The sequence below is a fragment of the Larus michahellis genome, chromosome 1 (genome assembly GCF_964199755.1).
Source record: "Larus michahellis chromosome 1, bLarMic1.1, whole genome shotgun sequence".
Classification (NCBI taxonomy): Eukaryota; Metazoa; Chordata; class Aves; order Charadriiformes; family Laridae; genus Larus; species Larus michahellis.
Window position 1 is genome coordinate 56,613,560 of NC_133896.1, and position 53,888 is coordinate 56,667,447.

The 53,888-nt window shown below is 58.2% G+C and overlaps 4 protein-coding genes across 9 annotated transcripts; all 4 read left to right on the top strand.

Annotated features, from left to right (window-relative positions):
• The first annotated feature begins 7,891 nt into the window (after positions 1 to 7,891).
• NPTXR (neuronal pentraxin receptor) lies at positions 7,892 to 18,893 on the top strand. The gene is made up of 5 exons (XM_074578732.1): positions 7,892 to 8,710; positions 15,695 to 15,917; positions 16,031 to 16,275; positions 16,608 to 16,787; positions 17,165 to 18,893. The coding sequence occupies exons 1-5, from the start codon at positions 8,123 to 8,125 to the stop codon at positions 17,387 to 17,389; spliced, it is 1,461 nt and encodes a 486-aa protein (XP_074434833.1). The 5' UTR covers positions 7,892 to 8,122; the 3' UTR covers positions 17,390 to 18,893.
• Positions 18,894 to 25,402: 6,509 nt separating this feature from the next.
• DNAL4 (dynein axonemal light chain 4) lies at positions 25,403 to 30,420 on the top strand. Of its 2 annotated transcripts, none has more exons than XM_074578850.1 (4): positions 25,403 to 25,482; positions 26,866 to 27,081; positions 27,930 to 28,013; positions 29,220 to 30,420. In XM_074578850.1, the coding sequence occupies exons 2-4, from the start codon at positions 27,010 to 27,012 to the stop codon at positions 29,382 to 29,384; spliced, it is 321 nt and encodes a 106-aa protein (XP_074434951.1). In that variant the 5' UTR covers positions 25,403 to 25,482; positions 26,866 to 27,009; the 3' UTR covers positions 29,385 to 30,420. The 2 variants fall into 2 exon arrangements, with proteins under 2 accessions (XP_074434951.1, XP_074434962.1); XM_074578861.1 differs by having other exon boundaries at positions 25,452 to 25,482; positions 26,863 to 27,081.
• Positions 30,421 to 32,769: 2,349 nt separating this feature from the next.
• LOC141740322 (extracellular serine/threonine protein kinase FAM20C-like) lies at positions 32,770 to 41,924 on the top strand. Of its 5 annotated transcripts, none has more exons than XM_074578800.1 (10): positions 32,773 to 35,355; positions 36,843 to 37,018; positions 37,106 to 37,184; positions 37,698 to 37,789; positions 37,909 to 38,094; positions 38,406 to 38,586; positions 38,704 to 38,813; positions 39,492 to 39,573; positions 39,718 to 39,777; positions 39,863 to 41,924. In XM_074578800.1, the coding sequence occupies exons 1-10, from the start codon at positions 34,877 to 34,879 to the stop codon at positions 40,095 to 40,097; spliced, it is 1,680 nt and encodes a 559-aa protein (XP_074434901.1). In that variant the 5' UTR covers positions 32,773 to 34,876; the 3' UTR covers positions 40,098 to 41,924. The 5 variants fall into 5 exon arrangements, with proteins under 5 accessions (XP_074434930.1, XP_074434901.1, XP_074434919.1 ...); XM_074578807.1 differs by having other exon boundaries at positions 32,778 to 35,355; positions 37,698 to 37,790; positions 37,979 to 38,094; XM_074578818.1 differs by lacking the exon at positions 37,106 to 37,184 and having other exon boundaries at positions 32,776 to 35,355; positions 37,745 to 37,789.
• A 499-nt stretch (positions 41,925 to 42,423) lies between these two features.
• On the top strand, positions 42,424 to 53,428 carry SUN2 (Sad1 and UNC84 domain containing 2). Its single transcript, XM_074578788.1, has 18 exons — positions 42,424 to 42,538; positions 42,985 to 43,156; positions 43,770 to 43,942; positions 44,112 to 44,246; positions 44,448 to 44,543; positions 44,735 to 44,828; positions 45,032 to 45,102; positions 45,374 to 45,498; positions 45,859 to 46,089; positions 46,173 to 46,250; positions 46,338 to 46,381; positions 46,956 to 47,121; positions 47,207 to 47,434; positions 48,478 to 48,562; positions 48,684 to 48,796; positions 48,982 to 49,149; positions 49,583 to 49,675; positions 49,790 to 53,428. The coding sequence occupies exons 2-18, from the start codon at positions 43,029 to 43,031 to the stop codon at positions 49,901 to 49,903; spliced, it is 2,142 nt and encodes a 713-aa protein (XP_074434889.1). The 5' UTR covers positions 42,424 to 42,538; positions 42,985 to 43,028; the 3' UTR covers positions 49,904 to 53,428.
• Positions 53,429 to 53,888: the final 460 nt, after the last annotated feature.

Sequence of the window (53,888 nt, forward strand, 5' to 3'; positions counted from 1 at the left end):
CTCTTAGCTTCTTCCAGCGTCAGGTGGGGAGTGTCATTTTTCCATATAGGATTCACCACATCAGGACAGAAAACTGAGTCCCATATGTATGTGGTCCGGCATCCCATCTCTGACAGTGGCCGGATCTTCAGAGGCAGATGAGAGAGCTGCCTTGTGTGCTCTGAAGGTGTTGCTGAGTGAAGTGTACCCTTTTCTTGAGGCCAGCAAATGCTGGAGATTTTGGGATGGGGAGAGGAACACCCCAACAGGACTGTGCTCGAGTAGGGCTGCCACCTTCTGCTCCAGCTTCCTGCGGGATGGCGGGCAAGAGTTGCCTGAACATTTCTTCAAAGTGAGGAGGCAGCTTTTGCGTGCTGGCTTCCCCATCCAAGATGTCTCCGCTTGGGCTTTCATCTGGTGCGTGGGAGTGACTGCAGGGAGGAGGGAAGCCACCAGATGTTGGTATCTGAACAGAAGGTGGCAGGCAGGGGACACTAGGACAGCTTTTCTTGTCTGGACTTCTCTGGTGCCCATGGCTTTACAGTGGCAGGTGACGGATGTCTCGATGCCTCACGTAACCTGGGCTGCTCTTGGGAACTTCTTTTCCTCTCTGCCCATCGAGCTCTGTCAGTGCTTCCCACGGCCTTCAGCTTGGAGCGGCAGCCTCCTGTCTTGTGCTCTCTTTCTCTCCTCGCTGAGCAGAGCGGGACTGGGGAGGCGTGAAGCTAATGAGATGCAAGCTCCTTTTGGGATGGAAAACAGGGAAAATAGTGTGGCGAGCAGGCCCAGCTGTGGTGAGCCACTGCTTAATTTCTGTTTTCAAAAGAGAAAGGGAGCATTTCTCTGCGTCTCCCCTTATCGAAGTTCCCAGGGAGATTTTATGAAATAAGTAAAACAAACAAAAAAAACCAACCACAATCCTGCTTTTTACCAGGTAGGAGCTGTCTCTGAGCTGAGTCTTCCTAGGGATTTCACTCCCTTTCCCAGCCCCTCTTTGTAGAGGAGGTTTTAGCAGCTCCCAGCGTTTGGAGATGATCACCTTCCTGGGGACCTCCTGGCAGAAAGGGGTTGCCATGCTGAAGGATGGTGTCCCAAGTCCTCCATGCTTCTGCCCACACCAGGTCGTGGCATTAGTGGGGCTGCTCGGGAGCAAGTCCTTCCCAAGGAGGTGTAACAAACCTGGAGTGCGTGTCTGGCTAAGTGCTTATTTTTCCCTTCGCCTCCTTCCCCACCTTCCGAACGAGACCTTTTCCTCCTTGCCTGGCGCATCCTTTTACTCCAATGTTGCTTGCTTTTGCTGCATTTTTCAATCGCCCAATAATCGTGCAAGAGCTGGGATCTTATTTACTTTTTATATATAAATATATAAATATAAAAGAAACCCTCTCTTTTCCCCTCCTTCCCCACCCTGTCTCACCCACCACCCCGCACGCAGCCATTCTCATCTCCGCTCTGAAGGCGGTGTGCTGTAGAGGGTTGATTTTGGGGCCGGGGATTCGGTGGCTCCTGGATTCTGTTCCTTCTTGGTTTGCCGTGGCCTTTCTGCCAGCTGTGTCACTGCCCTGTGCCTCGATCTCCCTGGTGCCAAGGGGGCGGTGGGTGAAGGGGACCATCCTGCTGAGGGTGCTGGCAGCCCGACTCCCGCGGCGTTTGCACAGAGCCGGAGGAGTGCCGAGTGTTGCTTCAGAAATCCCCTTCTCCCTGTCCGTGCTTCCTTCCCTAGGTAACTCCAGCAAGTATCTTCATTTCATCGAAGCTTTGGGGTTGAACAAATAAGTGGCTTTATTTTTATTTTTTTTCTTACTTCTGGGTTTTTTTTTTGTTTTTTTTTTTAGGTCCCTCCCCAGAGCACAATGCATATGGTTTCTTTTGGGGAGTGTAGATGGGAGGAGATGTTGGAGTCATTCTCCGTCCTCACCTTTGCCCTTCCGTCCTCTACTTCTCTCCCCTTTTGATGTTGGCCTTGTGTCAGACTGACGTGGGGGTTGCAGCCCTGTCTGTGCAGGGCCGGCAGCCTTGGTGCCAGCAGCCTCCCCTGTGTTCTGCGTGGTGCATCTGGGGTGCCCCATGTCCCACCTGCCTCGCTTGCCAGGAAGTCGCAGGGCCCCGAGTTCTTCTTGCTTACTTTAAATTTCTCCTTTCAGGAGTGAAGGGAGGTGTAGCCAGTTTGCCCTTCCCGTGGTGGTGGGCTGCCTCTGGCAGCTCTTTTCTCTCTTCCAGCTTCTGTGTGGTGGGAAACTAAATGTCTCCAGGACCATCCAAAAGCATGGTCCTTGGGGTGAGAGTCCCTCCACCTCGGGTGAGCGCTGTGGGTGGAGGAATGAGGGTGCTCTCTGCGCTCCCGGCCTGAGCGGAGCAGGGAGGTGGGCAGCAAGCACCGTGTGGCAACGCAGGGAAGAAATAAGGTGACAGAAGAACGGCCGGATGCAGTCAGGGTGATGCCAGCTTCAGCAGTGGCTCAGAAGATGTGTCTGGTGGGAGGGAAGGGGCATGGTCAGGACAAGCCGCTGAAGTGTTAATTCCCATTGCAGGGCCCCAGTTCTTGACTTCGTTCCTTGTTCAGCCGAGCACTTAGAGCTTGCACTAAACCGCAGGAGCGCGGCTGGGTGCATCAAAGCACTTCGTGGGGCTTCGGGGCCTCGTAGGACTAACGGAGCCCTTACATGCTCCCGAGCAGCCCCCCCCCCCACCCCCGGCTGCTGTGCCCCGTTCTCCGGGGGTGCCGAGGGTTCCCTTCTGGGCAGAGCAGCAGGTAGGTCACTCTTCAGCTCTCCTGGAGGGAGCCTACTGCTTCCCACCCCCTGGCTCCAAAGGGAGACGTAGTCTTAGGTCAAGTTCTCAAACAGAACCAAAAAAAAAAGAATTTTCATCGTGATGACTCTCTTTTTTTCTTAGAAAAAAACCCCCAAAAGTTGTCGTGCCTGCGCCTTCCCCAAGCTAATGAACTTGGTGTGCTCTCCTCCCCTCTCTTCTGTTCTCCCCTGCTGTTGAGCCTTGTACGCTCCTTAAGAATAGAGGACTCTTTCTCTTTTGGAATATTTTTTTTGTTCCCCCCCCCTTCTTTGTTTTCTTTTTGGATGGAAAGTTGTCCAGCGGTGGTGGAGGACAGGGGCCTGCCTCATCCGTTCCTTCCTTTCACCTTCCCCAGTGCCAAGCTTAGGCTCAAATCCTGCAGATTCCTGCAAATACCGAACTTGTAGCAGGCGAGTTACCCCACTGAGCTCTGCGGTACGTGGGTGCTTCACGTTCTGCCTGCGCTTGAGTTTTGGCAGCATCAGGGCCTTATCCTTTCTCTTAGAGAAGGTCAGACCTAACTCCTAGAGTGCTGGTGGTTCTGGTGCGACCCATCTGTCTCTCTGTTTCCCCTCACTTGGCATACAGAGTGAAGGTGGTATTTTTTTTTTTTTATTTAAAATAAACCTAAATATGTATCTTTGTACTTTTTTTTTTATTTTGGAAAAAAAAAAGCATTTAAGGATTGTGCACGGATGAATTGTATATCTATATTTTTTTTTTGTCTTGCAATTTTCATTTTAAATATAGTGTTTGTTCAGTTTCGTTTTGTTTGTTGTTTTTTGTTTGGTTTTGTTTTGTTTTTTTTTAAATCCAGTTCCCAGCTGGCTAAACTCTGTCTAGAGCGGATGGGTGGGAGGCGTAGCCACTGGAGGGGTGATGGAATCGCCCCTTCCCCTGGCACTTCCCACAAGAAAATGGTTTTGCTCCAGGTTTGGGGGTGGGGGTTGTGCTAATTACTCTTGTATTCTTGTACATTTTGTTCTTTCTGCTGCTCTTGAATATTGTATCAATGCCAGAAATGGGGAGTTAAAAATTAAAAATAAAAATTAACCCCAATAAATTGTTACATTCCAAACCCTGTTGTCTTCTCTTCCTGTGGTGGACTGTGACCTGCTCTGGGTGTAAGCGACCTGGTATTGGGGAGTCAGCTCTGCGGTCAAATACAGCCACGTTTAGTACCTTCTCCTGCACCCTGGGTCAGTTCTGGTTTGGGTCTTCACACCTTTCTGGGCAGAGTCTTCTGTAACGCTGAGGGAAGGGTGGGTGGTGCTTTGTGAATGCTGAACTGCAGCAAGTAGAACCTGAACATGCTCCTCCACAGTGCTCTGAAGAATCTCCCGTGGGTTTCCCGCATCCTTTTCATTTAAAAATGGAATTGGATCCAAGCATGACCTTGCACTTGGTGGCTGAAAAGTGCTTTAGGCTTTTCCCAACTCTAAAACGCTTGCCTGAGTGCACTTTACAGCATGCTAATCTGAGAAATATGGTGAAAAATACTCTTAATGAGTGTAATCAAAGTCCCAGATTCACTGTGTTAGTCTCTAGCCCACAGAAAGGTATAGAAAGGTTACAGGAAAAGGTCAGGTGGGGAAAGCGGATGGGTTTTGGGCACTAGCTCTTCAAGCATGGGAAGTTGGTACTTGGTGCTGGGAAAGGGCAGTGGCTGGACGCAGCTGTGGGGTGTCACCACGGATCTGGTTCTGACCAAAACACCCTCAGGGCTGCCCTTTGGTGTGGTGATCCGGGTTGTGCCCAGAGGGGAGAGGGGTTGGGCTGGAACTGGTGCTTCCTGGGGGAGTCGCTGCTTCGTTAGCCAAGGCTGCAGGTGCCTTGAGGTGCCTCTCTGGTGTCCGAGGCTGGGAAAGTCACGGGAGAGCCCTCTCCGGCAGTGACGTATCTTGGCTGGCCGGCAGCAGGGAATGCTGCCCGCCGAAGCCGAGTGCGGCCAAGGTGCTGTGCTATTTGTGTCGTGCCGTCAGGCTCAGCTTGCCACCGCCGCCTGCCAAAGCGCCTGCGGGGACGGCGCGCTCTCCCTCGCCCTGGTTTTGCTCAGAGGCAAGTGGGCTTTTGGCTGGATCCGGGTACAGCAAAAAAAGCCACCTCTGACCCACACTTTCTGGAGCCATAGGAAGGCTGGAGAGGCAGATGCCAGCCTTAACCGGACACATCCAACAAGGTCCTCTGCGACTGTGCTGGCGCAGGCAGACCCTGTAACCAGGGGAGGTGAAACAAGCCGCATCTGTGGGGATGTGAGACCTGGAAATTAAAAAAGACAGGATTTCCATGCTATGTGAAGATCCTCAAGTGAGATGTGCTGCAGCGTCCTGGGCTAAGGAGAAGGTGGAGCTGGGTCCATGGGATTGCAGCTGTGGAGGAGCCAGGGTGGCCCTGGGTGTGCCCCTGAGCTGGGCGATAGCCCTGGGCCGGGGGGGAATCTCCCCTGGGAAAGGGTTCTCCCCTTTCCTCACCCCCACCTCCCTCCTGGCCTGAGCATCACCAATGGACCAGTGCTTCCCCCAGCCAGTGGGGGGCTGCCTTGTTCCCACCGGGAGGGTTGGACTGGGGGCAGTGGGTCCATCTGGCTCAGAGCAGGGGATCTCCTTCCCCTCATGCCAGCAGCCCATGCCAAACGTCCCCCTCGCCCAGGGGGCCGTGGCAGGGCATCCCCTGGCCCGCCTTGTCCTGCCCGTGGCCACCCCTTGGGGACAGCTGCCAGCCCGAGACGCCCTTCGGGTGTTAATTAGATGGAAGAAAATCCCTTAATCGCTTGCTCCCTGTCCCTCTGGGCTGAATCCGCGAGCTTTTGTTAAAACCAGCTTCTGTCGCCCATCCTGCCCAAACCCGGCTCCCCAAAGCCCCCCCATCACCTCCCCTCACCCCATCGCCAGCAGGAGCACAGGGTTTCGGCGTCACCGTGTCCTCACAGAGCCAGCTGCCCACCGAGGATCTTTGAATCGTTATTCACAGGACAGGGATGCTGCTCTGGCTCCTCACCAGCCTGAGTCATCACCCCCTGCGAAAAATCTATTTTTGTCGCCTCTTCGTCTCCAGGAAGGAGTTGTGGTCCCCGCTGAAGGGGAGGGAGAGGTCGGGACCCCGGGGGCGCTGAGCCCTGCCCTGCTGCAGCACCCGACTCTTCCGTCTCCGGGCACGGGCAAGTGGGTTGGGGCTGGTGTGAGGGGCTCACCCGCCCCCACTCAATGCCACAGCGGCGTCAAACGGAGGGATCGACATTGCCACCAGGATCCTGCAGCCCTCGGCAATAAAATCTGGATGGCCGGGCCAGTGCAAACTCCCCAGCACAGCATCATGTCTCCCAGCCTGGGAGCCAAAAAGCCTCGTAGAGGTGTATGGCATCTTTTTCACGGGGTGTGCAGGTAAAGGACCCCCTTCCCACCCCAATGTGCACGTCGTGGGGTGGGGTGGGCTGGTCCAGCACCCACATGGGTTCGTTTCACATCGACTCCTGCCCAGCCGCTGCCAGGGGTGGGCACGCTGCAGGCAGGGGGTGACGCAGGGGCGTGCAATTTCCTGCCACCACTAGGAAGGGGCAGTGGGAGGCCGGTGGCCGCCCTTTGTGTTTGCAGGGCGCTGGTTTCCATTTTCTTTGCATCCCGCACCAGCGCCCGCTCATCCCAGTGCTCTGAGCTCTCATTTGCCTGCAACGCTCGCCGGCCTCACCGCTGAGGACAGGTGTCCGTCACCGGGTTTCTCCACATCCACCTTCTCGCTTCTCTCCACGCCCATCTCTGCTTTTCCACCTCACAGTTTCCTTCGTCTCTCCTTCTTCCTTAAACCGCACCATCCGACCACTTCCTTCCCTCCTGCCCACAGCCTCCCAGCACGGAGAGCCGGGCAGGCCTCTTGCTGGCTCCAGGGTGAGGATTTTGGGGGGCTGGGGTGCCATGCACTCTGTGGGGACAGAGGGTGACCATGCCCCGCCGGCAGCATCTCGTTCCCTGCTGTCACGAAGCCGAATTTGAGGAGCTTTCATAGCTCTGGCTCCCTTACTACCCACTCAAACCTGCCTGGGGGGCAGAAGATGTAATCTTTACTGGTGTTTCATATCCATCGCTGGAGCTGTGTTAAACACACACGCTGCCACATGCTGCTAGGAAGGATTTCCTGCCTTTGCTGAGCAGAGCTTAAAATTGATTTTGTTTCCTTTCCCTCCGCTGCTCCTCTCAGCTCAGCTGGGCCGGGTAGCTGAGGCCCTGGTGTGCCTGGGGTGGGAGAGGGCACGGCACGGCTTGTGTGGGACAGGCGAGCGCGCTGTCGGAGCAAGGAGAAAGCGGGTGAATCATAGAACCATAGAACAGTTTGGGTTGGAAGGGACCTTAAAGATCATCTAATTCCAACCCCCCGCCATGGGCAGGGACACCTCCCCCTAGACCAGGTTGCTCAAAGCCCCATCCAGCCTGGCCCTGAACAGTGCCTGAAGTGTCTTCTTTACGAGTGGTTTAGGATAAAGCGATGGCAGGGGAAGATCAAATGTAGGTATTTATTTCCCAAACGGATGTCACGGGCGAGCAGGGCAGGGGGTGAGGCATCCTGTGGCTGCTCTGCCACTGTTGCATCTGGGGTGGGAGAGCAGGACAGCCGCCCTCCTGGGGGAGGCACTTTCCAAGAGCTGGAAGGTTTAATTTTTAGGATAAAGGCAAGGAGGGAAAGGCCTGCCAGCATCCCAAAAAACCCTCCCAGGGGATGCCTGACTGCGAGGTGTCGACCCTCGGGGTAATGAGGGGCCCTTTACTTCCAGTTTAAGCATCTCGCAGGGGAAAATCCTCCCTTGAGCTGTCCCAGAGGAGCATCCCCCCGCTGGTGGCTCCCGCAGGGCTGCTTCCAGCGAGCCGAAGCCCAGGCTGCCCCCGTCCCCAGGTGCCCCCGGGGTGCTTTTGGGGTACCGTCCCCTCCTCCCCGTCCGCTCCTCCCCATCCCCGGCGCCCCTCGCCCGCTCACCTCCCACCGCCTGGGCCCCTCGCACTTGCAGCCCGGGGAGGGACGCTCCGGGAGGGAAGCGGGGGGGTGTCCCTAAGAGGGGCCGGGCCGGGCGGGGCTGCACGGCCGAGCCGGGGCCGGGGGGGGGGAAGGTGGCGGGGGCGGTGCGGTGCGGTGCGGGCGGCGCCGCCCGGCAGATATAAGCGCGGCGCGGCGCGCCGGGACGCCGGTGCTGCTGCCGGTACCGTCCTTCCCTGCCGGCTGCCTCCGTCCCGTCCCTCCACCCCCTGCATCCATCCCTCCGTCCATCCCTCCATCCCCTCCCGCTTTGTTTTCTCGCCGTCCGCGGGCTCGGGCCCCCCACGCCGCTGCCACCCTGAAGTTTCTGGCGGTGCTGCTGGCGGCGGGCATGCTGGCTTTCCTGGGGGCCATCATCTGCATCATCGCCAGCGTCCACCCGGCCGGCTCCGCCGCTCCCGCCGCCCCCGCCGCCGACAATGACTCGGCCGCCGCCGCCCTCCTGCCCGCCGCCGACAAGGGGCTGGGGGCCCTCCACGGCCCCGCCGAGGCTCTGGCCAGCGCCGGGCCGCGCCTGCCGGGGGGGCCGCCTCCCCCCATCTTCAGCCGCTTCGTCTGCACGCCGCTGAGCGCCGAGTGCCCGGCCACCGGCACCGGTACCGGCCCCGCCACCGGCCCCGGCCCCGAGGAGCTGCTGGCGCTGCGGAGCGCGGCGGCCCAGCTGCGCCGCACGGCGCTGGAGCAGAAGGAGCGGATCCGCATGGACCAGGAGACCATCCGGGAGCTCACCGGCAAGCTCAGCCGCTGCGAAGGCGGTCTGAGAAACCCCGCCGCCGCCGCCGCCGCCGCTCCCCCCGCCGCCGGGCTCCGCGCCGCCCCGCGCCCCGGCACCATGGGCCACCCCCCAGCCGAGCCGCCCGCCGTGCGGGAGCTGGAGGAGGCCGTCCGCGCCCTCCAGGACCGCATCGACCGGATAGAGGTGCGAGGGATGCTCCCCGGGGGGTCGGGGAGGGGGATGCTCCCCGGAGGTCAGGGGCGGGATGCTCCCGGGGTCGGGGGTAGGATGCTCCTGGCGGGGGGATGCTCCGCACACACCATTCATTCCCCAGGCCTGCTGCCACCTGCACCCCAAACTGGCTCATTCCCGTCGTGAGGCTTCAGGAAGGTTGTCCTCGCCCCTCTCTTCCCCAAGGTCTCAGCCCAGGGGCTCGCCCTCAGCCCCCCCACTCTTCCCTCCGCAGCAGGGTGGTCCCAGGGGGCCGGGGCTGCCCTGCTTCCCCCCCAGCCTGCACCCAGGTAGGGCATCTCGCTCGCCCTGGAGCACCCACCAAGGCCTCTGCTGGAGCAAGGGCAGCAGGTTGGCAGCTCCTCGGGGTAAAAAAGGGATCCTGCCCTTTGACAGAAAGGTAAATGCATGTGATCCCGTTGCGTTACGAACAGGACATCTCACAAAGTAAAGCGTGGTGCTGTCTGCCGCGACCACAGCCCCCTTCTCCGTGCAGTTTGTTGGAGCTGTAGAGAAGGGGACAGTGATGGGCTCGCTGTGCCCATCACTGCAGCATCAGGCTGTTGGCACTGGGGAGGTGGACCCTCAGTCCCCATTCTGTAGCACCCGTGCAGCGTGTGCCCGGTGGGCTGAGCCCTGGCCCGGCCACAAGCCAGCGGCACCAAAGGCTCTGTGGTGACACCTGGGATGGGGCCCATCACAGGGCGCACGTGTGTGTGGATTTATTGGGGCTGATGCGGGCTCAGCTGTTGCACAGACCTTGGCAGAATTTGCAGAAAACGGCCAGGGCAGCGGTTTAGGCACACAAGAGCTGCTGGAGGGGAGTTGTCTGGTTTCCCTGGGGGGGTTTGCTCCAGATATCCCAGCTTTTCTGGGGGTTGTGTTGTCCTCTCAGGTCTGCCGGGGGCCAGAGCCACCTGCAAGGAGCTTCCTGTGAGTCCTCAACCTCCTTATCTTCCCGTTTGGTTCCCTGTTGTTGCCCTCTCTACTCCTTCCCAGAGCGCGGAGCTGGGAGGGGGGTCAGGCAGCACACCGTGAGGTCCCTCTCCCCAGTTTCACCCTTCTGCCCCCCTCGCTGCAGCCATGTGGGCGCAGTAGCAGCAGCCCACAGGTGGGAAATCCAGAGCCATTAAGGTCACAGGCCGAGAAACGAGACTGGGAGAGAGGGTTATCGTAACGGCTGGAGATGCGAACAGGGATAGAAAGACGGGGAAAGGCAAATAAACAGGTGCACGTGTGAAGGGAAAGAGCTGGAGACGGGAGGAAGCACCTGTGAGCTGCCAGGGCAATGCACACGCGCGTGTGAGAACACGGAAACAAACACAGAGGCACGCCAGGCGTGTGCGGGGAGACGGGGGGGGGACACAGCCCGGCGAAGCACGATGCCCGCAGCCCGATGCAGCCAAAGGGAGGGATGGAGCCACCCCGAAAACCCCCCTGCAGCCCCCAACACACAGATTCCCCACAAGCAGGGATCACAACCGAGCTAAGAAATGCACGTGCAGGCAGCAGATGCGCTCACCCAGAAATAAATGTGGAAAAAAACCAAAACGATAAGCCCTTGCGTGCACACACACAGACAGACAGACACACTCCCCCCTGTGTGTGCACGAGGACCAGGGGCTGCACGGTGGGACGGTGACCAGCACGTCAGTTTGAACCTCGGGGAGCATCGGGAATTTAGCAGCTCTCTGGTCACACTGTCCCCCTTCTCCGAGGAGCTGTGTCACCCGTGAGCCGCCGTGGCCCCTCTCCTGGGGTTCCTGGTGACCGCAGGAGGTTTGGGGTGGAGGGGGGTGAAGCTCACAAGGGCTGGAACAGGCTCTCGCGGTTCCCTGGGGAGCCCGAAGTGATGCCGGGTCGAGGCTCACACACACATAGTGATGGGGAAGACAAGCATCGCGCTGTCAAAAATGTTCCTTTTCGCCCTGCTGGGGACCCGAGGGTCCCAAGGGTGCTGTGCAGGGGAGATGCAGCACCCCGCGGGGTGGGAGACAGGGCAGTGTGGTGGAGGTGGGATGGACTGTGGCTGCCCTGGCTCTGGCCCGCCCTAACACGCTGCCTGTGCCAGCCCGGTGACAGCCACAGCCTGGTCACAGCCCAGCCAGCTGAGCCCTGGGGTCGCACCTTGGCCATGCAGCGATGGTTGCTTGTGGCCCCCCTCCCCAGCCTGCCTTTGCTCCCCCCCCCCCAGTATATGAGCAGACACCCCAAAACATGACGGTGGGTTGCCTGCGCCCCTCCATCCATTGGCCCAGGAACCTGCCTGGGTACCCCATGGCATGGGGGGCACCCTCACCCCCTCCTAAAGGGAGGCGGTGGTCACCCCAAGAGGTGACCTGGATGGGGACAGTCCTGGGGTGGCCGCCAGCGTGCCGGAGGCTCCACAAAACCCGATGTGAGGGAGAGAAGGAGAGGAAACACTGTTGAAGCCTGGGGTGGTTTAGTCTCAGGAGAGGGATGACATAAAATGCCACGGGTCCCCCTGGGAAGGCTGCATCCCAGGGCATCTCCCGGTGGGTTTGCCGGCAGGGATTACTGCTGGAGGCTCTGGAGCCGGAATTGCAGGGAGGGGGCTGGCGGAAGATTGCTGATCTAATCTGGGCGCTCTCGTCCCCGTCTGTAAGGCATAACAAGATTTATTGATGCGCCCAGAACCTATTAAGTCATTTGATTCTTAATTTTGGCAGCGCAGCAGCAGGGTTCCCCCCACCCCGGGCTTGCTCTTTGCCCCCCGCCATTTCAGCAGGGACAGGCGAGTGCCAGCACAGCGTTCACGTGGGGACATCTTCCCTCACCTCCTCCTAACCCTCCCCCCCCAGGCATCGCTCGTCCTTTCCTCGTGCGCAGCAGCCTGGATGAGCTTTTTTCCTCCTGTTTTCGAGGGATCCATCCATCCCCCATCACTCTCCGCACGTGCTCACGTCCATAAGCTCAGGCACATCTTGGCACGCAGAGCCGGGGGGCCCAGGTGCTCCTTTTCCATGCTTTTAATTACTGCTGCAAATGGAAACGGAGCGGTTTCAGAGTGGGGAGGGAATTGCCTCAGCACCCCCCTGGGCTGTGCTGGGGTGCAGATGCCCTCCTTGACCCCATTGTCCCTTGGAGGGGAGCCGATGGGGAGGGGGGACAGAGCAATGGGCCCTACAGGGGACCCAGCCTTGGCAGAGCCGTAATAGCCTGTTTGCTTATCAGCCGGCACGCGGCCATGCCGGCCTGGCCGTGCCGTTGTGGTCGGTGACCCGGCTGCTGGCAGGAAACCCACGAGTAAGGGCATGGAAATGGGATTGAGCCGGCTGCCTCCCTCCTGCCTCTGTCTCTGGCAGAGCAGGGATGGAAACCTCCAAATTGTGACAGCCCCGGGCCACGAGTGAGGTTTGAGGGGGACGGGAATCAGCAGCGAGCTCTTCTCTTGTGAGGAGGAGGGAAAGGCCAATGTATCCCTGCTCACCCCCCCACCCCGGGCAGCCCTTCCTGGAATTTAATGACCCCTGAGCTCCTGCCTGGGTCCGAAAGGGTCCAAAAAGGTGTCAGGGTCCAAAAAACTTCCTTGTAGCGGGTGTGCCATCCTGCAGCAGTGAGCATCCCGTGGCAGTGGTGGCCACGGAGGAGCTGAGGACAGGCTGGGGGCATTCATGAGTCCGAGGAAGGGAATGGGACTGCTGTGTGCGCTCACCCATCTCAGCATCACGATCCCTGGGATGTGCCGGGAGCATCGTCCCGTGGGCATCATCCCGTGGTCCTGCCCGCCCCGTCCCAGCAGCTAAGGTGGGCATTTGTGTGCCGGTGACCGAGCGGGGCCCAGATTTGCCAGTGCATTAGTAAATGAGGCTCTGATCTCCTTACATAAATCAAAGTGAATTCGTCGACCGAGGGCTACAGCCTGCGCGAGCGCACGCCCGACGTGGTTGCCCCGGCCCCCCCCCAGCAACCTTCCCCTCCCTGCCCCCCCGCCAGTCGCTGACATTTAACGTGATTAATATTACCTGGCATCTTTCAATCTTTTTTGCTGGCTCCGGTGGCCAAAAAGCGTCGAACGAGCCTCCCCCGCACCCGCTGCCCACTCCCCTGCTGCCTGCGCACGGCGGCAGATGGGATGCCGGCCGCCTGCCGAGCAGCCGGGGAGAAGGCGCTTCCCCCCTTCTCTCCCCTCCCCAAAGGTCACCGGTAGATAACAGCTGCACAGCCAGCATTATTAATTTCGCAAATAATTTGATTTGGGAGAAAGATGCTTGCGCGACAGCTCGGGGATGCGGAGGACAGTTGAGGGATGCAGCCCAGCTCGGCACCAGGGTGCCGGGAGGGGGATCACCCGGCACGTCCCAGCTGCGGAGGGTGGGATGAGGAGATCCAGTCTCCTGTCCAGCCATGGGCTGGCTGCAAAGGTGGGGATGGTGTCTGCTCCTGGGATGACGAGGTGGCCTCTAAACTCTGCCCAATGAGGGTGCCGTCTGCATCCCTTGCCATAAGGATCATGGGGCCGGCAGCGTGTCCGGCTGTCGATGCCCCGGCTGCCGGGCTGGAGGCGCCGGGGAGAGCTGGAGAGTGAGATGGAGGGGGAAAAACTCAGGAAGGGGGAAGGAACTGAGCAAAAAGGGAGAGGCAGTGTGAGTGTGTGTGTGCGCGCGCGCGTGCGGAGGGGAGCATCGGGAGGAGATGCTCCAAAGCCAGAGAAATTAAAAAGCCATAGGGGAAAAAAGTTACAGAGGGAAGAAAATAGCAACAGGGAGAAAAGCAGGAGGAAGGAGGAGGAAAAAAATAAAAGCGCTCAGTCACTACTGAATAATGTAGGGCAGGCTATCGGGGGCTAGCGAGAGTGACAAAAGCTCCCAGCCTTTTCTTTTTTCGTCATTAACAGATGGAGCCGTGCATGAAAGCAGGGACGTAGGCTCCAAACCCGCAGCTCGAGCAATCAAAGCGTGTGGCAGACAGGATCGCGCCAGCCTCCGCCGCAGCCGGGCGGCCCGAAGGGATGAGAAAAGCTCTCGGAGCCCGTGGGATGCGAACAAAGAGGCGAAGGCGACCCCCATCCCACCTGCGCTGCCCCCCACCAACACAGCCAGCTCCGCTTGGATATGAGCGCGGGCAGCTCCGGGTGGGAATTATCCCTGCCGGGAGGATTGGAATTAACCTTCCCGCTCACCTTTCCTTCCCTCCCTCCATCCCTCCCCTGCTTCCCAGTTGCCTGCGCTGGCAAGTCCGCAGGACGCCCCCCACAAAAAAGAGCTAAAGTCCCCTCCCTGTTGCCAAATCCCTCCCTGTTTTACAGACACCAAAGGTAGGATGCCCTTTGCTGGCGCTTTTCCCTTCCCAGAGAGGTTTTGCTCTCCGAGAGCATCCCCAGTGCCACCGGAGCAAGCCGGCAGCGAGAGCTGGCGTTTGGTCAGGGCTGGCAGATGTCCCCTGCACAGCCTCTCTTTTCTCACTTTGGTTTTGGTTCTCTGCGTTGTTTTTCCTCGCAAAACCTGTGGTTTTGTCCTGGCAAAACCCTCTGGAGGCTTTTCAAGACCTTGGGGCATCGCAGCCGCCCTCTCATTTGCAGCCTGAGTGTGTTCCTGCCCGGTGCGGGGCCATTTGTGCTCATGCCAACCTCATCTTCTCACCCCGCTCTCCCTGCTACCTTCTCCCTGCTGTTCCCATCCGCCAAGGTTGCTTCCTGCCCAGCCAGACTTGGCTTTCCTCTGGCCTTCCCCTCCCCTCTGTTGTTCATGAGGGATAGCAAAGATTGGGGGTGACATCCTCCCCACTTGGCATCTTTGTGTGTGCGATCATCAAGTCCTGTCCATCCTGGAAAAGCGGGATATAGGGAAGAAGAAAAAGCTGGAAGCCACAACCACACATGAGAGTGGTGACCTCCTCTGGGCCAGCTCCAAGGCCGGAGGCGGCCTGCCCAAATCAGTAGGGATGGCATCACCCCATGTCCCACCAGCACAAGCCTTGTGAATGTCAGCCATGCAGACCCCTCTCAGTGCCAGAGCAGCCATGGTGGCTCCTGCTTTGGCCTCTGACAGACCAAAGGTCACCACAGCCACTCCTGCACCTTCAGGGAGGTCTGGCAGTGTGAAGAAGGGGGTCACCATCTTTCCAAGACCACGGCAGAGAGCCTAACACCCCAAGGGCATAGGGAAGGGAGAGGGCTGCTATTTATTGAGAAACACCAGGAGCACGGCAAAGGGCCAACTTCTCCCTTCTATCCTGGTTTTCTTCCAGACGAGATGGGGGTCTCCCAACGAGGTGGGATCTGGGGTCTTTGGAGGGTGCAGTAGCAGTTGGGAGCATCTTTGCCAGGCACCGGGTTTCAGATCAGCCAAGGGAAGAGTTTTGGCCTGGGTTTTAACCCTGATGGGACAAGATGTGCTTGATATCCTCAAGTGATGGGTCATGTCTTGAGGATTGGAGGATCTGCCAGTGGCCCCACTTCTCTGTGGCATCCCGATGGCCCAGGAGAGGCTGGCTTACGCTTGCGATGAGCTACCTGCCCGACCTGGCACGCGTGCACGCACCCCCGCATGCCAGCTGAGCTGGGCTAAGAGGATTACAGCCCCGTTATGTGATGTTAATGTGCTGGCCATGGCGAAGCAGCCTCACGTGCGTCAGGGAAGGGGAGCTCTGCACTCCTTCCCGTGTTGTCTCCTCCTCCTGGGAGGCTGCCCGCGGGAGCAGAGCCAAGGGATGACCAGAGCACCCCTGCCTCCTGTCTTTGCTCTGTCTCTGAAGTGGCAGAAAGTCAGTAAGAGCAGCCAAGCTTTGTTTTGCAGGAATAAACTCAACGGGGGCTCTGGCAAGGGAGGTACAAAGTCAGCCGGAGGCTCTTGGAGAAGACCCTGCTGCGGATGCGGGGTTGTGCTCCCAGCACTTCCCATGGTGGTGCAGGCTGGGCATGTCCTTATTTAACCTTTCGCAGTGACACTGTGCTGAGTTTCCTCTTTTCTCCCTCCTTACCCCTCCGGAGTGCAGCAGGAGCTGCCAGCCCGCGCCAACGGCTCGGCGCCCACCGCCCCGGCGCTCGCCCGCGACGCCCTCCACACCAAGATGGAGCAGCTGGAGGAGCAGCTCCTCTCCAAGATCCTGACCCTGCAGAAGGAACGCCAGGCCGCCAGCACCGACCGCAGCCAGCAGCAGCACAACATCGAGAAGGAGCTGAACTCCCTCCAGAACCGGGTGACGGAGCTGGAGCACGGTGAGTCCTGCCCGATGGGGATGGAGGTGGCATGGCAGGGTCCTGGAACAAGCCACCCTCATCCCACTGATGGGTTCTGACCCTCCTCTCTCCTCCTCATCCTTGACACATAGGGCCGCCAGGCTACAGCCCTCCTGATGCTTTCAAGGTGACCATCCCGGTGCAGAACAACTACATGTATGCCCGTATGAAGAAGAGCCTGCCGGAGCTCTACGCCTTCACCATCTGCTTGTGGCTGAAGTCCAAGGCCCTGGCGGGGCTTGGCACCCCTTTCTCTTACTCCGTCCCAAGCCAAGCCAACGAGATCGTGCTGCTGGAGTGGGGCACCAACCCCCTGGAACTGCTCATCAATGACAAGGTCAGTCCAGCCGGGGGGTGGCGGGAGGGAAGCCCCTGCCCTCATCTCCCTTTCTTCAAGCCTCCTGGGAACTGATGCTCCTGGGGATGCTGGGGTGGAGGAGCTGGGAGGAAGGGGCCTGGGGTGGAGAGTGGAGGCAGGAGGATGAGGAGGATGGGGAGGATGGCTCAGTGGGGTGGCTTTTGAGACGGAGAAGCAGCGCAACCAGATGTCTGTAGAATTTGGGGTGCCACCATCATGGGGGTGCACCACTTGCTCTCTGAGGGGCTGGGGGGACACCGGGGTGCCCCGGAAGTCCTACCAAGCACCAGGCTCTTGCTCTTCTTATGAAGGTCGCCCAGCTGCCGCTGAGCCTGAAGGACAAGGCCTGGCACCATGTCTGTGTGGCATGGACCACCCGGGACGGCAAGTGGTCGGCATACCAGGATGGTGAGCAGCGGGGTGCTGGAGAGAACCTGGCCTCCTGGCATGCCATCAAGCCCCAGGGCGTCATCATCCTGGGCCAGGAGCAGGTAGGTGCCAGCCTGACGCCGAGGGCTGCTGGTTCGCATCGCTCCGGTGCGAAGGCGGTGGGGGGGACAGCCCCCAAATGGGGCGAGGGGCGGTGCACACAGGGTGTGTTGGCAGTTGGGGTGAGGGGCTCTCCTGCCTGCTCATCTGACCTCTGGGTGGGCCATGTGTGCTCATTGTCTTCTTGTCTTCCCTCTCTCCCCGATTTGGTCCACACCTTGTCTTCTTGCATCTCCCCCACACACCTGTCCCCTCCTCTCCTTGCCATCGGGCATCTTATTCTGCTTCCACCTCTTCTCCCTCTACGCCCTGCCCATTGGATATGTGTCCCTTCTCCTGTCCCCATCCCTGTCCCATCACCTCTCCCGCTCTTCCCCAGGACACGCTGGGCGGCCGCTTTGATGCCACACAAGCCTTCGTGGGGGAGCTGGCGCAGTTCAGCGTGTGGGACCACATGCTGGCACCAGCGGAGATCCTGGGCTTGGCCAACTGCACTTCCCACCTTCAAGGCAATGTGATCCAGTGGGACGACCAGGCGGTGGAAGTCTTTGGGGGTGCCAGCAAGGGGGGCTTCGCCGCCTGCGAGGAAGGGAGGAAGGCATGAGCGGCCCCTTGCCCCCTCCCCAGCGCCAAGGAGCCCGGCGGCAGCCCCGAAGCAGGGAGTCCCTTTCTCCCCTCCCAGACCACCAAGCCTTGCCGGGGCAGTGCTTGAGTCCCCCACGCTGGCATCCCGGGAGGGAGGGGGGCAGCCCTGGTGGCCTCCCTCTTGCCCCCATGCCAGCGGCGTGGCTTGTGCCCCCTCCCGGCACGTCTGCCCCTGGGTCTCGCCTTGCCCCGGTTCTGTTTCAGGAGGACCTCACCGTACCCGCAGGTGTCTCTGGTACGGCGAGGGTCCCTGCCTTGTCAGCCCCAACAGGGAGTGGAAAGATGACCTCCATCCACCCCAAGCGTGGTCCGGCCTCGGTGGGATGCCAGCGTGCGGGTGTCCTTCGAGCATATCCCCTTTCCTTATTTATTCCTAGCGCCCCGCTATCTGGTTTTGTGAGCCCATACTCCAAATGAGCCCAAAGGCTCGGCCAGGAGCATCTTCCCTTCCGGCCCCATCCCCTCTTCTCCTGCCACCCGGGGTTTTCAAGCATGGCCCCAGGGAGGAAGGAATGTCGGAGGGTCAGTGGGGCAGCGCTCCCCCCTCCATGCCCCTTCCCCTGCCTCCACTGCCTGTTCAGGCAGGGCTGCCCGAGAGGAGTCCAATTTTTGAGGCACAGGGAAGCAGAGCGGGAATCCCCCAGTTTGGGGGGATCAGTCGGCCATCGAGGGAATGGGGAGAAAGGGGCAAAGCATCTCTCCCAGCCCTGGCCGAGGAGGAGGAGGGAGCGCAGCTCTGCCATCAAAGGGAACAAGAACAAGGAAAAAAAATGAGAGAGAGGATGATGGTGGCCAGAGGAGCCCTGGCATCCACCTCCCGGCCTTTTGGGTATGGAATGGGGTTGCTGCCCTCACCTCTGCCTGGGTCCCCTGCTTTGAGCTGCCCCTGGCCAGGGACGGGGCTGCCGCCGGCCTTGAAACTGGGGAGGGTGGTGGGGTGGGCTGGTATTTTCCCCGTGGAGTGCCTGAGAATACGCCGTTTCCACGCCGCGTAGTCACTGACGTCTTGATACATGAGTGTGAGTGTGTGTGTGTCTGGGAGGGGTGGGAGGGTTATTTCGGGGGTCTCATGGTTGCTCAATGCGGTGTCCAGCTTCCAATGCTCCCTCCTACCCCAAGTCCCACTTTGCGCTTTTGGGGATGGCTGTCCCCCAGCCTGGGGGAGGCGAAGCGGGCAGAGGGGACAGTCCCACCACCCAGCATCACCTTCCCCCCAGGGTCCCCGCTGGTGACAGGGCAGCTCAGCCCACCAGGGGGACATGGTGGGGCTGGGGGACAGCCCTCGTGCCAAGTGGGAAACACTGTGACCTTCGTGCACCCCGACGAGCTGCCTCCTCTTCCTCGCTCGCTCGCGCGCTTTCTCTAATGCACGTTTGTGAAAGGGGCCCCTGACGCGCGCCTGTGTTGGGACGTTTCTTTTGTAAAGCTGATTGTGGACAATAAACGTGATGTTTTCTGTTCGAGCCTCCCACGGGGGCGCGAGCTCCGTGCGGGGATGGAGGGGACGAGCCGGCCCCAGCCGAGGTATCCTTTGCCAGGATGCTCAGGGTGGCATCCCTGGAAGGAGACAGCTGCATCCCTGGGGCCCACAGCTGCATTACAGAAATATTATCGTGAGCACCTGGGTATCGTTGCCTTGGGAGGGGGGGACGTGTCACAGTTTGGACACCCTTCATCTACCCTGTCATGGAGCAGCACAGCTGCTGCTGGGGGGAAGCACCACTCCATGGAGGAGGAAATCCCATCCCCACTACTGGGAAGCAGAAACCAGTGGGAAATCACGGCCTCCAGGTCAGACCGTGATGGTGAGGAGCTCACATGGGGTATAAATCTAATTAAGTACTAGTAATGAGTTCCTGACCTAGCTAGGCACGAGCTGGTTTGCCCTCGGCATGGCTCTTGGAGACACCTATTCTAGAGCAATCCACGGCCAGGCATGCATGATGCTTTTGCCCCTTGGTGGGTCCCATCCCTCCCAGGAAAGGCACAACCTCACCGATATTTGGGGAAACCAGAGACTCACTTTTCCCCAGGGCCTTGCCATTGCTGGTCTGCCAGTGGGGTCTCCTCACTGAGCCAGAACCACCCCCTCCGGCTCCCACTTCTCCTTCTGTGGGGTATTTAATGCCATAAAGCAAAGTCTGGAGCTCTCACCTTCAGCCCTTCAGCACATCTCCTCAAAGTTGAGGGTTTTTTTGAAGAAAAAAATAGCTCTGAGTACATATGTCAGCTGGAGCATACACTCAAGGGCTTTGTTGAGCTGGAGGCTGACCCCCACATCACCAAGAGGAGGATGTTCAACAGGTGACCTCTGCTTGCATGCCCAAATAACAGCAGCAGAATTAGGAAGGACAGCAACTGTCGGAGCAGGAAACGTCCAAAACCATTGCTGGGGTCACAAACTTAGGAAGAGGTGAAACAAGGGGGGAACTGGTCCAGAAGACCCTCCTATTTAAACTGCAGGAGCCCTACTAGAGCACTTTTGGGGCTGCCGGCCAAGGCAGAAGATCTGCAGGAGGATGAACGAGGATGGAAACAGCCTGGCCACTGGTGTAGGGTATTGGTATAAAACCTGTTCCTCCGGAGCCCGGAAACCCAGCCCACGCCAAAATCTGTGTGAGCTCTCTCCCTTGGAAAAGCAGAACCAAAGGGAGACCAGGAGATGCTTGGGCAGGGACTTGGGTGCTGCCCTCCGCCTCCCCGCCAGACTATGCTGTCGCAATCCCAACCCCAGCCATGTCCCTGGGACACACAGATCTGTCACTTCTGGGATGGAAGAATGGGGGGAGCCCGGTGGCATGGCTTCTGCAGGGCAACCTCCTCTCCCTCCAGAGGGTCACAGCCAGTTGGGCAGACCAGGGAGGACGCAGGAAAATTTGATATAATTTATCCAGACATTTTAAAAGCTTACAGCAAAATCTGTATAATGCTCTTCAGGAACCGAAGGCATTACGGGGAGATTAGAAACTGGTTGGGAGACAGAAAATCAAGAGTAGGAATAAATATTTGATTTCCATCCTGCCCTGACTCTCTGCAGGAAGCAGCGGCTGCTTCTCACCCGTCTGGGGAGGAGGAGAGCAAGAAAGGCCCATTTGTTTTTGGTAAGCCGAGCCTTGCAAGAGCTGCAAACCTGCGACAGGGCTTAAAAGGTGGAGGAGACAACAAATCAATGGCGTTGCTGGCTGGAAGGAGTAATTACAATGATTTAGACATATTGCTTGCTTCTAAATTAACCAAGAGCACTCAGGAGAAGCCCCGCTTCTCTCTAAGGGCAGCTGGTTGGAAAACAACATGCCGCATGCAGAAGAGACAAAGAACAACAAAGTCACCCTTTAGGGGAGGTTAAAGAAGGAAATTTTTAACAAGGGTGCAGAGAAGTTTTTGTGGTTGGGGTAGGTGCACTCAGCTGGGACACTGTGCTGTGTCCAGATACCTAAGATGGGAGGGGGAAAAAATAAAAGAGGGAAAGAAATGGAGGAAACCCAAGATGTGGGCAGAGCAGAGGCACCGTTGGGCTACGGTGGTTCACCGGGGGGTGGCATAAGAGGAGATGGTGGGACAGACAGACGGACGGATGCAATGAAGACCATCTGTATGCTCTCCTCGATTCCCCCACCGAGGGGTTGTTAACACATTTCGAGGGGCAGAAAGGGGCTGCTATTTCCCCTCCTAATCCGTGAGACTTGCTGCTGCAGGGCTTCCCATGCGCCAAGGGCTTAGCCAGACTCAAACAACCCCTGCCAAAAAGGGCTTGGTCCTGCAGTGAACAAGAAGACCAGGTCAAACAGGGCAACTGGAAACCTTCAGGCCTGACAGCTATTAATTATAGGGTTTGAGAAGAAAACACTGCAATTCCCAAACTCCTCCAGCCCTTACCCAGCTTTCCAGAGGGCACTGCCAGCGGTGCAGGCTCTGCCTCCCTGGGGACATGCCTCAGGGGGGGCTTTGGGGAGCTCCTGTGCTCCCCGACAGCCACAGCCTCAGCTTAGGGCTCGCAGGTTGCAGTTCTGCCACGTCAACCTCCCAGTCCCCCTGAAACAGGTCAAGACAGCCTGTTCTTCATCCCTGGGGAGGTGACACTTCCGAACCCCCGTTACCAGTGCTGCCCTAGCAATGGGAGACTGCCTTAATTGCCTCCCCGCACCTCTCCATCCTGCCAGGAGCCTCTTCCGCTCCCTCCCGGAGCCAGGCAGGCTCATTAAGGCTCGTGCGGTGTTTGCACGGGGAACGTGCCATGCTTCCAGAGCATCTGGCACAGGAACGGCCCCCGCATGGCTGCTGGCACTGCAGCAGCACCATTACCTGAGGTAGCAGCTAAGCGATCATGCGTGGGGCACTGCCTTGCCCAGCAGACATGGGGATCTAGCTGTCCAAAGCAGGTTCCTCTCTCCTCCGGAGAAGAGGGCTTGGCTGCTTTCAGCTGCCACACGTTCCCACACACCAGCATCCCCGTCTCTGCCTTCCCTCAGCTCAATGCAACGTGATGGGGCTCTGATCCCAGCAAAATGCAGCTTCAACATTCCCATGGGGCCTCCTGAGCACTCCTCCTGCCTCCAGAGAGCCACAACCATCTTAACCCACCCCAGGGCAGCTGCAGGACAGACCTCAGCATGCCCCACGTCCCCAGCCCAGGTCCTCCGGTACCACCCAAGGCGGTGTGGAGCAGTGCCCAGTCCCTGGGCTGCGGCCGACAGGCAGGACAGCTATCTCCAACCTGCTGCCCGTGGGGATGATGTGGGGTGGGGGGCCCAAAACTTGGACAGAGAGAGTCTGCGGATCCCCTCTGCCTGCCGAGGAGTCAGCCTGCGTCCATCCTCCTTCCATCAGCGATGGAGATGGCTAAAAGAATGCAAGGGGTGGTGTATATAGACATATACTATACATATATGTATTTTGCAGCCAGCAGTTACATTTCTGTTTCTCAGCTAATGAGTACAACACAATTTAATATCAGATGGCAAATGGCACTTCTTTGTTTTAATGCATTTCACCATGTCTGCCGAAGGCAAAGGGCTGAAAGAGTTTCCACCTGCAATTAGTGGTGAATAAGAAAAGACCAGCCAGAGCAGAGTAACTGTTGTGTTTCCTCACAGATCCAGAGGGGCGAATCGGACCCTTGCTCTGGACTTGCCTTCACCTACAGATGGGCTCCTCATCACTCAGTATAGAAACTGAAGACCAGGTGACGTGAAGCCAGCTGCATATCTGCCTTTGGGGCTAGCAGCTAAGGGACCCAACAAGGTTTTGACTGGCTTGTGATGTTGTAGAGAGGCAGCTTGCAGGAAACCCTGCACCCAAGGGCCAAGAAATGAAGCTGCCTGCATTCTGCTAAGCCATGGCAGATGAGGACAGGCCAGCAGGATGCTCTCCTTCCTCAGGAGGCATTTCAACCTTGCAGCCCCGCTGTATCACCCACCACAATCACAAAAAAATATAGCATTCCTAACTTTGAGCCCTCTGCAGTTAGGGGTTTGGCCATTTTTCCTTAGCTTTTCACCTAGGAGCTGCCGGTGAATAATCCTTACAACCAGTCCCAGCATTTCCCGAGGGAAACACTCCCTGGGGACACATTGATCAAAACCAAAGCACATTTAATTGAACCCAGAATCGCACACGCATGCGTGCTCCCCCCCCACACACGTGAACAGAGGCATACGCACACAAACACACCAGCTCGCGCTGACTTGCTGCTTAGTAGCAAAAGTGGGTGAACTACATAGGGATTCAAGCACTAAAAAAACCACAGCAAGAATACGATGCTTGAAAGTGCTGTGTCCCCAGAGAGATTAGAGTAGCTGCCTGGAGATAAAGTAATGATGATGGAAAGACCTTCTTGCTCACAGAGGTTCTACTCCTAATTATCTCCCCTGAAAAAAAAAAAAAAGCATGATCTCCCAGCTTTTATCTGTCTCTTGACAATTTTAGCTCCGTGCCTGCGTTGTTGGAAGAGACCGATGCTTGCCGAAAGGAGGAAGGAGAAGGAATCGGCGCAGGAGGTAGGAGCGGCAGGAGGACGAGGGGGACAGGAGGCAGTGCTTCATTCCTGTCACCAGCGGCAGCGAAGGCAAAGAGAAAGACAAATGATCGCTGCAACATTGTCTTTCTGAGCCCAGAGACGGCTCCACCGCTTCCACCACTGCTTTGTCAGGCAAATGACAACCAGGAGGTCTGATTCATTGCTACACCAGCGAAAGAGGCAACATGATGTCCTCCCTACAGCTATAGGAGAATATGGTGAGGGATGAAGACTTCTTCACAAGCTGGCAGGGGCAGAAGAGTGCCCAGCTTGTTCCTCCCCCACTCTTTTCCTTCTCAGACAGCTAGAAAGCAATTCGTCTTTCAGCAGACAGCCAGCAATGAGGATGCTTCAAATACACGCCAGCCAGAAGACCGCACAGAAGGTCTGACCCTGGACAAGGATGGGCCCTGATGTAAACCCAGGCATCACGCCCAGCAGCCAGGGCTTTGCACAGAAGTCTTTCCCCTCGATATTATCCTGGAGCTTGCTGCTTCTCCACCAGTATTTATTTCAGACAAATACAATCCTAGACCTCCAGGAAACTGTTCAAGCCCTGATTTAGATGCAATCAGTGTTTGGCCAGCAGGATGCAGGGACAACGCAGGTTTCCTAGAGAGCTGAGAGACAAGGAAAACCTCAAAGCAAACAGACATTACAGACATAAAGGACACGGAGGGTGGGAAGGGGCCGATGGGCCTCCATCCATGAGGATGGAGGTTAGTGTTACAGGAGCTGCTTGCAAAACCATGACCTATCCCCCCCCTCCTGGGGTCATTTTCTCCTTTCCAGTTGCATCAACATGCAAACATGAGTGGTTGCCTCTCCCATTCAATGAAAACACATTAAAAATCCCTGAATTGTCCCATATTCACAGAATGGTTCGGGTTGGGTGGGACCTTAAAGATCATCTAGTTCCAACCCCCCTGCCATGGGCAGGGACACCTCCCACTGGACCAGGCTGCTCAAAGCCCCATCCAGCCTGGCCTTGAACACTTCCATGGCTGGGGCATCCACAGCCTCTCTGGGCAACCTGTTCCAGTGCCTCACCACCCTCACAGTAAAGAATTTCATCCTAATATCCAATCTAAATCTCCCTCTTTCAGTCTGAAGCCGTTACCCCTCATCCTATCACTACACTCGCTGATAAAGAGTCCCTCCCCATCCTTTCTGTAGGCCCCCTTTAGGTACTGGAAGGCTGCTATAAGGTCTCCTCAGAGCCTTCTCTTCTCCAGGCTGAACAACCCCAACTCTCTCAGCCTGTCAAAATTGCTCCATACTGGAGCAATATCCTTGCTGTTTAAGCCGAAAGGTAGAACTAGGCCTCAAAGGGGTTTTAAGTCAGAAAAATATTAAGTCTCCAGATACCAGGCAGTTTGGCTGTGTGTGCGGCTCCGAGCCTGTTGCTGAAGCCTGCCTAGCCGAAACCCACCCAGAAACCTTCACATGGAAAGGATGGGAAGGCCGGGAGCCTCATGGAAGCCCCTTTTCCAAGCTCAGGCCAGGGGAGACATGGCTCCTCCTGGCTGCCAGGAGACGGCCTTCCCCTCCCAGCAGCTCCCGAGCCAGCCCCGGAGCCGTCCCACGGAGGGGAAGCGCATAGGGCCGGGCCTGGCACTCACAGGGCAGCTGTGGCTCCCGCGGCCACGCAGGACCGCGGCCGCGAGCTTTTCCGCGGGTCTTTCCACAGCAAGGGTGTTTAACGAGGCCCCTCCGCGGTGCTGCCGGCCCCTCCCCGGCCCCAGGCGCTCCCCCCGCTCCCTCCTGGCAGGGGCAGCGAGCCGCGAGCGCCGCCACCCTCACGGGGACACCGAACCGGAGTGGAAGTCGACGCAAAACGAGCCCCCCGCCACCGCCCACAAGCCCCCGCGCGGTAGCCGGCAAGGCAGACCACCAATCAGACGCGCCGGGCGGCGTGCTCACAGCCAATGGACGGCGAGGTAGGTGGGACTTCCTGCGCCGGTTGCTACGACAAGCACTGCTCTTCCTTAGCAACCGGCGCTGGGGCGGTGGTGCGGGCCGCGGCGGCGGTGGAGGTGAGGCCGTGCCCGGAGCCCCTTCGTCCCCTTGCCCCTGCCGCGTCTGAGGCCGCTTGCCGAGTTCTCCCCTCCTCCCTTCCCGTCTCATGGGGCTGAGGGCGGCGGGTCGGCGTGAGTGGGCTGCTTCGGGTGTGAGGCCTGCTCGGACCGTGTTCTGCTGCCACCCCGCACGCCTGGGTGGTGCTGCGCCGGGCACGGAGGGGCCCCCCTGCCCCGGTGGCTCCGATCCGGGCTGCTCCCCCTCCCGCCGCCGGGGCTGTGGCGTGCTTTTCCGGACACACGGCTGGCGGGCTGCCCCCAGGCCGCTTCCCTGTCCTGTCTTTTAACCGGTGCAGCCGCCCGTCGGCTGCTCCTCCCCGGGGAAACCGCCGCCGGCCCGTGGGGCAGCCCCCGGCGACCTGCCTCGGTCTGTGGCCCCGGGCACGTCTCTGTTAAAAGCTGGGTATTGAAAGTGGGTCCCGGGGTTTGTCCCGCTGTGGGAGGCTGGTGCCAGCCAAGTGGCTGTTCTGTCCTGTGGAGGTTGTGATGGGGACATCTAAAGGTCCCACGGTCCTTTGTGTGAGAGCTTGTAGTCAGTTAGCCTTGGTGCTTTAGCCAGCAGCTCTACACACTTGGCATAAATGCTTGGCCTGTGTGGTGTTGCCTGACACTGTGGGGTTTTTTTTGTTTTCCCTTTAATATGGGGTCACCCTTGCTTCCTCTGGGTAAGAAAGGAAGGTGCTTTGTTCTGGGTGAGAGAACCAGAGGGAAGATGACGGTGAAATGTTCTGAATCTGCCAGTCAGACAGTGCTGTTCCTCTGCATTGTCCCAGAAGCTACTTCGTTAATTATGCCCACAGGCATGGTCCAGTGTTTTCCCGTATGGTCCTCCCCAGCTGACAAATGCTTGGGGATGTGAGGAGCAAGTGCACAAACCAGACCAAGATGTTCCCATTAAACATTTCCGTCCAGACACGTACATTGATCCTGTTCCTAAAATACTCTTACCCTTTGCTTGTCATGCGCAGTTTGAAACCCTCATGGATAATAGTGTCCTGGGAAAATCCTTTTGGAATTAATCAATAGATATAGTGGCTGATGCATTGTTCTCTCCTCCCTTGTCAAAAGCTGTACCCTCACTTGGCTCTTCCCTCAAGCTCAATTGGTGCTTCTGGGAAGTGCTGTGCTCTTGAAGCCTCGTTTATGGAAAGGGATACATTTTTTTGATTTGTTTGCATTAATAGTCTGTAAGATAACACTCTAAGTGTGTGGTGTGTAAAGATGGTACTGAGAAATAGCAAGCAACTGAGATGGGACAATATTCTCATAACGGTTTTATTGGCCTTGCATTTTAATTCAAAACTTTCTTTCTCTTTCCTGTGTTTGTTTTTGTTCAAGCAGTGTCCTGTGAGCCATTTCCCCTTCTGCTGAAGCTGCTCTGCCCGTGTTCACAGAGCCGTGTTCCTCTCGGCTGTTTGTGCCGCAGCACCTTGCTGAACTCCACGCAGCCCCTCCGCCCCTTCCCGGGGTCACTGTGGAAGGACCATGGCAGACACCGGGGAGGGGAAAAAAGAGGAGGCTGACTATAAAAGACTTCACAGCTTTCCACTGATTAGGGTAAGAAGAGGGCTGGATTATGTATTTACCAGTGCTACAGATATAAAATTCTACCTTTGTTCTTAGCAACCTTCTAAACTAGCATTTCTCCCACAGAGTTGTTGCTGTGAGAATGTGTGTACTGGTGGTCCTGTGGAGGGGTCCTGGTTGTCACTGCTGGTTTCTCCCTGTCCCTGACCTCTGTCAGGGAAATTTATTATCATCATTGTTCCCCCATCAGCCAGGGGAAGCCTGGGGCAAAGTGATCTATGTCTAACAGAATGAAGATGCTGCCTTTGGAGTCCTTTCCTGTGTTCTGGATGCAGCTTGCTTTTTTTCCTATGGGAGCTGAAGTAAAAGGTCTTGTTAGCCAGCCAGATAGCAGAAGAGGAAGAAAAGGCTGTGTAATTTAGAATTCTCGGTTATGCTTATAGCAATAATTAAGGACTGTGGTTGAGCAGTATTAACGTACTTTCCCTTAATCTTAGAACAGAAAAACTGACATATGTATTTATCTCCTCCTTTAAGCTGTGCTTACTTAGTGCTAGTCTTAATGTTAGGTAGAGAAGAATTCTGCATTGGCTGGGACAAAGGAACGAATGGATCACTTGTAATGCAATAAGCTGTTTTCATATTTACCCTTCTCTGAAACACTGGAAATGCTTGGTGTACGGACAAGCCCGTGTTGCTGGTGATGCCCCCCACCTTGAAGCAAGTGTTAAAAATCACAGGGACTAGCTGCCTTTTGCCCATGCCCAGCAGTCTAGGCTCCCGCTATAGCCTGTGCAAAAGTAAGGGTTCCTTACTGTTGTCTTGTGTCTAGCTCTTATTTTTCTGCTTAGTTCTTCTTGTTTGTTTGCTCTTGCCAGCATACAGACATGCCGGAGGAGATGCGTGTAGAGGCCATGGAGCTGTGTGTCACGGCGTGTGAGAAATATGCTACCAACAACGAGGTACTAGCCAAATCCCAAAATGGCCAGCCTTCAGTTGCTGCAGCTCAGAGAACCTGCAGGAGCAGGGCTAAGGGTGTGGGCAGAGTGGAGTCAGTTCCTGACATCCTGTGACTCTCTTTCTGCAGAGAGCAAGGATAGAAGGCAGCAAAGAGCTTGGCTAAATCTCAAATTCAGTTCCCTTTGTCAGCAAGATCTATAATAGCCCTTTGCGTTCTTGCAGGAAGCAGAGATTAGTAGCGATGCTGCATCCCAAACCTTACCTCCTTCCTCATCCTGCCTTGCCTGCGACATGCTTCCACTCTGTTCATAAAATGCCCTGCGTCCTGAGGGCTTGGTTCAGAGCTCTGTGGAGACAGGCCCTTCCCATCTGTTCTTCAGTGTGGAGCAAGGTCATCCCCACCAGAGTGGGGAAGAGGCTCTTGTTTTGGGGATGAGTATGTGAAAGTCTTCGAACCTTCAAGTACAGTCTGTTAAGTCTTCCCTCTTAGCTTTCAGCCTCTTGAATGAAATTACGGAGACCATATAAATGAGGGGTGATGCAGAAGTTATGGTTTTTGGAAAGGTTGCCCTTAGCTTTGAGAGCCAAAGAGGAGAACACACGTGGCTCCATGGGCAGGGCACAGACTGCTTGTTGCTGGAGCAGTGTTGTGTTGGAGCAAGGCAAAGCTATGAAGCCAGAGATTGCTTCTGTCCCATCCTGCTTGATAACACCACATGTCACTGCAAAATCTTCCTCTCTCCTTTTTTAGATCAAGCAGGGTGTGATCTGGAAGAAGAGAGCCTTTTAAAAGTCAGCCTAGTTTCAGTGTTTTGGTAATTAGCTGGAGAAAAAAAAATGGACTCCTGTAAAAATAGCTGCAGCTTAGTGACCTGAATCTCCTCTCACACTCGCTGCACCCAGCATAGCTCCATCAGCATCTAAACCAGAACTCTTGCTTCAGACTGTGAATAAGAGAAGTGATTGCTAGATGCAGTTCAACTTTAATTTCTCCTAGCTGCTGTGTTGAAGGCTGCTGAAAGCAGAGAGACCTGTTTTACCCTTGAGCGCAGCTCTGGGGAGCTCCTGGTTCCTGCAGTGCAGCTGCTGTACCTGTTGCCCATGGCTTGAGCAGTCTATTAAAGAGAGAAGATGACTAGGGGGATGTTTGCATAAAAACTCACTGCTTGCTCTGTCTCACCCTACACTCTCCTCCTTACATTCTCCAGAGCGCTGCCAAGATGATCAAAGAGATGATGGACAAGAAATTTGGGTCCTCCTGGCATGTGGTGATTGGGGAAGGCTTTGGCTTTGAGATCACTCATGAGGTGAAGAATCTGCTGTACATGTTCTTTGGTGGCAGCCTGGCTGTGTGTGTCTGGAAGTGCTCCTGACGTCTGTCCGGGTCCCAGACTTGCTGCATACAAGAGATTTCTTCCTTCTCTTAACAGGTTTTGTACAATCTGGAGGTGGGGCTTTATTTTTAATAGTTAAACGTCAAGATTATTTTTTTTTTGTACTGATGTAACGGTTACGTGGGATACATATAGTTGGTGTGTGTGTGCGTATAAACTTGCTAAGCAGTCCTGTCCTTGCTCGTGGGATTTCTCATCTGTCTGTGGCTCTTTCCTCGGTGTTTGAGCCGAAGCAGGAAGGAGGTGGGGAACAGGTAACCTCACAACATGCTGCGGAGCCGTACAGCAGCGCTAGGAGGGGGAAGCGAAAGAGAAAACGTTCTATCTAGCCCTGTGTTGGTTTTTTCCCTCCCACTTGTTCCACGTCGTGTCCTCTCTTCTCTGCCTTCTCCACTACTGTGTGTTATGGCTCTGACCAGCACCTGTCTCTCCGCTCTCTGAATGCCAAGAACACCTTCTTCCCCCACCCTTCTAAGATTCCGTACAGAACTGGCGGTGCCAAGGGTCTCATTTCGGGCTGCCCGTGGAGGTGTTAGCCACAGGGAAGCAGACTTGGCTTGCCCTTCCCCGCGTCTTTTGGGGAGGGTACAACAGCTGAGCTGCCTGGGTGTAGGAGGTTGCTATGCAAACTGCCCCCTCCTTTCTCACCCACTGCACACTGAGATAGCATGAAAACACGGGCGGCTGACGACGCCTGGGGAGTGGGTGAGAACTATTCATAAGGCTCGAATGCCTCCCTGTCAGTTTTTGGGGGTGTTGCAAGTGCTGTGTACTCTCAGCATCTTGTTTGGAGGCTGGCAGAGGAAGGAGGCTCCATGTGAGATATCACTTGGTCATCAGAAACCTCACGTCTTTTTGGACTAGCGTTCTTTTTGCCTGTTTCTTTTTTCTAAAGCTGTCAATGTTGGAGGACGGAATGAACGTAATTGTATGTTACGTATATGGCATATTTATATAAATCTGGGGAACCGTGTTTTTACAATAAAAATTTAGTAAAATGTCCTTTTCTCTGTGTGTTCTAAAATGAAAATCCCAAAGTAGAGGACGAGAAGGAAAAGTAGTTCAGGAAACATGGGAGTAAGCAAGCAATGGTGTAGTTCAGGTGGAGGGCAGTGACAGGTCTCCATCCGGCATGTTTCCCAGGTGACTTGGTACGAGACACGCTCTCATCCTCCCTGTTCAGTTCCTTTCACCAGTGCAAGCCACAATGCTGAGGAAGGTTGCCAGGCCCACAGTGCTACTGGCTGAAGTCCTCAATCCATACAGCTATCCAAGCAGTAGCAGCAAAGGAGGGTACCCGTGTCCTCTGCCCAGCCAGTGTGGCTCTGCTCTGACCTTCAGGGTCTTGCATTTGTGGCTTCCTTGAGTTTTCAGACTTTCCTCTCAGAACATTGCCAGCAGTACCATTGACACCTCGTGTTTTATGAGAGGCCACACTCTACTCCCTAGTTCAATTCCAAAGGACCTTTCTGCATTAGTGCCTGCGGTGGATCAAACTGGTGGAGGGTCTTACAATGCCTTTTGTTCCTTCTCTGAACCTCAGTGTGATGCTAGAGATATCCTTCCTCCATTTCATCATGTCAGAAGCTCTCCTGTAAGCCAGAAATTAGAGTAATGTGAAGACAACTAGAAATTATTTCAAATTTAGACCGCCTGTGCTGGTTGGGCCCACTGTCCTCTTGCATAATTCCTTATTGATCAGGTGGAAGGGAATTGCAAGGTGGGTGGGGACACACGTAACTGGTATCATAAGGTAGTTGGTACCATGATACCTGCCCTGTGTGGTGTAGAAGGGTCCAAATCCTTTGAGCTGTCTCTTGGTGTGGTTGCTCTGTCTCACTCCAGCTGGCTGCCTTTACGTGAAGATACAGCACTGTTGACTGGCGCTTTCTGCAGCTGGCAGGTGGAAAAGATTATTTTTCTCTTCCACAACTTACTTTCTCCTCTCGGTTCAGGGGAAAAGGTAAAGCCAGAGTCTTTGGAATGCCCAGCATTGGAGCATGATGATACCTCCAGCCATACCATAGTCTCTTTAATCATGCCCCTTTCATGCTAATGAATAATTAACTGCTGTGTGCATATGCACAGACACGCTGGTCATGGGCATCTCTGCAGGGTCGTGGTGACCTGCAGGTGATCATAGGGAGCTCTTACCTCAGCACACAATCTTTTGGCCTCACTGCCAATCTGTTATCTCTTTGGCCACCAGCTGACCAAAGCTAATGTCTCTGTGACCTGCCTCGGCGATGGGTGAACGTTGACCAGCTCCCCAGCCTTCTCGAAGCACGAGGGTGCAAACAGATTGAGGTGAGCTAGGTGTGAATTTGCAGCGAGTCAGCTCCCACACTGTACCTCCCCCAAGGTAAGCGCAAGGTGGCTCGCAGGAGAGCGGCGGGCTATTTTTGTTTCCAAGGGTAACAGCTTTCCCACAAGAACTCACCACCAAGAAGCCAAACCTGTCTTAGCTAGTTTGCGTGCCCGTCATCGGCACTCTACGCGAAAGCACTAACCTCAGCTTCCCAAAATTCAGCTGTGCCTGTCAAGGCCCCTGCTCCCAGGCAAGCGTTCTGGCCCATGTGTGTTAGAAGAAAGACTTTCGTCCTGCTTTTCCTGTGGAACTGGCACATTTTCGGGCGCGCCCGTGACTTTCAGGGGAGTATGGTTCATAGATCAGAGATGGTCCCTTGTCCTGTGTTTTCCTGCAAGAGACCCCTCTGCAGCTGACGCTTTTGGAGCCTCTAGGGCCTATCTGCTTTTGACTATAAAACTGCAATCTCTCGCCAAAGGATTTTTACCTTCCAAATTTTCAGCAGAAAGCTGGGGAAGTTTGCAACAGGTGGCTTGCTATTGTGTTCTTCTCTCCCTCTCATTTCTTGCCCCCTGCAAATGGCTGCCATTACCCATCAAAGCACCAGGCTGAGTCAGATGTAGAAAAGGAGATGAAAAACGCGGAGTGATTCATCGGTGCCAGCCGATACGACCCTTTCTATCCTCCTGGCCCGGAAAGCTGCGATAGCAGCTCCGATGGCTGTGCTTCATGACTTCATCCCTCCCCGCTGAGGGGTGATGGGCAACATCATTATCAGCTGCCGGGGAGTCCTGACTGGGTGCCAGCAGTGGAAATGTCCTCGGATGTAGGGCTCCTCCTCCGCGCCCAAGGGTGACTGGAACCCGCTGGGAAGAGGGGAAAGCGATGGGAAGATGGAGGAAGAGCTTGGGAGAGGGGGGGGTGGCGGGGGAGGGAGACAGGAAGAAAGAGGTGCAAACTCAACCGCTTCTCTGCGATGATGTCATGGCAACGGGGTACGTGGAGATGCTGTCAGGCAGTCGGGGCAGGCTTTGAAGCTCTGCAGCTCTTCCTCGTTGCTGCGGGCTCGTGCCTGACTCGCTGAAAAATCTTTTGGTTAATATTTAATGCCGGCCAGTGTTGAAGTGCTAAGGGTGGTGAGTGCTCCACCCGATCCCTCTGCCTCCACTTCCCAATGGGATGCTAAATCGGGGTTGGGGGCTAGGATTGCAAGCTCCCCTAGCCCGGGGATGGGACTCCCGGCCAGTGGGGTGGCTTCAGACCGTAGGGTCCCTGTCCCCATCTGGGTCTAGGAACGACGTGGGAGGGAGGTTTCTATCCCCCCGAGCCTGGTTTGGAGCTGATCTGGGGCTCTGGAAGAAGGAGGGTCTCCCTCTCCCCTCCCTCTCCCAGGGCTGGCTCTGGAATAAAGAAATCTGTGGCCCTGCTCCGGGAGCTGAGCCCAGCTCCTTTGATGCAAGCGGTTAGCACATGTTTTCTGTTGGTGTTTTTTTTTTTTGCTTAAGCAATGACCTAACGATCCTGTGTTCCAGCTACAGCCCCTCCTAGGCGCCTTCTTTCCAAACCGTACGTCCGGACTGGATCCAGCAAACCTCCCGGAGCAAGACGCCGTGTTCCCTTCCCCGGGGAAGCCATCTGCTCCCCTCCGCCCGGCTCCTTCTGCAGGGCTTCGAGCTCGCCAGCCGGGTTGGAAAGCTTTCCTCCTCCTCCTCCCCGTTCACCCCAGCTCCCATCGGCCATCTTGTTAGAGCAAGGCGCAGGGAAAGGAACGCGGGGCCGGCTGAATCTGGGGCGGCTGATGGTGTCAGCCGGAGGCGGTTTCCAGGCAACTGTCGCGCCGTGGGACACGGCGAGCCAAGAACACCAGGAACACTGCGTTCTCGCTGCACCGCCTGGGAGGGGGCCGAGCCCGGCACGGATGGAGCCGGCACAGGATGATGCGGAGAGGGCAGCGCGAGTTAGAGGGTAGTGCAGGGATGGCAACGGAGGAGGGGTGCTCCAGCGTACCCCCTCCTGCCCACCGCTCGCCATACCCTCCCTGGCTTGGAGCGAGGATGTCCAAGCTGGCTGCTAGTACATCACACAGCGAGGAAGGACCGTGTGATGTACAGTATTTCATGTGCCCCCTGCATCCTTTGGGGAATCGAAAAGAGGAAAAACATCGCTCCGGACTCTGTACCCAAGCCCCCAGGCTTGTTGCGGGTGTTCCTGTGCTTCTCTGTCCCTTAACAAATCCAAAGCTCCCTCCCTACAAGTCACCAACTCTTTTTGCCCACGCAACCCAGCTCTGTGTCCCTGGGTGTCACTGGAAAAGTGAATTTCCTGTAAAAATGGGCTGCCCTTCCCTTCCCCGGCACTCGGTGGGTCCCGCTGCCCCTCTGTGCCGATGCTTGGGGCAGCAGGCAGCATCCCTGCTCCTGCCTGCCCGCCTCCCCTGTCTGCTTCAGAGGCCCTGGGAGCATCCCTGTCCGTGCCCCTCACCTGCCTGGCAGCCATTCCTTAGGCTGACAGCCCAACTTTTCTCCTCCCCAGCGGTGCTAATGCTCACATCCCCTTCGTTTTACCTAATTTGAGTGTTCTCTGAAAAGGGGGTTTGTGTACAAAACATTTTGAATAGATGGGGGGGGGTGATAAAATTGCTCTGGCTGAGCAGCAGGAGAAAAATTCTCCTGGATTACGAGTGTGCGGGTGTGATGGACACAGGGCAGGGGGCTGCATAGTGCTGGGTGGCAGAACCGCTTTAATGCCCTGTATACCAAGAAATGTCCTGCAGTCCCGTGCGGGTGACAGCACGGAGGGACAGGATGGCGCAGGGGTTATCTACAGCCATTGCTGTCCCCGAGCCAGCCTTGTGGCTATTGATTTGGAACTTGCCCCGTTCACGCTAACCTTGGCGGTGCCAGCTCGCCCCTTATCAGCGCTGATAAACACCCCCGCAACCTCCCACCCCGTCCCGCTGCCGGCCTGGAGGTGTCACCCCGCGAGGTGCCGCGGTGACAGATCTTTCCTGCGGCTCTACCTGTGCACCGGCTGCTCTTCGGATGCGATGCTCTAAATCCAAGACGTCTGGCTCCTGGTTTTGCCCAGAGGCTGTGGCCGCACCAACTCTCTATTAGCCCCGGGTGGGTGCCCACCCCTTGCTGAGCATCTCAAGGGAGGAAGGATGTGGCGCCGGCTCCAAACGCTTTTCCAAAGGAAATTTAAAATCACCCTCCTCTTTCTTCTGCTCTTGGCCCTCCTGGTGCACCTGGCGATGGATTTGGCTCTTTCCACAGCCCCCGGGCCCTGCGGCTGCGATGCGAAAGCACCGAAAGCCTCAGGCATCCCGTCAGGCAGCCCCGTGCTGGCCGGCCCCAAAAAGCTGAGCCTGCGAATCCTTCAGGATTTCAGCGGCAGCAATGGCTCTTTGGAGAAAAGCTCCCATCCGCAGGGAGCGGGGCCGCACACAAGGGCTGGAGATCCAGGGATCCGGCGACAGAGCGGAGAGGGGAATGCGGGGAGGACCGAGGGATCGAAGCTGGCGGCGCTCTTCGATCATCCTCTTTACAACATCCCAATCCCAGAGGTGACGGAGAAAGACAAGCTGTTTGTTGTCAACCCCATGGAGAAGTTCAGCCTGCGCAGCAGCGGGAGTGACGAATGGTGAGGAGCGAGCTCAGCCCTGGCTTGCTTTTGGGGGAGATGGGTGTTTGAGGGGACAAGCGACAGGGACCAAACACGTCGTTTCCCTGCGTAGATCAGCATCCTACCCTGGAGGGGCCCTGATTGCTGAGCACGCTCTTCTTGTGCCTCAAATCTTCTCTTAACCCCGAATTTCTGGGCTGCTACCCAGGAGCCTGTAGCATACAGCAAAGCCAAAGCAGACTCGAATTATTGACAGTAATATGTAGGGTACCTTTAGGTGACCTCCTCGTCTCCTTTCTTTCCCCAGTGCAGAATAGCCTTTGGTCTCTCTCTCTATATATATGAGGAAGTCCCCGCTCCAGATTTCTATCCAGTTTTATCCCCCTCTCCTGACATGTTGGAGATGCAAAGCCTGCAATGTAGGTTACTCTAACCATGAGACCATTCCTGTCCCGCATTTCGCAGGACATCGCCTGACCTCTTTAGGCTCAGCCATACGGTGAGCTCACCATTGCCGGCTGCCTATTTTTATCTCTGGACTACTAACCTCTAATTAGGAGGGAAGATATTAAAAGCTTTAACGTCGATAACACGTAGCAGCTTCCTTATGGAAAGCACACCTTCCAAACATAGCGCCTGCTAAAATTGGGAGAGAATAAAAGCTGGTTTAAGAGCTGGTTTCCACAAATGGGTATTTGCCTTGTCTCTGAGGACCACCTCGCCTATGGATGACCATGGGAGATGGGTCTGATTTGATGAAACTGGGGCACAGTCAGCATTTTCCTAGAGAGAGAGAGACGTGGATTTGGGTTATAGATGCCCTGGGCGGGACTGTCCCATCGCAGTGCCGGTGGGTGCTGGTGCAGAGGAGGGGCAGATACCCCCCAGGAGCTCCCCTTGAATGCCAGCCAACTGCAAATTTGCAGGAGGCAGAGCAACAGGGGTGTTGCTAACCCAAACTCACCCTCCCCAGGGAAATCAGGGGTGTGTGCTAAACCCATCCAAAGGGAACTGGATGTTGGGGGTGGGAGTTCAGGTCGGTGCTGGGGATAGCTGGGAAGCCCTTGATCCTCCACCCCTGTTTTATGGACGCATGTGTGTCCCCAGTGAGCACATGGGCGCGTGTAGCCAGTTGTATTCCCAGGAGCTAATCCCTTTGGGAAATATGACAAGACGAACTGCTCTGGCAGGGGAATAGAGGCACGGATGAGAGGAGCAGAATCAGCCCAGGGCTTTTCCATGGGGAAGCCACAGAGCCCCCTCTGGCCGTGCTGGCGGGTCTCCCTGGCCACCAGCCGTGGGTGGGATCAGCCCAGCTGCCAGGAGCCCCAGGGAAGGCCCATGGGGCAGGGGGTTTTGCCACCATCCAGGGCTTGTGCTGGGCCTTCTTCCCGCCTCGCCCTCCATGTGCTGGATCCTGGGAAGGGCCTGGGGACGTGGGACCCGTCCCACCCCAACTAAATGCTGTCATTGTTGTCGGGGTGGTGGTGGCTGTCGTGCTGCAGGGTCAGCAGCAGTAAAGCCGAGACGGTCCTCCCGACAGGGAAGACGGCCTACGACACCTACCCCACCTGGCTCAAATTCCATGTCGGCATCAACCGCTATGAGCTGTACCCCCGCCGGGACCCCCTGATGCCCACCCTTCTCCGGGACTTGGCCACGCAGAGGATCATCAGCTCGGGTACCACCTCCCTGCCTGCACCCCTGCCCGCACCCCTGCCCTGCTGCCTGCTGCCAGCCTCCCTCATCCCTGTGTGCCCCATTTCAGTCCAGAAGTCCGGCGGGACCCAGCTCAAGCTCATCATGACGTTCCCAAACTATGGGCAGGCCCTCTTCAAGCCCATGAAGTGAGTAGAGCCAGGGACAACCCCACACCCCACCCGCATGGTCCTGTTAGGTGGCGAGGAGCGGCCACAGGAGACCATGGAGGGAGAAATGGAGAAATGCTGTGTTTGCTCCCTCACTTCAAGCCCACCCCCACCCCAAAATTGAGGCGAGCCGTGTGTCCCCTTCCCCTCGCCTTCCCTAGTGGTGCTTGCAGCAGGCTGGGCGCAGCTTGTGATGGGGTAGTGACCTCCAGTGGTGGAAAGAAGAAGATTGTCCATGAGGACCATCTAGGACCCTCCAGTCCATGAGGGCTTCACAACTCTTGGGTTAAGAGTGTGTGTGTGTGGGGTGCATGGGGACGTGGCTGGGCGATTTGGGACCATACCACCCAGCAGAGAGTGTCTGGAGGAGACTGGGTCTGGTTGTGTCTCCAGTGGCACCATGGACACAAGGTGAGGGGTGGTTTGGAGTCAAGCCCACAATCAGGGTGCTCCGTCCTTGGCCATCGCCCCCACCCTCCCCTCTCCTCCCAGGCAGACCCGGGACCAGGAGACACCCATCGACTTCTTCTACTTCTCAGACTTTGAGCGGCACAATGCGGAGATTGCAGCCTTCCACCTGGACAGGTGAGCGCAAGCTTTGCATCTGACCCTGCCCTCCTGCCACAGTGAAGCGGCTGTTGAGAGAACCTGCTTCTTCATCCCACCTCTTCCTCCCCATTGCGAGGGATACCTGTGTCTTACGGCGGTTTTAATGACTCGCCGTGGAAACCGGTCTGGGTTGGCAAGAAACTGTTTCAAGTTCTGCGTTTCAGGATCCTGGATTTCCGGCGAATTCCCCCAGTTTCTGGCCGTTTGGTCAATATAACAAAGGAGATTCGCGACATCACAACGGACAAGAAACTGGCCAAGACTTTCTTCATCTCCCCAGGTGAGCTCTCACTGCCATACATTCTCTTGCGTGGCTGCCCATGTGGAGCTCATCTGGAGCCAGCTGCTCCTGCCCTGGCTCCTCCTCCGCTGGGGCAAACTGTCCCTTTGGGGACTGCTCCAGCTCCCGCCTGGTCCCCGGCCGCAGGGCTCTGCTCCTCAAGGCTTTCCTTGTCATTGCTTTGCTGGTGGCACGTGGCCACGGTGCATGGAGCATCCTTACTTGTCCGCTTGCTGGACCACCCTGCATGGGGGTAGCAGCCTGGCTGCCCTCCTGCTTTTTGTCAACTTTGGCTTTGTCCCCACGGCCAGCGGGCAACGTCTGCTTCTACGGGGAGTGCTCCTACTACTGCTCCACCGAGCACGCCCTCTGTGGCAAGCCGGACCGGCTGGAGGGCTCCATGGCCGCCCTGCTGCCTGACAAGACCTTGGCCAAACGCCGCTCCTGGCGCAGCCCCTGGCGCCGCTCCTACCACAAGAGCAAGAAGGCTGAGTGAGCTGGGGCAGAGGGGACAGGGGGGACACGGCGCAGCAGAGCCGTGGGACGGGAGGTGGCCGCCCCACGGCCGCTCTCACGGTCCCGTACCCCCTCCCCGGCCTCTGCCCGCAGGTGGGAGCTGAACCCCAACTACTGCGCTCAGGTGCGAGAGACACCGCCCTATGACAGGGGCCATCGCCTCCTCGACCTCATTGACATGACGATCCTTGATTTCCTCATGGGTGAGCCCCACCGTGCCGGCGCTGGGGGCTGCGGGGGCCCCTCGGGTCCCCCAAAGGACTCTGTGCCCCGTGGTACCGTGCCCCTGCGAGGTTTGTTGGCCAAACCGTTGCTCAGGCTGCAGAGGGCTGTGCTCTTACCCAAAAACCAGAGCAAAGGGCTGTGCCGTTCGGGCACATCCCGGGCAGAAGCCAAAGGACGAGAGATGCCGGGAAGATCCCGGCTGAACATCCCGGGCACGGGAAGCATCTCCTGGCAAGCTCCCACATGCAGCACCCAGAGAGCTGAGGACGTCGGTGATGCTCCCCAGGGCTTGTGCTGCCTCTTCCCATCCCCGAGGCCGCTCCTTCCTCCCCACACTGTCCCCCCGCCATCATCTGACTTGGAGAGCTTCCCGTCTCCTCGTCCCCAGCCGCCCAGCCGTGCCTTTGCCATTACTTCTGCTCCATTTGTCACTGTTGTCCCTCCACGGGGCTGCTGGGATGAGAAGGGGCCTGGAGGCCATGGGGGCTCTTCTCGGGTCCCCCCCACAGCCACGGCCAGCAGATGGGCACCTCAGAGGTGCCCCCAGCCCTTTTCCCCAGCCTCTGTGTTTCGGTCTCGTGCCGGGAGGGTGCTCCGTGTCCCTGCTCCTGCTTCCCGGCCCACCACGCGATGGATAATTTGTTGCCCCACCGCAGGCAACATGGACCGGCACCACTACGAGACCTTTGAGAAATTTGGGAACGACACTTTCCTGCTCCACCTGGACAACGGCCGCGGGTAAAGTGTGTGTGTCGGGGGGAAGCAATCCCGGCACAAGGGTGGGGGGAGACCGCGGGTCTTGCCGAAATGCGCCCCGCGTTGGGCTCTGAGCCGTGTGGCGATGCCGCCCTGATGCCCACCGATGGGCTTTTCCCCCCACAGCTTCGGCACGCACTCACGCGATGAATTGTCCATCCTGGCCCCCCTCCGGCAGTGCTGCAGGTAAGGGGCTCTGGCCGCCCACCTGGGAGCTGCCATCGCGGAGAGGCTCCCCAGGCTGAGACCTCTCCTTCCTCATCTTCATCAGCATCAAGAAGTCGACCTACCTGCGGCTGCAGCTGCTGGCCACCCAGCCCTACCGCCTGAGCGACCTGCTGCGGGAAGCGCTGGCCACCGACCCCCTGGACCCCGTCCTGGCCGAGCCCCACCTGCGGGCGCTGGACCGGCGCCTGGGGAAGGTGCTGGAGGCGGTGGGACGCTGCCTGGCTGGGGCAGCCCGCCCGGAGGAGGTGGTGGTGGATGATGTGGGGTCACGGGTGTGATGGGTGTGGGGGGGTGGGGACTCGGTACCCCGCTGGGTTGGGGTGTTTTGGACCGTCACACAGCTCTGACTCCATGTGGCATTGGCTTTCGGCGGCACCGGAGCCAGCGGCGCGATGCACCGGGAAAGCGGGCTGTAAGGATAGCCGGGATGGGGAGGGTATTTAAATAAAAATGTTGGCCTAGTGGGGAAGACACGAGCTGAGATCCCCCCCACCGGGGCTGCTTTCCCAGCCCTGGCCTGTCCTTGCGTGCCTGCACGAGTCGCTTCAGCCCTCCAAAGCCTTTTAGGAAAGGGTAGGGATTTTTCCTGCCTTTCCCCAGCAAGGGCTGCCAAGCTCGAGCAGTTGGAAAGCTCATTCTTCCCCCGCCCTTCCCCAGCATGGCAATGCCCTGGTGACCCCCAAAAAGAGAGCTGAGGCTCCCCACCGTCGGTGTGGGGAAACTGAGGCACAAGCTCCCAGCCGCGCGCCGGTTATCCCTGCCCAGCTCTTCCCACGCCCACCCGAAATTCCCTACGGCTCTGGCATCGCCACCACTGCCTCCGCACCAGGGGTGCAGCAAGGGGGGGACAAGCCCCACTCCCCCCCACCACCACAACATCCCCCTAAATCCCCCAGGAACTGCCGCTGGCTCCCTCCCTGCCCGAAAAAAGTGGCTCTCAGGAGGAGACGGATTGACCCAGGGCCGTGCACCCTATTTAGTGCCCAGTGGCTCAGCACCCAGCTTATCCCCTGAGCCTCCCGGGGGGGTTAATCCACAGCAGGGTTACGTCAGCCAGGGCAGGTGCCATGGCTTGGGCCACTATCACTGTCCCCAGGATGGGGCACAGGGTTGGTGTCGGAATGGCCAGAGATAAAGGTGCCACCAGGGAGGAGAGAGATGTCCCCCAGCCCGGCCGGTCACCCGTGGGAAGCCACAGGAGAGGGTGAAAAAGGGCGGCTGGCACAGCGGGGGACGGAGCTGCCCTGGAAAAGCCGGGCGGAGATTTAGGCTGGAACAAAAAAATGGGCTCGAAAAACGAGAGAAAAAAGAAGAGGGAAAAAAAAAAAAAGGAAACAAAGAGGATCTGTCCGTGTTACACAACGGGGCCAGGGACTCTGAATGGGGGTTTGTTGTGGTGTGTGTGTCCCCCCCGCTGTGGCACGTCCTCCGGCCCGTGCCCCGGCTTGCGCACCGAACCCCGGCGCGGGGAGGAAAAGGTTTTGGGGCTGTTTTGCAACAGGTTACTCCCCTTCTGCCCACTTCATATTTTTTAATCCTTTGCTATAAACACCTTTTTATTGCCGTATCCAAAGCCGGCAGGGCCGTTCCCAACCCCGTGCCCCACAGACGCAGCCCCACGACTGTGTCCGGACACGGGTGGCCGGTTCCCTCCTTCCTCCCTGAGTCTTCCCCCCCCCGCCCAAGGCAAATCTTTTTATGAGGCGCCGTCAGATGTAGAAGCCGGGGCGTGGGAGGGCGGCTGTTTTCTCAGCCCGGCGAGTTTGCTCAAGGTCCCGGCTGCGCCGTCGCGTGTTCAGGGTCCCACGGGAGCAGCTGGGTTTGGCTGGCAAGCCACCCCCCCGCCGAGCCGGCCCGGCCGCCCGTGGAGGGAGTGGGCTGGTAACGGGGTGTCTGCGGCCACGGGCCCGGGGACCAGCAGAACCTGCCTGCCCGGTCGAGGCGGTGTGGGCACACGGGGCGTCGAGCGGGGCTGCCCACGCCGCGGGGATGGGTTCGGCCGTGCCGGCTGGTGCGTGGGGGGTGGTGGGGGGGGAAAACGGGAGTGGGGGCGAGTATTTCCCACCCCACCGGGGCTGGCAAACCGGCCGCCCCAGCAAAACCCAAATGGGGCCGGGGCGTAGCCCTGTGCCCGGGAGCCCCCATTTTGGGCCGCTGTCACCCATGGGACCTGCCTGGGGGGGGGCTGCCCTTGCCTGGGTGGGGGCTTGGGGTGGGGGCTTGGGGCGGGGTGGGGGGGGGAACCCCAGGGCTGAGGGGTCTGGTGACCAGCTCCCTGTGGGCAAGGCGGGGGGTGGGGATGGGCCCTCCCCATCGCTCCCCCCTCCCACCCCCCGCAATGATTATGATAGTAATAAAATGAAATAATGAAATGAGATAAAATAAAATAATAAAATAATGTAAAATAAAATAAAATAAAAATATTAAAATAGTGATGATGATGAGGGTGATAATAATAATATTATAATAATGATAGAGGGGACACCGAAAAGGCCGGTGGGGGGGGGGCGGTGGCCCCGGCGGGCGCGCGCGCGGGGCGGGGCGGCGGCGGCGGCGGCGGCCGGGGGAGGGGGGGGGGAGCCGGGGCCGGGGAGGGGCGGAGGCGGGGACCGGGGCTGGGTCCGGGGCCGCCTTCCCCTGCAAAACAAAAGGGAGCGGAGCGGTGGCGGCAGCGAGCGGGGCCGGTGCGGGTTCCCTCTCTGCCCTGCGCGACTCGCCGGTGGGTTTGCGTGGGGCGGGGGCACGGCGGGTTTTGGCGGGCGGGCCGGGGGGGGGGGAGGGAAGTTGCGGGTGGGTCGGTTCGTACCGGGGCCGAGGGAGGGAGGGAGGGAGGGGGCAGCGGCTCCGCGGGTGGGTTCTGGCGTGGGTGGCCCGTGGGAGGGGAAGCGAAGGGGTTTATAACCCTATAAGGGGAGGCGGCGGCGCTGGCGGTGGGACGGGCGGCTCGGTCCCGGTCCCGGTCCCGGTCCCGGCGGCGGGGGAGGCCCGGGGCAGCAGGTGCCCCTCGGCGGGCTCAGAACCCACCCCCCCCCCACCACCACCCCGGCCGCACCAGGCACCCCCCGCCCGCACGGGAGGGGTTTCGCTGTGTGCCGGGACCCCACGCCGGCAGCTCCAGGCGGGTCCCTTCTCGCTGACACTTTCCTCCCTTCTCGACCCCCCCAGGTGAACCGTGACCCCCACATACCCACACCCCCCGTGCCGCCGCCATGTCCCGCCGCAGCCAGCGCCTCGTCACCACCCGCTATTACCCCGGGGACGACGATGCCACCACCAGCAGCAGCAGCAGCTCCCTGCTGGGGGGGCAACAGCTGCCCTTCAAGGAGAGCACCAGCCGGTTAGTGGGGTGCAGGGGTGGGGGGGTCCAGGGGGGTTCCCCCCCCCCCACCAAACATGGCCAGGGCACTCCATCCTGCGCCACGGACTGGCATCAGGGTGGCTTGAAGGGAGCATGATGGCGAGCTGGCTGCGTTTCGGCATGGCCGCCGGCTGCCTTGGCACTGGCTGTGCCCCCGCTCCGGGGAAAGCCCGGTGCCCCCCACCCCTGGCACCTCCGCGTCCCCTGGCGCAGGAGGCCGCCATGGGTGGCTCAGGGTTGGAGGGGATGCGTGCCTCCTCCCAGCCGCAGCCGCCTCCGGCGTGATGGCGGGAGGGAGGTGCGCTGCGATTGCCGGGCCGGAAAACCGCAGCCGTGCGAGCGGAAGCGGAGCCAGCAGCTGCCTGGCCACGGGCGGGAGGGACTTTCGCAAAGCAGCGGTTGCACCTTCCGAAACCTGCCGCCATCCGGTACAGTGGGGGGGGGTGGTGAGGGAAGTGATGCCAGTTGAGAGATTGGAGTGAATTCCCCATTCCTCCTGCATGGGTGCACTATGACACACACACACACACACACACACACACCCCCCAAAACCACACATGGCTGATGAGCGCATTCTTGCTCCCCCTGGCAGTATGACCAGGAGGAAATCGAGCAGCACGAAGCGCCTCTCTCCTGCCCCCAGCACCCAAACCTCCTACTACAGCGAGTCCATGGTGAGCGAGTCCTACCTGGGAGGCAGCCGGGGCCTCGCCGCCTTGGGCAGCTCCGTGCTGGACGATGCCCTGGACAGCAGCACCTACTGGGGTGAGCACTCCCTCCCTCCCTCCCTCCTTTCCTCCTTCCCATGGCAGCTGGGGACCTCCCTGAGCACCAGTAGGGGGTGTTGGGGCAGTCCCCCAAGCCAGCTGAATGGGTTGCCCCCTGTGGTGGTGGTGGGTGGTTTCTTAAGGGGGGCTCTGTGTTTTGGGGGCAGGTGGCGAGCTCTCCACCAGGAGGAGAAGAGGCACAGGGGACACGGAGTCCAGTAAGATCAACGGGCTGCTGGAGAGCAAGACGTACGACACCTACGCCTCTTCGTCTGGGTACTCCTCGGAAGATGACTATGCCGGTAGGGATGCACCAGCTGCTCTGCAGTGTCAGGGATGCTGGGGGAGACCAGGGGAACCATCCCACGGGCCTGGCTGTGCCCAGGATGCTGCCAGCCCCCACTCTCCTGCACGCCACCCCCCATGCAAAGCCTTCACCATCGACGGTGCACAGGGATGCAGGTTCCGTTTGGTGACTTAGTGCCTTGCTGCTTCCTTTCCAGGTCACTTCTACTCAGGCCAGAGTAGCTCCAGGTCGGGGCTGAGGACCGCAGCCTCCCGGGTGGGCTCCTTCCTCTGGCAGGTGCTCACCTCCCCGGGTGAGTGGAGGGACGGTGGGGGCATTTCTAGCAGCACCTTTCTTCCCTGACAGCACCTCCACTCCCCACGGGCCATGTTTGCTGTTCCCTGGTGGGGTGGAGGGGCTTTATCTCCCCATAGGAGCATCCTCGGGGACAGAGGGGACATCTCTGCCGGGACCCTGCCTGTGACTTGGTTTCTCTCCCGGCAGTTCGGTTCATGGGATGGCTGTTCTCAGGGCTGGCAGCTGCCTGGCACCGCCTCACCGGCGCAGCTCCTCGCCTGGCTGGTGTCCCCTTCTCCAGGTGAGTGTGGTGGCGGGACACCGGGATGGGGGAGGCGTGGGGAAAACCCACAGGACCCCAGAGAGGGGGTGCCCAGCGTGCGTGGAGTGTGTGTGTCTTGTGCCGAAGCCCGGCTGGGCTTTTCTTTTCCATCCAGAGGAGCGTGGTGATGGGGGGAAGGTGTCTGCGGTCTTACAGGCACCTCTTTCTTCTCCATGTTCCAGGCGCTACCCATGGCTGAAGAGGTCCCTGCTTATGCTGCTGCTCCTCCTGCTCCTCGCTGCCGCTGCCTACGGTGAGTCAGCCCAGCTCGATCTGTTGCCCTGAGATCTGGGGCAGTGCAGAGCGTCCCACTGCTGTACCCAGGGGAGGGGATGGGACAAGATGGGATGGCCCCGAGCTCAGTGCTTGTGGCTCCTGGTATCCTGGTGCATCTTCACCCCTGTGCTTGGGACCTTCTGGTGACCCCAGGAGATGCTGATGGCTGAATCTCTGCACGTCCCCCCTGTGCTCTGCTGTGGCCCATTACCTGTCACTTTAACCATCTCATCCCCCTGTGTGCCCAGGAGCTTGGTACTTCTACCCGTACGGGCTGTCGACACTCAGCATCCCTGCCTTCCCGTGGTGGGGAGCTGGAAAGCTTTCCTCCTCCGACATGGCTGGGGCAGGGGACCTGACCGCGCTGGACCAGGTAAGCCTCAGCAAAGGTGTGATTGTGGCCTGGGTGGGTGCATTGCAGGGAGAGCCAGGACAGCGTGGTCCATGGCTGAAAGAGGCCTTCCAGGGAACTGGGAAGTGGTGGTAGATGGGGCAGATGGTGGCTCCATGCTGGTGGACATGGTTCCCCCAGCGTGTGGCTGTCTCGCACTCTGGGTGTCCCAGGGATGGAGCAAGGGAAACATCTGCCCTCCCTTGTGAAGCAGCAGATGAATAAGATGCGACTGACTCTGGGGACCGGGGGGTCTGGATTCCCTTTCACAGGGGTCCCTGTGGAGCAGGCAGAGCCCCGGGGGTCTGCACACTCCCAGGGGATGTTCCTTTGCCGCCACAGGGTCTGCAGGGGGAGCACCGTCTCCTGGCTCGCTTCCAGGCCCTGGAGAAGCGCTTCAAAGCACTGGAGGCCGAGGTGTCACAGTGGGAGCTGCGGCGGGGGGCAGCAGCAGTGGCAGCAGGGGGAGAGTCACCCCCGGGGGATGTCCTGGCGCTGCTGGAGGGGCTGGTGAGCCGCCGGGACGCGGGGCTGAAGGAGCATCTCCTCACTGATGTGACGAGCCACCTCCAGGTGAGGGATGTGGCGGGCACATGGGCATATGGGGGGCTTGTGGGGCCGGGCTCTGATGTTCTCCGTTGTTCCTCACCCTGCAGGGCGAGCTGGATGCTCTCCGAGCCCAGGTGCAGAGGGATTTAGACGGGCGCCTGGGGAAGATGGCACAAGCCTCTCAGGTACAGGGATGGGCGTGCGGTGGTACCCAGGTGGGACATCCTCACCACCAGCGTCACAGGTCTCACCCCTTCCCCTTGTCCTGGCAGGAGATGGAGACGCGCTTGCTGGAGCTGAACTCCAAGTGGCAGAGGTAAGGCTGGCTGCCCGGGCAGAGCCACCGCTCTGTTCAGGGGCGGGCAGGTAGCAGACTGGAATCCCCACAGCGGGGCTTGGGAAGGGGTTTCCAGGTCTGGTTTGCTCAGTGCAAAGGAGAGGTTGAGAGGTATGATCTTGGGTGGAAAGGCAGGATGGATACGTGGGTGTGTCGGCAAGGAAGTGCCCCGGTTGGCTCAAAGGGCGATTGCAGCAAATGACCTTCGTCACTGTTATTTTGCATCACCGTGGGGAGCGTGGCCTTTTGGCTGAGGATCGAGCTGGGGATGCTTTCCCTTGGGATGCAGTAGAAGAAGCCATTGCCGTGGGAATTAAAACTGTTTGGAGCTGGAGATGGGGTTGAGCGTAGGCGGTGGGGGATGAACCTCCTCCCCTGGCTCGCAGAGGGGAGCTGGGACTGTTGGCTTTGAGCAACCTGGTCTAGTGGGAGATGTCCCTGCCCAGGGCAGGGGGGTGACACTGGATGACCTTTAAGGTCCCTTCCAACCCAAACCATTCTATGATATTGTTGATATCTATGATATGATTTTGTTACCATTCTCTCGGTGCAGCTCGGCGCAGGAGGGCCTGCGAGGGACCTTCCAGGGGGAGGTGGACAAGCTGGAGCAGGAGGTGTCAGCGCTGAGGAGGGAGCTGGCGGGCCTCAAGTCGGACCAGGAGGTGATGGGGAAGCACATGGAGGGGATGCTGGAGCAGCTGAAGGCCGTGCGGGCTGACGTGAGTCCCCAGTCCCCACCCTGGTCGGCAGAGAGAGGCGTGAGGGTCCCTGCCCCGGGGCTGAGCAATGTCCCCACCGTTTCAGGTGGAAGCGCAGTTCCCAGCGTGGGTCAGTCGGTTCCTGTCGCAATCCCGGCAGGACGGCGCTGCTGGCCGTGTCCTCCAGCAGGAAGACTTGCAAGCGGAGCTCCAGGCCCTGGAGCACAAGATCCTGGCCAAAGTCTCAGAGGACCGGAGGCTGTCGGCACGGGATGCTCAGGCCGGTATCGGAGTGGCCCTGCAGCAAGGGAGGACCACGGGGGTGACGGAGGAGGTGAGTGCTGGCTTGAACCCCAGGGACATGGTGGTTGACCACAGGTGTGGGATCTGGGGGCCGTGCCCCATTGCGCGTGTACGGGGAGGGGCTGGCACGTGTGCCTGGCAGATGGGAGAGCCATGGGGACAGCCCTTAGAGCTGGGACATTGATCCTGGTGAGGGCATCCCTGAAACTCCTCTATCCCCTCTGCTGGAGCCTCCCCTGGGCTGTGCCTGTGCCCTGGAAGGGGTTGTAGGTGGCGATATCCACACCCTGCAAGGCTCGTGCTGTCTTAAAATCCAAGTTTCTGCTTGTGCATCTTTCACCCATAAGGCAGGGCAGGCGCCAGCAAGGTTTCCACGGGTTGAGCATCTTGCTTACTTCCCTCCTTCAGCAGCGCCGCAGAGTCATTTGGGGCAAAGCACTTGGGGAGAATGACACCACGGGGAAAAAATGAGCCTGCTTGCTTTGGAAAAAGTTGTTGGCAATTCCCTGCGAAACTAGTGGAGGGGAGGGATCAAGCTGGGATTAGCAATCCTCCGCAGTCTGCGCAAGCTTCATGTGCACCATAAAGTTTTTAGACCCACAGTGGTGCCACAGTGTCCCAGCTCCTGGGGCTGAGTTTGGCTCCAGAAGGATGCTCCGGCCAGCTCCCCCTTTTCCAGATGGGGGCAGCTCCCATCGATCCTGTGAGACAGGGCGGGAAGGTCCGGGCAGAAGATGCTGGGGAGGGCTGGGTGGGCTGTCAGGTACCTACTGGGGTATACGCCGCCTCCTCTGAGGCCAGCCCTTCTTTTGGGATGGGGACGGGTGAGTCCAGCCTGCCTGGGCGCTGCCCCTTCGTTGCACAGCTCCTCTCCTCTGGGGTATTTTTAGCAACCTCTAACGAGGCTTCCCAGCCAAATGCGTGTCTCCTCATTTTTGCCACGGTGATTCATCCCCTGGCTGTTTTGTGGGAAGGTCCTTGTGCCCTCTCCGTCCCCACAGGGTGGAGGTGGGTGGGGGGCAGAATGCCCACCCCAGCCCTTCACCCCTCTTGTGTCCTCTGCTCCCGCTGCAGCAAGTGCATCTCATCGTGGACCAGGCCCTGAAGCGCTACAGCGAGGACCGTGTGGGGATGGTCGACTATGCCTTGGAGTCGGCAGGTGGGTGGTGGTGGGGCGGGGGGGCAGCCCTCACCCACCTGGGATGAGCCAGCCATCCTGGGGAAGGGACCACAGGGTGCTGGCGTGCAGCTTACCCACCGCTGTCCCCTCTGCGTGCCAGGGGCCAGTGTCATCAACACCCGCTGCTCTGAGACCCACAGGACCTGGAAGGCGCTGAGTTTGTTCGGCATCCCGCTGTGGTACCACTCGCAGTCCCCCCGTGTCATCCTGCAGGTGGGTACCTTCAGGGTGAGACCCCACCGAGGGGCAGGACCGGCCGGGCTGGTTCTCATGTGGGCTTGGGTGGATTTTATTGGGCTCTTGCTGCTGCTCCAAGCAAAGGGTCAGGCCGATACTGGGGGGTTAAAAATGGCACTGATGGTGATAACATTGCTGGTGTCTCGTTCCTGCGCTCATAGCCAGATGTCAACCCTGGGAACTGCTGGGCGTTTCGTGGGTCCCTGGGTTTTGCCATCATCCGCCTCTCCAGCATCATCCGCCCCACAGCCGTGACACTGGAGCACATCCCAAAAGCCCTCTCGCCCCAGGGGACCATCCCCAGCGCCCCCAAGGACTTCGCTGTCTATGTGAGTGCCCTCGCCTGGGCCTGAGGGGGGAGCAGGGAGACATGGTGGGAGGATGCCGTGGTGGACGGTGCAGGAGGGGAGGGCTAGCAAGCCCTGTATCTGGCTGTGGGGTGCTCTGGGGGGGTGGGTGTTATCCTGAAGAGGAGGAAGAAGCAGTATTGGGGGAGAAAGGGGGAGTACCAGGCTTTGGGAAGTGTTTTGGGGGACACTGGGAGAGGGGGGATTGAGTAGATGTAACTCTTGGTCTTCCCACCCATCCTTTCCCGCTGGCTCCCATCCCCATTTGTCTGTTTTGGCCTGTAAGAGCAGGAGCAGGGGCCAAGTGCACTTGTGGCTCCATCTCCCTCTTCTGCCCCCGGGTGCGCTCATCGCCTCCGGTCTCCCTCTCTGATCACCCCTGGTTCTCCCTTTCTGCCTCCCTGCCCTTCCGCAGGGCTTGAAGGAGGAGGGAGAGGAGGAGGGCCTTCTCCTGGGGAAGTTCACCTATGACCATGACGGCGACCCCATCCAAACGTTTTACTTGGAGGTAAGTGCTTTGCCCTTGGAGCACCCACCCCTGAGAAGAAAAAGGGGCTCCTGATGTCTCTGATCCCCTGAGAGCTCTCAAGGGCTCAGGTTTTTCCTTCCTCCTCTCTCCAAGGGTGATTCCATAGGCACGTACGAACTGGTGGAGCTCCGGGTATTGAGCAATTGGGGCCACCCCGAATACACCTGCATCTACCGCTTCCGTGTGCACGGGGAGCCGGCGCACTGACCCCTCCGGCTCCTGCGTGGGATGAGGATGCTGCTGGGCCGACAGCAGGAGGGGGTTCGTCTGGTTTGCTGCTTTGGACATAGAAATCCTGGGATGCACCAGCAGCCGCCCCAGGGAGCTGCTCCCTTTGAGGGGAGCAGAAGAGCTGGCGTTGAAGGGGAGAGGCTTTCACTCTTCCAAGGACCGGTGGGTGGTGAGGCAAGAGCACCCCATGTGGGTCCGAGCGCAGCCTGGCTTGTTTTCAGTGCGGACCGGACGTTTTAACTTTTTAAGCTAAGTTTTTTGGTTTGGGTTTTTGTTTTTTTTTTTTTTTTTTTATTTTAATTTGGTCTGCGCAGCCCCCTCGTCCCCGTTCCCTCGCTGCTTTCTGACGGCGCGCCTGGTGTTGCCGGGGCTTGGGGAAAAAGGGGTACGTAACTTTGCGATGCGCTTTGCGCGGGCTTGGGCACGATACGGCGTGTGGGACCGTGGTGACGGGCTCGGTGCTACCAGAGTAGGTAGGAGCCCACCGGTCATGGCCACCGTGTCTCTCCCCTCCACGCAGGGTCATTTCTCCTGCCTCGGCGTTGGTTTAGGTAAAGATCTCCAGGCCTCTGATGCTGGGCCGGCCGAGGGGAAATAAGACAGTATTAATGAAGTATTAACATAAAACTAACGGTTTGGGGCAGCAGGAGGGGGGGAATTCGGCACGCAGCAGTGGTGGGGCCTGCCCCAGTGCTGCCGTCCATCCCCCCCGAGCCCTCCTGCTGCCGGCAGCTGTGTTGGGTCTTGGTGATGCCGGCGGCCCCCCTCCCCAGGGCTGGCTGGCTCCTCAGTGTTAAGCTTGACGATGCTATTGAAAACTCCTGTTGCCTGCTTCCCCTTTTTTGGGTTTGTTCTGTTGGATTATTTTTTTTTAAGGTGGGGGGTGGGGTGGGGAGGGGGGACTATTTTCCAGTTAGGGTCTTGGGGGATTTTTTTTTTTTTTTGCAGTAACAAAGGAGGTTTAAAAAAAAAAAAAAAAAAAGTTTTTCCATGCAATTTCTACTTAACCTGAGAATGTTAACAGTGCCACTTTGGCAAGTGGCTTAGAGGCAGAGAGAGCTAGAGCTTGCTTTAGTAGGAGAATAGCGCACGCAGTAGGATAAGCTGGAATAATATGAGCAGAGCTGTTGAAAATATGGGCCTCGAGCTGCTGGTGGCTTGGTAGCTGGACCTGGGAGACAAGGTCCTCTGTGGACCGCTGCTGGGTGGGGTGCTGGAGCCACTCCTGCCCTCCTTGCTCCGGAGATGTCCTCCGAGACTGCAACGCGTGGCCAGGGACGCTCACCTGTAGCCACATCTGTGCGTAGGCGACTGTTCGCAGGGAGCTGCTGCCCCCATGCTCTGCAGGACTCTCTCCCTGCCTTGGTGGGCTGTTGGGTGGGAGATGGGGTGGAGGGGAGACCTCCTTCCCCAGGGGTTGTAGGTGCCAGCGTGCAGCTTCACCTCAGAGAGGGGGGAGCAGGGCCTCCCCCCTCCTGCAGCGCTCAGGGCTGCCGCTGTCACCTCCTGGTCCCCGATGGCAGATGGCTGACGCGGGCTGACCTCCTTTCTCTTGGAAGGACTCCCTTTCCCTCCTGCCTTCTCCTCACTGGCATCGCTTGGCTCCCCCAGCCCTGGCTGCGGAGGATGGTGCCGGAGCAGGATGGGGAGTCCTGCCTGCCTCGGGCATGTATATATTGGGCGCATAAATCCTGCTCGTACCCACCACGTGATGGGGGCAGCCGTGGCCGGGGACTGTAGGAGGGACGCATGGGGACCTTCCCCGGGCTGAGGAGCGCCAGGGCTATCTGGCCACTCCATCTCCCGCCTGCCTGCAGCACGCTTGGTCTGGCTTATGTTCTTGGGTGGCGTTTACAACCTTTTGGTCTTGCGTTTTGTTGAAAGAAAAGCTAAAAGGGCCCGCGTTTAGCGTTTCTGTCCTGTCCGATGCTGGCATCGTCTTCCCCCCCGGTGCTGCGAGTTTTTTGGGGAGCACCATGGCTTGAGTCCTGCTCTGGTCGTCTCGGCTTGAAGTGCTGTAGGGTGAGGGGTGTAGAGGAGGGGATGGAGCTGAAGAGGTTTCTCCCTTCAGCATGCCCTGACGTGCATCAGGCAGCAGTGCTGAGCACCCCCACCCCCCCTGCCGTGCCAGCCCCAGGGGCTGAGGATGATGGTGGCACATCCCTGCACGAGGGCTCTTCTTGCTCCGAGTGAGGGAAGCGAGCCCGAAGGGCACAGCCCTATCCCCAACAAGTTAAAACTACCCTGTGGAGCCTCCTGCAGAGCTGGGAGGCCCTGCTGCCGGGAGAAAGCAGACCCGCAGCCAGATCCCGTGACGATAAATTCTCTCCTATATTGAGCGTAGTCTTAATTCTTGGCAGCTGCAGCCAAAGTTATTTTTAAGCTTGTCTACAGCTGCCCGCTTGCCTTGGAGTCATGTCCGTGAGTGCCCTGCCTGCTCGGAGCTGTGCTTTTATGAATGCCTAGACCTGTCCCGGGCTCGGCAGAGCAGCTCCTGTATGTAATTGAATGATAAAGAGGGAGCAGAGATGAAGCTCTCCCTCTTCCCCGGGGGTTCTCTGGCAGCTGGAGCAAATGCCATAACCCACAAAGCTGGAAAACCCCTTTTTCTTACCTCCCCTCTGTCTCCCTGGCCTCTGGGCTGGGCGAACAGGGCCTTCACCCAAGAAAAAAATGGCTTCATGGTGAATGGAGCATGCTGGCGAGAGGTGGGAAAGGGGAACGTCTTTCCCCAGGAATGGAGTTGGGGGGGAGAGGGGGGGGCGGTTGCAGTGGTGTCTCTGCTCTTTGCAAGGAGGTGTTAACCACAGGTTATGGAGTAGGGAGCATTTGGTTTTACTGTCCTTTGGAGATGAAAGTCTCTGCTGTTCTGGGGTAAAACACCCTGGAAACACCAGTGAGAGCTCACCCTGGGGGGGTCATGCCCTTCCCTAGAGGCTAGAGCTGGTTTGAGAGGCCTCGCCATGCCGACTGCGTGGGGATACCCAGGAAGGCATGCTGAGGTTACGTGCTATTTTTCACCCCCCCCCCGCCCCAAAATTCTGCCGCGGGGCTGGGTACTGGCTGCCTCTCACAGCAGCAGCCCCCAGCATCGCTGGAGCGCTTTCCTGAGCTGCAAAGGGACAAGAGGGCCCATAAAACTGCCGCGTCAGCACCGCGCAGCTCTGCCCAGGGGTATTTAATCCTAGTGCTGATGCAGATGAGCCTGGTGAGGCAGGAGAAACGCGAAACAGCTGGCAGAGCAGATTTTTTTTCCCTTATTTACTCCCTTTCCCTCCTCTCTTCTCCCTCCTTCTCGGTTTGCCCTACACACGTGTTCTGAATTAGCCCTGCAGAAACAGATGGCTACAGCCAGGAGCCGAGTTGGGATTTGATGCTGTAGCCTGTTGCAAATGCTGCACTGTTTTGTTCATTTTATTTCTTAATCAACAGATTGTAACTTATGCCTATGCAAGGGAAAAAAAAAAAAAGACCAAGACAAATAAATTGTATCAAAACTGCTGTGAGCTTTTTGTGTTGCTGGTGGGAATGATGCACAGCTAGCAGACAGAGGAGCTCCAGGAATAGCTCTGTCTATGTATTCTCATGGCAAATCCTTATTTTCCAGCCCCTCTAAGGTCAGCAGTTTTCACCTTGTCCTCGAGCAGGCTCTGGGCTGCAAAAGCTGCTTGGAGCAATGATGAGAACAAGACATGCTCCTAAAGACTTGGAATAGTTCGGGATAATTAAAATCAAAATACTGTGCATTTGATGATGACTTCCAGCAGTCTAGGGCTGTGACAGACCATGGCTGTGTGCTCAGTCCATCCTGCAGTGGCCTGGAAGCTGTCCCTGGGCATCAGTCTGTCCTCGGCCAGGAGGAATGGCAAACAAGGCTCAGCCTGACACTAATCATAGCGACGGGTAGCTGTATGTTGCTGCCTCTTCATTAACGTGGGCTGTAAACTAACTGAGCAGGCAG

What these genes read in the sequence shown, in the direction of transcription:
- NPTXR (XM_074578732.1), top strand. Translation starts at nt 8,123, where the DNA reads ATGCTGGCTTTCCTGGGGGCCATCATCTGCATCATCGCCAGCGTCCAC. An exon ending in ACCGCATCGACCGGATAGAG is followed by an intron (nt 8,711 to 15,694) that starts GTGCGAGGGATG and finishes TCCGGAGTGCAG; the next exon opens with CAGGAGCTGCCAGCCCGCGC. An exon ending in AACTGCTCATCAATGACAAG is followed by an intron (nt 16,276 to 16,607) that starts GTCAGTCCAGCC and finishes CTTCTTATGAAG; the next exon opens with GTCGCCCAGCTGCCGCTGAG.
- DNAL4 (XM_074578850.1), top strand. Translation starts at nt 27,010, where the DNA reads ATGGCAGACACCGGGGAGGGGAAAAAAGAGGAGGCTGACTATAAAAGA. An exon ending in ACAGCTTTCCACTGATTAGG is followed by an intron (nt 27,082 to 27,929) that starts GTAAGAAGAGGG and finishes TGCTCTTGCCAG; the next exon opens with CATACAGACATGCCGGAGGA. An exon ending in AATATGCTACCAACAACGAG is followed by an intron (nt 28,014 to 29,219) that starts GTACTAGCCAAA and finishes TACATTCTCCAG; the next exon opens with AGCGCTGCCAAGATGATCAA.
- LOC141740322 (XM_074578800.1), top strand. Translation starts at nt 34,877, where the DNA reads ATGTGGCGCCGGCTCCAAACGCTTTTCCAAAGGAAATTTAAAATCACC. An exon ending in GCAGAGGATCATCAGCTCGG is followed by an intron (nt 37,019 to 37,105) that starts GTACCACCTCCC and finishes GCCCCATTTCAG; the next exon opens with TCCAGAAGTCCGGCGGGACC. An exon ending in CACCTGGACAACGGCCGCGG is followed by an intron (nt 39,574 to 39,717) that starts GTAAAGTGTGTG and finishes TTCCCCCCACAG; the next exon opens with CTTCGGCACGCACTCACGCG.
- SUN2 (XM_074578788.1), top strand. Translation starts at nt 43,029, where the DNA reads ATGTCCCGCCGCAGCCAGCGCCTCGTCACCACCCGCTATTACCCCGGG. An exon ending in TTCAAGGAGAGCACCAGCCG is followed by an intron (nt 43,157 to 43,769) that starts GTTAGTGGGGTG and finishes TCCCCCTGGCAG; the next exon opens with TATGACCAGGAGGAAATCGA. An exon ending in CTATGCCTTGGAGTCGGCAG is followed by an intron (nt 48,563 to 48,683) that starts GTGGGTGGTGGT and finishes TCTGCGTGCCAG; the next exon opens with GGGCCAGTGTCATCAACACC.